General features: G+C 39.4%; 1 long non-coding RNA gene across 1 annotated transcript; it reads left to right on the forward strand.

The window, feature by feature from the left end:
* Positions 1–295: 295 nt before the first annotated feature.
* Positions 296–44,258, forward strand: LOC129654038 (uncharacterized). The gene is made up of 3 exons (XR_008715352.1): positions 296–429; positions 5,022–5,190; positions 43,536–44,258. It is a non-coding gene; the product is annotated as an uncharacterized LOC129654038 (long non-coding RNA).
* Positions 44,259–59,158: the final 14,900 nt, after the last annotated feature.

Raw genomic sequence — 59,158 nt, forward strand, 5'->3', positions numbered from 1 at the left:
AACCTTAGAATGCTGTATTTCCTTTGCTATAAAATAAGGATTAAATGTATTTAATGTATTAAATATATTAAATTAAAATGTATCTAAGATGGTTTTTACGTAGGTAAATGAAAAATACATGTTGAGCATCTAGTGCAATGCCTGACATCTATTAGTAGCAGACACTCAGTGAATGAAAATTATTAAAATTCTACTGTGCTTGTGTGTGTTCAGTCCCTCAGTCGTGTCTGACTCTTTGTGACCCCATGGACTGCAGCCTGCCAGGCTCCTCTGTCCATGGGATTTTCCAGGCAAGAATACTGGAGTGGGTTGCCATTTCCTTCTCCAGAGAATCTTCCCAACCCAAGGATTGAAGCCATGTCTCCTGGTCTCCTGTATTGGCAGGCGGATTCTTAACCACTGAGCCATCCGGAAAGCCAAAATTACTAGGTACTGTGTATTATATTAGACTGGTGATTCTCAATTTTGTGTGAACTTTTAAAAACTGTTATCTCCAGCTCTCCAGAGATTTCCATCTGGGGTATTGGTGTGGGACCAGGGAGTTTTTCTTTTTGGGGATATTACAGAAGATCCCATCCTGTGATCTGAGATGAGAGCCACTGACATAGATCATTGGTCAGCAAAATTTCTTGGTAAATGGCCAGATAGTAAATATTTTAGGCTTTACAGGCTATCTGGTCTCTGCCACAACTACTCAGCTCTGTTATTATAGCATGCAAGCAGCTCTAAACAATGTGTAAACTAATGACCATGACTGGATTCCAGTACAACTTTGTTTACAAAAGCAGACATAAAGAGATGCTGGTGGGCTGGATTTGGCCCCCACACTGTTGTTTGTCATACCTGTCTTCCCTGAAGAGAGATTTTATTTGCTGTAGCCAGGCAAGCTATTTATTACTATAATACACAACAGCAGCTTTAAAAATCTTCCTTACATGTAATGACCAATATTTGATGTTAAACACAATTAGACAGAGATCCTGCCTTTTCAAGGAATTAGTAATCCAGAATAACAACAGCACAGACATATTATTTGCAAATAATCCGGTATGAGTAATTGTCATGTAAACAGATGACTCTACAAGACTAAATGGGAAACTAAGTTCAGAGGTGGGCAGATTTTCCTAATACTTTTGATTTGTAAATATCAGATAAAATCAAAGGAGCACAAGGGGTCATTCAGGAACCAATGTGAAGAGAACAATGCCCCTGATTAGAACTTCCTTCTCATCAGTAAGCTATATAAAGGAGCATCTTTTAAAAGGAGTCCCTTAAACAGAACTTCATGACTTTACATGGCTGAATTGCCTTCTCACAATGCCATTTCATCAAAATATATTATTTTCAAATTTATTTTCTGAGGTTAGGTGTTTAATGACACCTGTGACCGTACCCTTTATTTGACCTGGAAAAAAGAAAGAAGTTTCCTTTTCTCAATAGGAACAGTAAACTTAGGAAAAAAAGAAAAAACTTCAGTGGATCAATTTGTGTGCTTGTGTATACATGTATATATGGATATGTTTATATCAATAATTGGTGACTTAGTAAGCTACCACCTCATGTATGCTCAGTTATGTCTGACTCTTTGCAACCCTATGGACTAGGGCCCACCAGGCTCCTCTGTTCATGGGATTCTCCAGGCAAGAATACTGGAGTGGGTTACTATTTCATCCTCCAGGGGAATCTTCCCAACCCAGGGACAGAACCCACATCTCCTGCACCTCCTGCATTGGCAGACAGATTCTTTTTTACCACTGAGCTGCCTGGGAAGCCCCTAATCTATTGCCTACAGCTGTAGAAATGATGTATAGTAGCTGTTGGGCAGAGCATGATTCTCTTATATTGCCTCATACCCCTGAAAGATAGATGTATATAATGGATATTTATAATTTTTTGACTGCTCATCATCTTACCCTTCCCTTCTTATACTGTTAGGGAATTTTCCAATTGGGAATATTTGTGGGTGGCAGGATCTTTCTTCCCACTACAGGCAGAAAATCCAGATATTTGCCTTCAGCCCTCCACCCACCACCTCCTCCCCCTCTACCCCACAGCATCCTAGAGTGAGAGAAAGTGATCTAAACCTGGTAGGCTGGATGCTGTTACTTGGAACTTTCAGTCTAAACTGAGTTACACAGAAGTAAGTAGAATTCATCCCACTCACACCTTTCATACCCAGAGTCCGAAAAAACAGTGGCAACAATCCTGAGATGGGGTCCAGCCTCCACTGGTCAGGTCAACAGTACCCTTACCAGGCCATTTCTGGACTGACCTTAGCCCAGGTTCTGGCCATCTAGCTTCCTTCAGTTCCCTACCTTACTATTAAAAGTATAAGCCACTCAGGGTTCTTCCAGAAAGTTCCCTCTCTGCTGATGTTAACCACCAAAATAGTTTAACATACAAGGGAAAAGGTACAGCAATCAAGGGTCCACAGAAATAAGCCGTTTTCCCATTTTTCATATAGTTGACATTTACTCACTTTAAAGGAATTACCATGTTTTTTCTTTCTTTGGGCCCTGATTTCATGATCCTAGTCATAACAATCTCAAAACTTAACATCTGTATCCATTTCACTTAAACTGAAGTGGAGATATCCTAAATTATATGTTTCCTTCTGTTACTCAGTTCATTGATTATACTCAAATAATAAGCAGTCCTCTCAAGCTTTTGATGTGATTGTTTTCCTTATTCTGCCAAGAATGTTTAGTGTCTACATTAAAAACTAATATTGCACAGATTTCTCAAGGGAAAAGTCTCCATGTAAATATCTCTTAGCTAAAAATTATGACAAATGCAAAGTGCTTTTTATTTTTTCTCGAATTCCTTTTGCTAACAGGCATTCTTTCTAATCAAGCATTTCATCTGGGGCAAAACCCTCTTTGCTAAAATTACATGGAAAAAGAATTATTTTAAAAATTTTGTGCAAAGGTATTTCCACTCTCATAATTGAAGTGTTCATTTGTGGTTCTTTTCTGCAGAGATTTGTAACTTTGTTTCTGCAACATCTAACCTAGCATCAGATGTTCTCAACTGATGATATAAAAGTCACAGAACAAAATTAATTTGCATTGACTTTATCACAAGGAATCACAGCAAATATTTGATAACCTGTTATATATGCCTATCCCTGGAGAAGGAAATGGCAACCCATTCCAGTACTCTTGCCTGGAAAACTCCATGGATAGAGGAGCCTGGTGGGCTACCATCCATGGGGTTGCAAAGAGTCAGACACGATTGAGCAACTTCATTTTCACTTTCTTATATATGCCTATAAACATCATTTTGCTTCTCAGATGAGATTGATACGCAGAATGGGTTTTCTGTATTTATATGTATCTAACACAAATGATCATGGAAGAGTATTTGTGTAAACATTGTGGGTGGGGATTCAGATCAGGATGATGCCTGGGATGGATTGTCTTGCTATGATGCTAACGTGTAAAATATTCTGTCACACACTCACACATAAACCCCAAACAAAACAAACCATCTATCAACTTTCTGACCTTATCAGCAATTCCACTTCTAGATATTTACTCAAGAGAAGTGAAAACATATCTACACAAAGATTTATACATAAATGTTCATAGCAGCTTCACTTATGATGACCTCACATGAGAAACAGCGTTTTAGTGTCCATCAATAGAAGAAAATCTAAACAATGGTGTCACCATGCTGCTGCTGCTGCTAAGTCGCTTCGGTTGTGTCCGACTCTGTGCGACCCCATAGACAGCAGCCCACCAGGCTCTGCCGTCCCTGGGATTCTCCAGGCAAGAACACTGGAGTGGCTTGCCATTTCCTTCTCCATTGCGTAAAAGTGAAAAGTGAAAGTGAAGTTGCTCAGTTGCGTCCAACTTGTAGCGACCCCATGGACTGCAGCCCACCAGGCTCCTCCGTCCATGGGATTTTCTCATGCAATATAGTAATTCTCATCAAGAAAAAGGAACAAGCTAATTATACTTGCAATGACATGAATGAGTCTCAAAAACATCTTGCTGAATAAAAGAAGCCTTACATATAAGAAAGAGTTCAGTTCAGTTCAGTTCAGTCGCTCAGTCGTGTCCGACTCTTTGCAACCCCATGAATCTCAGCACGCCAGGCCTCCCTGTCCATCACCAACTCCCAGAGTTCACTCAGACTCACGTCCATCGAGTCAGTGATGCCATCCAGCCATCTCATCCTCTGTTGTCGCCTTCTCCTCCTGCCCCCAGTCCCTCCCAGCATCAGAGTCTTTTCCAATGAGTCAACTCTTCGCATGAGGTGGCCAAAGTACTGGAGTTTCAGCTTTAGCATCAGTCCTTCCAAAGAATACCCAGGACTGATCTCCTTCAGAATGGACTGGTTGAAAAAAAAAAAGAATGGACTGGTTGGATCTCCTTGCAGTCCAACGGACTCTCAAGAGTCTTCTCCAACACCACTGTTCAAAAGCATCAATTCTTCAGCACTCAGCTTTCTTCACAGTCCAACTTTCACATCCGTACATGACCACTATATACTATATGATTCCATTTATATGAAATTCTAGAACAGGCAATCTTTGGTGGAAAAATATCAAAAATATGGTTGCCTCTGTGGGAGAAGGCAATGGCAACCCACTCCAGTACTCTTGTCTGGAAAGTCCCATGGATAGAGGAGCCTGGTGGGCTGCAGTCCGTGGGGCCGCGAAGAGTCGGACACGACTGAGCAACTTCACTTTCACTTTTCACTTTCATGCGTTGGAGAAGGAAAAGGCAACCCACTCCATTGTTCTTGCCTGGAGAATCCCAGGGACGGGGGAGCCTGGTGGGCTGCTGTCTATGGGGTCACACAGAGTCAGACACGACTAAAGCGACTTAGCAGCAGCAGTAGCAGCAGCTGTGGGAGAGGGGGTAGAGACTGACTGAAAGGGACTTGAGGGAATTTTCTGGGGTCGTCATGATGTGTATATATTGATAGGAATTTGCATTAAACAGGCAATTATACATTTGTTAAAATTCATCAAATGGAACATTTTCATTATATATAAATTTCAATTTAAAAAGTCCCATAGGCCAAGAGGAGCTACCCCTCGCCCAAGGTCAGGGGCAGCGGCTGAGAGGAGCTACCCTACGTCCAAGGATCAGTGGCTGCACGGGCGCAGGAGGGCCGAGAGGAGCTACTCCACGTTCAAGGTCAGGAGGGGCGGCAGTGAGGAGATACCCCTTGTCCAAGGTAAGGAGCAGTGGCTGCACTTTGCTGGCGTAGCCATGAAGAGATACCCCACGTCCAAGGTAAGAGAAACCCAAGTAAGACGGTAGATGTTGTGAGAGGGCATCAGAGGGCAGACACACTGAAACCATAATCACAGAAAACTAATCAATCTAGTCACAGGGACCACAGCCTTCTCTAACTCAATGAAACTAAGCCATGCCATGTGGGGCCACCCAAGATGGGCGGGTCATGGTGGAGAGGTCTGACAAAATGTGGTCCACGGGAGAAGGGAATGGCAAACCACTTCAGTATTCTTGCCTTGAGAACCCCATGAACAGTATGAAAAGGCAAAATGATAGGATACTGAAAGAGGAACTCCCCAGGTCGGTAGGTGCCCAATATGCTACTGGAGATCAGTGGAGAAATAACTCCAGAAAGAATGGAGGGATGGGGCCAAAGCAAAACCAATACCCAGTTGTGGATGTGACTGGCGACAGAAGCAAGGTCCGATGCTGTAAAGAGCAATATTGCATAGGAACCTGGAATGTCAGGTCCATGAATCAAGGCAAATTGGAAGTGGTCAAACAGGAGATGGCAAGAGTGAATGTCAACATTCTAGGAATCAGCGAACTAAAATGGACTGGAATGGGTGAATTTAACTCAGATGACCATTATATCTACTACTGCGGGCAAGAATCCCTTAGAAGAAATGGAATAGCCATTATGGTCAACAAAAGAGTCCAAAATGCAGTACTTGGATGCAATCTCAAAAACGACAGAATGATCTCTGTTCGTTTCCAAGGCAAACCATTCAATATTACAGTAATCCAAGTCTATGCCCCAACCAGTAACTCTGGAGAAGCTGAAGTTGAACGGTTCTATGAAGACCTACAAGACCTTTTAGAACTAACACCCAAAAAAGATGTCCTTTTCTCTATAGGGGACTGGAATGCAAAAGTAGGAAGTCAAGAAACACCTGAAGTAACAGGCAAATTTGGCCTTGGAATACGGAATGAAGCAGGGCAAGGCTAATAGAGTTTTGCCAAGAAAATGCACTGGTCATAGCAAACACCCTCTTCCAACAACACAAGAGAAGACTCTACACATGGACATCACCAGATGGTCAACACTGAAATCAGATTAATTATATTCTTTGCAGCCAAAGATGGAGAAGCTCTATACAGTCAACAAAAACAAGACCAGGAGCTGACTGTGGCTCAGATCATGAAGTCCTTATTGCCAAATTCAGACTTAAATTGAAGAAAGTAGGGAAAACCACTAGACCATTCAGGTATGACCTAAATCAAATCCCTTATGATTATACAGTGGAAGTGAGAAATAGATTTAAGGGACTAGATCTGATAGATCAAGTGCCTGATGAACTATGGACATTCATGACATTGTACAGGAGAAAAGGATCAAGACCATCCCCATGGGAAAAAAAATGCAAAAAAGAAAAATGGTTGTCTGGGGAGGCCTTACAAATAGCTGTGAAAAGAAGAGAAGCAAAAAGCAAAGGAGAAAAGGAAAGATATAAGCATCTGAATATAGAGTTCCAAAATATAGCAAGGAGAGACAAGAAAGCCTTCCTCAGCGATCAATGCAAAGAAATAGAGGAAAACAACAGAAAGGGAAAGACTAGAGATCTCTTCAAGGAAATTAGAGATACCAAGGGAACATTTCATGCAAAGATAGGCTCAATAAAGGACAGAAATGGTATGGACTTAACAGAAGCAGAAGATATTAAGAAGAGGTGGCAAGAATACACAGAAGAACTGTACAAAAAAGATCTTCACGACCAAGATAATCATGATGGTGTGATCACTCACCTAAGAGCCAGACATCTTGGAATGTGAAGTCAAGTGGGCCTTAGAAAGCATCACTACGAACAAAGCTAGTGGAGGTGATGGAATTACAGTTGAGCTATTTCAACTCCTGGAAGATGATGCTGTAGAGTGCTGCACTCAATATGCCAGCAAATTTGGAAAACTCAGCAGTGGCCACAGGATTGGGAAAAGTCAGTGCTGCAATCATGGGGTCGCAAAGAGTCGGACATGACTGAGCGACTGAACTGAACTGAACTGAACTGATAGATAAATACTGAACTCTGGTTGATGTGCATGCTTTTAGGGGTGAAATGTACTAATATCTGCAGCTTAGTTTGAAATGCATCAAAAATAAGGTACCTTGTTAGATGGATAGAAGACTAGACAAATAAATAGAAATGGGAAAAAGCAAATATAGTGAAAAGCCAGTTATAGAATGGTGGTGGTGGGTATATGGATGCTCACAGTGTAACTCTTTATGTTTAAAGTTTTTCATCATAAAGTGTTGATGAGGAAATTATGTTCTTCAAAGCTTAGTTTTAGGCCCCCCTTTTTTCTTTATTCTGTTCTCTCTTCCTGTCTAATCTTACCTACTCCTATGACTTAAGTACCAACTGATGATGCCCTCATCCTTGTATCATTATCCTAGATCTATCTGCTGAGCTTCTGATCCATATATTTCTTACCTGACACCTCACTTAGATGTCTGGTTGCTGCTGCTGCTAAGTCGCTTCAGTCATGTCCCACTCTGTACGACCCCATAGACGGCAGCCCACCAGGCTCCCCCGTCCGTGGGATTCTCCAGGCAAGAACACTGGAGTGGGTTGCCATTTCCTTCTCCAATGCATGAAAGTGAAAAGTGAAAGTGAAGTTACTCAGTCGTGTCCGACTCTTCGCGACCCCATAGACTGCAGCCTACCAGGCTCCTCCATCCATGGGATTTTCCAGGCAAGAGTATTGGAGTGGGGTGCCATTGCCTTCTCCATAGACATCTCAAATTCAGCATTTCAAAATAGACTTACATTTATCTTCTTCTTGGTCTAAACCTGCACTTTTAGTGTTTCTCATCTCAGTAAATTGAGTGCTGCACTTTCACAGCATCATCTTTTAGGATTTGAAATAGCTCAACTGGAATTCCATTACCTCCACTAGCTTTGTTTGTAGTGATGTTTCCTAAGGTCCACTTGACTTCACAATCCAGGATGTCTGGCTCTAGATGAGTAATCACACCATCATGATTATCTGGGTCATGAAGATCTTTTTTGTATAGTTCTGTGTATTCTTGCCACCTCTTCTTAATTATCTTCTGCTTCTGTTAGGTCCATACCATTTCTGTCCTTTATTGTGCCCATCTTTGCATGAAATGTTCCCTTGGTATCTCTAATTTCCTTGAAGAGATCTCTAGTCTTTCCCATTCTATTGTTTTTCTCTATTTCTTTGCATTGATCACTGAAGAAGGCTTTCTTATCTCTCCTTGTTATTTTTTGGAACTCTGCATTCAAATGGGTGTATCTTTACTTTTCTCCTTCATGTTTCACTTCTCTTCTTTTCACAGCTATTTATAAGACCTCTTCAGACAACCATTTTGCCTTTTTGCATTTCTTTTTCTTGGGGATGGTCTTGATCCCTACCTTCTGTACAATGTCACGAACCTCTGTCCATAGGTTGTCCACTGGAATGGGTTGCCATTTCCTTCTTCAGGCACTCTATCAGATCTAATCCCTTGAATCTATTTCTCACTTCCACTGTATAAATGTAAGGGATTTGATTTAGGTCATACCATTTTAGTTCAATGATTCCTAAAATGTCGATGTTCACTCTTGCCATCTCCTGTTTGACCACTTCTAATTTGCCTTGATTCATGGATGTAACATTCCAGGTTCCTATGCAATATTGCTCTTTACAGCATCGAACTTTACTTCCCTCACCAGTCACATACACAACTGGGTGTTGTTTTGACTTTGGCTCTGTCTCTTCATTCTTTCCGGAGTTATTTCTCCACTGATCTCCAGTAGCATATTGGGCACCTATCGACCTGGGGAGTTCATCTTTCAGTGTCCTATTTTTTGCCTTTTCATACTGTTCATGGGGTTCTCAAGGCAAGAATACTCAAGTGCTGTACCATTCTCTTCGCCAGTGAACCATATTTTGTCAGAACACTCCACCTGCATGGCTCATAGTTTCATAGTGGCCACAGGACTGGAAAAGTTCAGTTTTCATTACAATCCCAAGGAAAGGCAATGCCAAAGAATGCTTAAACCCCATAGTTTAAGCTGCTCTGGGTTGTTGTACATTTATATTGAAGAATGCTCCTCTAAATTACAAAGTGCAATTAACCATGGAACTAGAGTTTTATTTTTGTTAAAACTTGAACCAAAAGTAGACTGTCACATTACCAACACTCGAGGCTTAGGAGGGTGGCTGCCTGGGGCCTGTGGCTTCTATATTTTAAAAGAATATATAAAGCCAAATTTAATTTAGAGATTTTTGTTTAATATCTATAAAAACTACACTTCCATGTAGGGACCAGGAGACCTCCAGCCATATTGATTTTTAAGTTATAGCAGAATTTTGATGAAAACATGAGCTGCAGTAATTTTGTGTTGCAGGATGGGGCAGTAGAGGGGTACTGGGGAAATGGACATATTTTCAATAGGTTTCCCATATTTTTCTACATTTGCTTCTTTTTGTCCCCCTTCTCTACAAGGATGGTGTTTAAAAAAATTAATGCACATTTAATTCTCCAAGCCAAGCTTCAACAGTACGTGAACCATGAGCTTCCAGATGTTCAAGCTGGATTTAGAAAAAACAGAGGAACCAGAGATGAAATTGCCAACCTCCATTGGATCATCAAAAAAGCAAGAGTTCCAGAAAAATATCTACTTCTGCTTTATTGATTATGCCAAAGCCTTTGACTCTGTGGATCACAACAAACTGTGGAAAATCTTCAAGAGATGGGAATACCAGACCACCTGACCTGCCTCCTGAGACATCTGTATGCAGGTCATGAAGCACTGGACATGGAACAACAGACTGGTTCCAAATCAGGAAAGGAGTATATCAAGGCTGTATATCATCACCCTGCTTATTTAACTTATATGCAGGGTTCATCATGCGAAATGCCAGGCTGGGTGAAGTACAAGCTGGAATCAGTATTGCCAGGAGAAATATCAATAACCTCAGATATGCTGATGACACCACCCTTATGGCAGAAAGCAAAGAAGAACTAAAGAGCCTCTTGATGAAAGTGAAAAAGGAGAGTGAAAAAGCTGGCTTAACTCAACATTCAGAAAACTAAGATCATGGCATCCAGTCCCATCACTTCATGACAAATAGATGCAGAAGCATTGGAAACAGTGACAGACTTTATTTTTTGGGGCTCCTAAATCCTTGCAGATGGTGATTGCAGCCATGAAATGAAAAGACACTTACTCCTTGGAAGGAAAGTTATGACCAACCTAGGCAGCATATTCAAAAGCAGAGACGTTACTTTGCCAACAAAGGTCCATCTAGTCAAAGCTATGGTTTTTCCAGTAGTCATGTATGGATGTGAGAGTTGGACATAAAGAAATAAAGAAAGCTGAGTGCCAAACAATTAATGTTTTTGAACTGTGGTGTTGGAGAATTGAGAGTCCCTTGGACTGCAAAGAGATCCAATCAGTCCTTCCTAAAGGAAATCAATCCTGAATGTTCATTGGAAGGAGTGATGCTGAAGCTGAAACTCCAATCCTTTGGCCACCTTATGAGAAGAACCGACTTGTTGGAAAAGACCCTAATGCTGGGAAAGGTTGAAGGCAGGAGGAGAAGGGGACAACAGAGGGTGAGATGGTTGGATAGCATCCCCAGCGTGATGGACATGAGTTTGAGTAAGCTCCAGGAGTTGGTGATGGACAGGGAAGCCTGGCCTGCTGCAGTCCATGGGGTCACAAGAGTTGGACAAGACTGAGCAACTGAACTGAAGTGAACCTCAGTAAATTATGCCACCATCCAGTCATGGATGGCCCATGCCATAAATCTAGACACTCAGGTCTTGCTTACATCCAGATAATCACTAAATGGTGACAATGCTTATTCCTAAATTTGTCCTAGAATGCATTGAATTCTCTCTGCTCATCACTGACACCAAAGAGGCTCCAGCTACCTTATTTTATCTTGGCTGTTTAGTCTCGTAACTGATCTCTCCTCTTCTGTCTATGAAGAATCACACCAATTCTTTCAAGACATAAACTGATCATGTGACTTCCTGGCATGAAACTCTTCAATGGCTTCTTATCACACTTAAAATGAATTTGAAATCCATGGCATATGCTACAGGCTGAATTGTGTCCCCTCCCCAAATTCATATGTTGAAGCTCTAACCTCCCATGGATTGTATTGGTAGTAGCATCTTTAAGGAGGTAATTGAGATGAAGAGTGGAGCCTTGATCTGATAGGGCTTCCCTGGCAGCTCACATGGTAAAGAGTTTGCCTGCAATGCAGGAGACTTGGGTTCAATCCCTGGGTAGGAGGATCCCCTAGAGAAGGAAATGGCAAGTATTGTTGTCTGGAAAATCCAATGGATGGAGGAGCCCGGTGGGCTATACCCCATGGTGTTGCAAAGAGTCAGGGATGACTGAGTGACTAACATACACCTGGTCTGATTGCACCAATGCTGTTTATGAAAAGAGGAAAGGCTACCAGAGCTCTCTCCCCACCACATGAGGCCACAGCCAGAAGGCCACTGTCTGCAAGCCAGTAAGAGAACTCACACCAGATCCTGCCCATGCTAGCTAGCACCTTGATCTTGGACTTTCACCCTGAATAACTCTGAGACAATAAATTTCTGTTGCTTAGGCCACCCAGTCTTTTGTAGCAGCCAGAGCTGACTAATAGAGCATAGAAGACCATGTATGATCTGGCCCCAGTGTATTTCTCCAGCTTGTGTCTCACTCTCTCCCCCTTGGATCTCTACTATAAGTTCTCTGCTTGATTTCATCTTCAAAACATGACACACTCCCTCTTGTCTCAGGGAGTTCATACATGCTCTCCCTTCTGCCTGGAAGTTCTTCCCTTCCCTCTTCACCTGGCTAATTCTTATTTATCTTTTAGTCTCTAATGTTTCTTGTTCAGAATGGCCTTCCCTGACTTCTCAGTCTAAACTGAGGACCTCTCTCATAATACCCTCTATTTTTTCTTCATAAGAAAGTTTGTAATTATATAGCTTGTGTTGTTTGCTAAGTCACTTCAGTGGTTTTCAATTCTTTTTGACCCTATGGACCATAGCCCACCAGGCTTCTCTGTCCATGGGATTCTCTAGGCAAGAATACTGGAGTGGGTTGCCATGCCCTCTTAAAGGGGATTTTCCTGACCCAGGGATTGAACCCATATCTGTTACAACTCCTGCATCAGCAGATGGGTTCTTTACCACTAGCGCCAACTGGGAAGCCCAATTATATAGTTTACTGTGTTATAATCAATAACCTCAGATATGCAGGTGACACCACCCTTATGGCAGAAAGTGAAGAACTAATGAGTCTCTTGATGAAAGTGAAAGAGGAAAGTTGGCTTAAAGCTGAACATTCAGAAAACTAAATCATGACATCTGGTCCCATCACTTCATGGCAAATAGATGGGGAAACAGTGGAAACAGTGCCTGACTTTATTTTTCTGGGCTCCAAAATCACTGTGGATGGTGATTGCAGCCATGAAATTAAAAGACACTTACTCCTTGGAAGGAAAGTTATAACCAACCAACAGCATATTGAAAAGCAGAGACATTACTTTGTCCACAAAGGTCCATCTAGTCAAGGCTATGGTTTTTCCAGTAGTCATGTATGGATGTGAGAGTTGGACTATAAAGAAAGCTGAGTGCAGAAGAATTGATGCTTTTGAACTGTGGTGTTGGAGAAGACTCTTGAGAGTCCCTTGGACTGCAAGGAGATCCAACCAGTCCATTCTAAAGGAGATCAGTCCTGGGTGTTCATTGGGAGGACTGATGCTAAAGCTGAAACTCCAGTACTTTGGCCACCTGATGTGAAGAACTGACTCGTTTGAAAAGACCCTGATGCTGGGAAAACTGAGGGCAGGAGGAGAAGGGGATGACAGAGGATGAGATGGTTGGATGGCATCACCGACTCAACGGACGTGGGTTTGGGTGAACTCCAGGAGTTGGTGATGGACAGGAAGGCCTGGCGTGCTGTGGTTCATGGGGTCACAGAGTTGGACACAACTGAGCCCCTGAACTGAACTGAATAGGTTGATATTTCCGCTCCCCTAGAATTTAAGTTTCATACATATAGGAACTGTATATTATCCATTGTTGTATCGTTAGGGGCTAAAAATGTCTCAAAGATATCAGGTCTTCAGGAAATATTTGTTGAATGAAAAAACAATAGATGATTGCAGACATATATTCCTTAAAATATGTTCTTTATACATGGTGAATATTAAAAAGCAGGTTATAAAACCATGTATTGATACAATATGATCCTTTTGAATAACATAAACAAAGAAAAATAATATCAGTGACTTAGACCCTCCTGTTGAAAGCAACAAAAAATGTTGGTTGAAATATTTTCTTAAAAATTATCTTGTAGGGTTCCCTGGTGGTATAGTGGATAAGAATTTGCCTGCCAGTGCAGGGGAGGGGACATGGGTTCAATACAGAAGACTCCATGTGCCATGGCAACTAAAGCCTGCAACTACTCTAGAGCCTGTGAGCCGCAACTGCTAAGCCTGAGTGCTGCAACCACCTGACAAGAGAAGTCACCATGAGAAGCCTGTGCTTTGTAACGAAGAGTAGCCTCTACTCTTCACGAGTAAAGAAAGCCCACACATAGCAATGAAGACCCAGCATAACCAAAAATAAATAATTTCTTAAAAGATCTTAAATATATATATAATATATATAAACCCAAAATAAATAATTTCTTAAAAGATCTTAAATATATATATAATATATATAAACCCAAAATAAATAATTTCTTAAAAGATCTTAAATATATATATAATATATAAACCAAAAATAAATAATTTCTTAAAAGATCTTAAATATATATATAATATATATATAAACCAAAAATAAATAATTTCTTAAAAGATCTTAAATATATATATAATATATATATAAACCAAAAATAAATAATTTCTTAAAAGATCTTAAATATATATATAATATATATATAAACCAAAAATAAATAATTTCTTAAAAGATCTTAAATATATATATAATATTATATATATATATAATATATATAATATAATATATATAGAGAGAAGCTGGCAAGGAAGTTAGGAATATTCAGGTCAAGTTCTGAATAAAGTCAGGAGCTCTGAGTTTTACAAGGAGCTCTGAGTTTTCTCCTTGAGAACATTTGCTGAATTTGCCTCTCTTGGTAAATTCAGTTTTTGTGACCGAGAAGGACTAGGGGCACAAAAAAACAGAGGAACAAGATATAAACTCTAAAATGAGAGTTTTCCCTCCTAAAGCCAGGAACCAGAGGGCTCTACCCCCAATATTAGGATGAAATATCATATGAACCTGCCCCCACCCCACAATCCTATTTTCAAAGAGAGACAACAGTAGACCACAGTTAGGATCAGCCAATCAGACAAATGTTTACTTTGTTCCTTGTTAAGTGTTTCACTCTGTGACATGCCAAATGTATATCAAGAACAGTCTTTTCCAGACTTCCCTGGTGGTCCAGTGGCTATGAATCTGCCTACCATTGCAGGGGGCATGGGTTTGATCCCTGGTCCAGGAAGATTCCAAATGCCCTTGGGCAACTAGAGCCCATGCTTCACAACAAGAGAAGCTACCTCTATGAGAAGCCGGCAACACTGCAACTAGAGAAAGCCCATGTGCAGCTACCAAGACCCAGTGCAGCCAAAAATCAATCAACTAATTTATTAATTTAGAAATTTATTTTAAAAACCCCAGTCTTTGTCCTCAAGGAGATGACAGTCTCATTGTGTACATAAGAACAACAGGTTCGATCCCTGTTCCAGGAAGATCCCACATGCTCTGGCACAACTAAACCCGTTGGCCACAACTATTGAGCCCACACTCTAGAGCCTGCGTGTTCAAAACCACTGAAGCCCCCACGCCCTAGAGCCCGTGCTCTGCAATGAAGCCCATGCTTTGCAACAAGAGAAGCCACTGCAATGAGAAGCCTGCGCATCACAACTAGAGAGTAACCCCTGATCGCCTCAACTAGAGAAAAGCCCAAGCAGCAAGGAAGACCCTGCACAACCAAAAATAAATGAAACTGCATTAAAAAAAAGATTGTGGCACAAACTCTAGGTGCCTAGATGTCAAAAATATCAGAAAAGAGAAATATTGTTGAGAGCTGGCATAGTTAGAGAAAGCTTTAAAACTGATCAGAAACCTTGAGAATGGTTTTAATTTAGATGGTGGAGGCGAAGGATAGTGCCTTTCAATGGTTTAAAGATTATGAAGGAGGGAATAACCTCCAAGGAGAACAATGCAGCTGAACAGAGAGTTATACAGGGTAAGAAGAGGGGGCCTGATGGTAACAGGCCTTCAAAGGCAGGAAGCGGGTTTAGACAGGATAAATTTGGTATACAGAGTGAGAGTGTTCAGGGATGCCAGCCAGGTAACTACTGTGGCAATCCAGATCTGAGATGCTGAGGGATCCAGCTGGGGTGAGGCAGGTGTGAATGGCAGGAGGAAGTGATATTTGAAAGGAAATATTATTAGGCCTTCATTATCAAGAGGAGGGAAATAAAGGATGGGTTCAAACATAACTCTCAGGGGGGTCTCCTCTGTTCACTGATGTTTATGCTTACCCAGTGTTTCCACCCTCCTTTCTTTCTTTGAAAAGGCTTCCATCAACTGCGTGTAAAACTATGCAGAGTAAAATAAGATCAAACATTTTTGATAAACTCTTTTGGGGCCAGTTTAGAGTTGTTTATCTCAATGGGAAAAGAATCTTGAGACTCAAGAATCGTTCTTATTTTCAGTCTGCCTTCTTTGAACATTGAGTATGTGGGTTTTTCCTCCCTTTCCTTTCTTTGTTTCTTTCATTCTTTTTGATATTTAGGTATCATCAGTCTGTATTTCCTTAGTCTACAACAGAATTACATCTACTTTTGTCAGTTACATGTTTACCTGAAAACTTCTCAAGTTTCATTCAGTTCAGTCGCTCCGTCATGTCCAACTCTTTGCGACCCCATGCACTGCAGTATGCCAGGCCTCCCTGTCCATCACCAACTGCCAGAGTCTACTACCCAAACCCATATCCATTGAGTTGGTGATGCCATCCAACCATCTCATCCTCTGTCATCCCCTTCTCCTCCTGCCCTCAATCTTTCCCAACATCAGGGTCTTTTCAAATGAGTCAGCTCTTTGCATCAGGTGGCCAAAGTACTGGAGTTTCAGCTTCAACATCAGTTCTCCCAATGAACACCCAGGACTGATCTCCTTTAGAATGGACTGGTTGGATCTCCTTGCAGTCCAAGGGACTCTGAAGAGTCTTCTCCAACACCACAGTTCAAAAGTATCAATTCTTCTGCACTCAGCTTTCTTTATAGTCCAACTCTCACATCCATACATGACCACTGGAAAAACCATAGCCTTGACTAGACGGACCTTTGTTGACTGAGTTTCATTATATTCCTCCAAATGCTGTTTGGTTTTTCTACAAACACTAATAAAAAATAACCTGAAGTTAATACTTCAGCTTTCATTCAGAAAGATCCTAACATTCTTTACAATGTGTACTGATCTTATTATTTTATGTAGACACACTGCATTTCCTTAATGCCTTTCATCTTAGGATCATAAAACAGAGCAAACATTAATTAATTTTAACAACAACCTTGTGAACTATAACTGTCATGTGTATATAGTAGATGAATCACCTGAAGGATCAGCAAAACACAGACTTTGGGAGGAAGATTAGGCTTGGCACAGCTTACTATGTAAACAGCCCAGTCAAACAGTTTAGAGCAAGAAAGGCAGTATCATTTTTTAATTTAACTATAACCACCAATGGAGTTTCAGTGAGAGAATAATTATGCAAATAACAACTTGTCTAGGTTTCCATAAGTAGCACTTCACATTTTGAAACAAACAGTGCCAAAAAAAAAAAAAAAAAGGAGTTATTTTTTAGTTAGAGTCTGTTAATATCTACACCCTCAGACCTATCTATGGTCATTCCCAAAACAAGTGTTTCAGCAACAAAGCAATCCTACTCATTAACTGAAGCTCTGATTTAGTATCAAGGCAGAAAAAGTGTACCACCAGCTGACTCATCAACACTTTGCCTCCCACTGAGGTTTCCCTGGAGGGTCTCTCCTTCAGGTTCTTAGCAGGCCAAGGCCTGTTTTGCTGATGAGGATGAAATCTTTATTATTGTTATGTAGGCTGCTCTTTATATTAAAAACAAAAATAGAATTTATAATGGAAAAGATTGAAAAGAAAATGGACTCTTGCCTTCCTAAGTTGACTCACCGAACAATCAAAGATAGATATTAACAAATGCTTTCCTTTATTGGAAACTGAAAAGTGTTAGTCACTCAGTGGTGTCTGACTCCTTGCAATCTCTTGCACTGTAGCTTGCCAGGCTCCTCTCTTCATGGAATTTTTCAGGCAAGAATACTGGACTGGGTTGCCTTTCCCTTCTCCAGGCAATCTTCCCCAGGGATCAAACCCAGGTCTCTCACATTGCAGGCAGATTCTTTATTGGCTAATCCACCAGGGAAACCCTTTATTGGAAGCCTTCCTTTATTGGAAACCCACCTTTATTCTAGCTGTTTTAGCAAAGAAAATTCCTGTACAAACAGAGGTAGATTGAATACTATAATCAAGACCCTAAATACTCATCACTTAACTAGCAAGTATCATGTGCTTTGTTTTACAAACTATAGTCAAAGGAGCTACTAAAGCTCAATTCACTAAAGTTAGAGGGAGAAAGAAAATGGCAGTTCTAATTTGGGGGGAGGGTGTGAAAAGAAACCCTTAAGAATTGTTGAAGTTTAATACCAAAGCTAAGGCAAGGGAGTTAGTCAAGTATACCTTGCATTTGCTCCATTTAAAAGAACCCTAGGACTTCCCTGGTGGTCCATTGGTTGGGAATCCACCCGCCAATGCAGGGGACGTGGGTTCAATCCTTTCTCCAGGAAGATTCCATGTGCCATGGGGCAACTAAGCCCATGTGCCACAACTACTGAAGCCCAAGTGCCTAGAGCTGGAGCTCTGCACCAAGAGAAGCCACTGCAACAAGATGCCTGTGCACCATAATGAAGAGTAGACCCAGATCCCTGCAAAAAGAAAGCCTGTGCCCGGCATTGAAGACCCAGCACAGCCAAAAATAAATTAAAAATTTGAAAAGAACCCTAGATCTTAATATGACAAAATGAATAAATATGTCATTTGCCCAGCAATACAATCATTTAAAATAGCCATAATTGCATAATAAAGACTATTTTAAACTTCCTATGGATATAATGCTAGGTTAAATCAGAAGCCATGCAAAATCACCATTAGTGCATTCTCTAAGTCCATTATAAGCTCATGTCTAAGTCCATTATAAGCTCATGTCATTCAGGCACAATGCATTAACTTGAATTTCATTGGCTCAGTCATCCTTACCTTTTATAGCAAATTGATTGTCAAGGTGCCAAAAGAGCAAGTGCGAATTTGTTTGGCATATTTTTATTTAGGACCAGTGATCCTTTTGTGTTCAGCTTTTATTTATAGTACTTAGATATTTTATAAGAGAAAATTGTTTTATTTAACCTTTTATCAATTACTTAATTAACATTTTAATCAAAGTATTTGCTACATGCACATATTTTTTTTTTTTAATCAAATAGCACCTAATAAGTTATAAAAACAAACAGGAGTTTCTTGCCCCACTCCTTCAAATTATCTCTCAATGACTGCCTCTGAAACAATTACTTTTTTAAAAAAATCCATATTAACTGTTTCTTTGTGTATAAACATATCTCCATATTCCTAGATACCTCTGTCTTTTTTCAATTTGTATTGACTGTTCTCTGGGCCTGCTTCTTATATGTTGCACTGTAGTGTTTCCCAGATTGCATGTCTTTCTCTATCTTTATCTATCTCTCTCTTTTGTTGTAGTACATCTTTAGTAAAATCCAGAGAAGGATGGACAGAAAATAACATATCTGGGTCCTTGAATCAATGAAAATATCCTTAGTCTATGTTATGGCCTTGAATGGTACTTTTTCCTTACAATTCTGAAAGCATTGTTTCATTATCTTCTAGCATTTTTATTGATGACAGAATTCTGAAGCCATTCTCTCTTGCTTCTTACATACTACCTGTTTTTCCTCTCTGGAAGATTTCAGAATCTTCATCTCCGATGTTATAAAATTTCACAATGACAAACTTTTGTGTGAGTGTTTCTTTAGCCACTGCTTAAGGTATCTGGGCTTTTTCAATTTGTAGACTCCGGTCATTTGGGTCTGGGGAATTTTCTAGTGTTATTTCATTGATAATTTACTCATCTGTATTTTCTCTTTTTGTAGAAATTCTACAACTTGGTTTTCAGCCTTACTGGATTGATCATCTATATCTCTTTTATTTTCTCTTTCTCTGTTTTCCAGGGGATTCATTAACCTTCTCTTCCAACACTTCATAATGACACTTAACAACACTTAAATAATGATTTACATTATTATTTTGGCTATTATATTTTTAATTTCTAGATAGCTTTTACATTTTCTGTTTAATTTTTTTACAGAAGTCTTTTTTTTTAATCGACTGTCACATAATCTCTTACTTCCTTGAAAGTTTTAGAGTTTTAAAAAGAATTTTCTTCTTACATTGTCTCTGTCTTCTCTGGGCCCCTTTTTTCTGTTTACTTAGGATGATTAGGCGGAAGCCAGCTGTTTCACTGGAGGGTTATAAAATGTATTTTTTTCTGGAGCTATTCAGTTTCTGCTTTGCACAATCAGTAACTGCTACTTCATCTGATCTTGGTTTTAAAAAAACTGTTGACATTTTTAATCTGCTGTTGTTTCTTCTTCAATTCTCTTAATTTTAAAGAGGTTCTTAGGCAGGCAAGGAGAAGAATTTATATGATCAGCCTGTCACTTTCAGCTAGAATCTATTGGAGAAACGTAAAAGCCCTCAAAAATACAATTTTTGGATTACTCTTGGTGGTGATTGTTAATGGAGGCAGCAAGATTTATAGAAGTAGTCTTAAAATCTCATTTTTCAGCTTTCTGTGTGAACCCATTAGCTCGGCTGGGCAGAGCACGGTAAAATAATGCCAAGGTCATGAGTTTGATTTCCGTGAAGCTCAGTTAAACTTACTTAATTTCACGGGCTCAGTCTTCTCCCTCATCTCAGAGAAAATTAAGGATATTGTTTTGAGTAGCTATAAAATACGCAGGGAAAACACAGCTTTCATTTTACTGCTGTTATTAATATTCTGTGTCCTATGCAGCTGCAGGAACTTGAACAAAAACCACTGGAAAATTGAAGGGAAATGTTAAGAAAAAGAGTACAGGGCTATTGTTGAAACCATTTGGTGTCATTTCAGGGGCTTTGTAGGGCTCTGGTACCACAGTCCTTTATGTCTCAGTGCAGAAAATAATTCAGTGAGAGGCAGTGTGATAGATAGGAAGTTACTTATTAGAATAGGATGCTTGTGAGAATTACAAGCAGGCAGGCAAGGGGGTGCCACACCCTGAGAACTTACTTGGCTATAGTTTTATAATCACAGGAAAAGGGGGAAATCATGGGAAGGGGGAAAATAACTTCTTTGTATTTCTTGAGTAGAGTTCATGCTTTCATCATCAGTTCCTCCATCAGGTTGACAGGTGAGTTTTCTTGTCCCTACTTGGTCAAGCTAGGTCTGCAAATTATTGTTTTTGGTGTGTGTAGAAAGCATGTCCTAGGGATCATTAACTTACTGAGCTCACTGGGCAAGATGTTGTTTTATTGTTTTGGGGCATGTCTCATGCTTCTGCTGCATGAGTTTTATTGCTAAGCAAGCCTTCTTGGTTTTGTGGTTAAGGAGACCTGCTCTCTTGAGTAATCGTTAACTTACAGGGGTCTCCCATATTTTTCTACTTACAATCCCCTACTGGGATTAACTATTTAATCACCGACTTTGTCCCTTTCCTCTGTCCCTGTCATTACTACAAAGCAATTTACTTTTGCTGGAAGAAAATAAAATATGCCTTAGATTGTCTCCCAGAAGCAGACTCTTACTTAGTGATTGATGGAGAAAGATTTTTTGAGAAGTACTTTCAGGGACAGCACCTTTAGGGAATGAAAGCAGTGGGAAAAGCTGATCTTTGATCCAGTCACAAGAGAGGCCTCCACAAGACGTTTTGGAGCTGGGAGTCCCTTCACACATGTTCCACCTTGAGACAAGAGGCCAGTCATTTATAACCTCACATTGACCAGTTATCAGATGAGAACTATCTTTGGGAAAGAAGCATAAACTTTTGAAAGAGTGGCTTTCATTAGTTGATGGGAATTTCCAGAGTGTTTTGAATCAAATTTGGGCTACCAGTGAGCTGGAGTAGCAGACCATAATATTGACTATACTTTATAGAGTACTGTCCTTTTGAAAGTCCAAGAGCTGAGATGTTGGTTCTTCTTTTCATTTCTCCTAGATTCTTATGGGGAGAAGAAAATGAGTGGTTAAATGGCAGAAATATAACTATATTTGGAGTGAGAAGGAGCAAAAGATCTGTTCAGTCCGTAAACCAGACAATTATACTCCAAGAAACGAAATGAATGGAGTAAACTCTCCAAGGGTTTGAGTATTTTTATTCCATATTATTGGTTGCACTTGTGCATTTTGAGTATATTTGCTTTGGTTAGCAATCATTCTTAGGTTTTAAAAATGAAGCCAAAGTTGTTATTTTTAGGTTTATGCTGTTAAATTTGGGATAAGTTCAAAGATAATACCTCCAGGAGGAAGAAAACACTCAGAGTGTATTTCAACTTTGGTTAACAGAGCACAGAAAAGTAATGGTCAAAAATTCTCACTAATTTTTCACTCTTTATTTATGGAGAAAGAGTAAACTAGTAACTTATTACTGAAATAGATGTCTTTGAGCATATATATATATATATATACATATTTTAAAATTAGTACATTATTTTAATATTTATAGCAGGAATCTATAATATTGCCTATACTGCATGCTCTAAAATTGTATTTTGTTGTTGTCAGTAAAAATATTTTTAATGCTTTAGAAAAAATGATTGAGGATAACAGGGTATCAGTTAGTGTATTCCCATTTCCATTTCCTTAACCAAGGTTTTCCTTAATAAGGTTTCCATTTCCTTAACTAAGATTTTCCTTAAGGTTTTCCTTCCATTTCCTTAACTAAGGTTTATGTATGCTATTTTATCTCTAATAATTACATTTTACTTCTTGGAAAAGAGAAATTTAATGACATCTTTTGATTCATTTTGTCGTTTTTAAAAAATCAGAAGTTCAGTATTTTCTAGGCCAAGGTATATCAAAATTATTCAAAACATAGCTAAATAAAACAATGGCTTGAAACTTTATTTTCCTTCAAACTTAAAGTCTGTGGAAAACCAAAGATAAAGAAAGAAAGCAGAACTTCACAGCCTACAAGTCTATTTCTCATTGCCGGGAAACTGAAGAACATTAATCAACTAACCCAAGACTGTAAAAGAGGGAGGGAGCAAATTTTTGTTAAGCAGTGACTTAATGGGTTCAGCCTGACAAGATGCACTGTGAAGACGAGTGGTAGCTGAGTCATGTGTAGGGAACAGCTAAGCTTCAACAGACATCTGAATTTAGCCTCCCATGGTAATTGAGAACAAAGTAAGTTGGTTTGTCTGTGTTGCAATAAAGGCTGGGAAGATGGTGTCAGCATCATCTCAGAGAATCTTCAGAAAACTCTGGAGGTTAGGCTCATACAATTCAAAAGCTACTTTACATAGACAGTAAAATATGTCTTCCTCCTTCTTCTGTTCTCCAGCCTTCTCATTCCCTTGCCAGAGGCAAACATTGTTTCCATTCCATTTTGCTGTGTATTTGCCCCTAAGATATTCTAAAATGTAGGTTTTAAAAATCCACACTTTACTTTCTACTTTTGCCCCATTACCTCCTTGTCATTTAGAATCAATATAATAACTTTGAAAAAGAATTTTGTCTTAGGAGTTTATAGAAAACCTCTTGGCTCTTAATGATCAATTACTACTTTTTCTTAAAGTGATCCTGTGCAGTGTGTATGTGTCCTAGAATTTCTCCTGTGACAGATTTCTATGGTTTCTGGGGTTATATATTGAAATTTCTTTGCGGGCCAGACAGGAAATCAAAATATATAAGATGGCTGGGAGAAGACAGCAGGAAGTGGAGGGCAGGGTACAAACTGAAGTGCCTAGTCTAAAGGTATTTCAAATACCAAGACTGTTATATATATAGTTCAACTAAATTATCTACTTTTGTGGTCCCTTATTGTATAATTTGCTCTTCTTAAAATCATGAACATATTTACCCACCACTTAGTATTGGTAAGACTAAGTCTTCCAACACTTAGTCTGTTTTTTCTAATTTCTTCATAATTACAAAAAGCACTTTAAAACTTTTAGGATCCTGATAGATAATGTGGTTGGGTCCCAAGAGGAACTAAAGAGCCTCTTGATGAGGGTGAAAGAGGAGAGTGAAAAAGCTGGCTTCAAACTCAACATTCAAAAAACTTAGATTGTGGCATCTGGTCCCATCACTTCCTGGCAAATAAATGGGGGAAAAGTGGAAATGCTCTCAGATTTTCTTTTCTTGGGCTCCAAAATCACTGCATCACTGCAGACAGTGACTGCAGCCATGAAAGTAAAAGACACTCCTTAGAAGGAAAGTCATGACAAACCTAGACAGCATATTAAAAAGCAGAGACATCACTTTGCTAACAAAGGTCCATATAGTCAAAGCTATGGTTTTTCCAGTAGTCATGTATGGATGTGAGAGTTGGACCATAAAGAAGGCTGAGAGCCGAAGAATTGATGTTTTCAAACTGTGGTGCTGGAGAAGACTCTTGAGAGCCTTTTGGACAACAAGAAAATCAACCCTGAATATTTACTGGAAGGACTGATGTTGAAGCTGAAGCTCCAATACTTTGGCCACCTGGTGCAAAGAGCCGACTCATTGGAAAAGACCCTGATGCTGGGAAAGATTGAGGGCAGGTGGAAAAGGGGGCAACAGAGGATAGGATGGTTGGATGGCATCCCTGACTCAATGGACATGAGTTGGAGCAAACTCCGGGAGATAGATAAGGACAGGGAAGCCCGGGGTGCTGTAGTCCATGGGGTCGAAAAGAGTTGGACACAACTTAGTGACTGAATAACAACAAGGGATTTAAATATAGTATGGAAATGTTTTGCATTCATTGGGCAGAATCACAGCATGTTTAAGGACACAAGCTCTGAAGTCAGAGAGACCTGAGTTTGAACTTTGGCTTGGACATTGGCCAGATTGGGCAAATTCCTTAAGCCTTTGGCCTACTTAGCTTCTTTATCTACCAAAGAGGATAACAATCCCTTTGCTTTGAGGATTATATTAGATAATATAGGTTAAGTGCCTGACACCTACTTGCTGCGTAATAAGTTATCTCAATTTTCGATACTTTGTTTCTTCTTAACCAATTTTTTCCTACTTTTTTTTTTTTTTTTTTTTTTGCCATGCCACATGAGACCTTATGAACCAGGTAAGGTTGGTACTAACCTTCCCCAACTAGGAATTGAACCCATATCCTCTGTATTGGAAGCATGAAGTCTTAACCACTGGACTGCCAGGGAAGTCCCTTTTTCTTCCTTGCTTTAATCCAAAGGTCATTTTTGACAAAAGACAGAAACAAGACCGGTTTGTTTTATTGGCTGAATTATTGGATTCGGCCAATAATAAATATTTACTGAATGTCTTTTATGACAGGTACAGTTTTTGCAGACAGAGTGTTGATGACAAAGTTCCTCTGCTCATGGAACTTACTTTAGAGTGAGGAGACAGACAACAAACAAATTAACAATGTATAATACAATTTCAGGTATTGATAGGTGCTAGGATTTAACTTGGGACTTCCCTGGTGGCTCAGATGGTGAAGTGTCTGCCTACAATGTGGGAGACCCAGGTTCAATCCCTGGGTCAGGAAGATCTGGAGAAGGAAATGGCAGTAGACTTCCCAGGTGGTGCTAGTGGTAAAGAATCTGCCTGCCTATGCAGGAGATGTAAGAGACTCAGGTTTGATCCCTGGCTTGGGAAGATCCCTTGGAGGAGGGCATGGCAACCTGCTACATATTTTTGTCTGGGGAATCCCATGGACAGAGGAACCTGGCGGGCTGTGGTCCATAGGGTTTCAAGAAGTTGGACACGACTGAAGCAACTTAGCACACACACATGGTATAGAGTAAAGCAGAGTTAAGAACCTTAGGTGTGAAGGTAGTGGAGTCCCAATGGAGTAGAATATTGATAAATCATAATTACTTGGCGCCTTGTTGACACAAAGGTAGGAACCAATGAATTAACATTGCCATTGGACCCAAGAGGTAGGTTAGTTCATTTTTCTTCACATCCTCCTTAGCATTTATTCACAAGTCTTATTAGTTCATTTGGTTTCAGCCTTGCTGATACTTTATGTTAGAGCCAATCTCTTATATTTGCTTTTGGCTATGGACCTTACTTTGTGTCTTCTGGGTTTTTTTGTTGTTGTTAAGAATTGAGTTTATGATATGTTGCACACTTGAAACTAATATGGTGTTATATGTCAATTATATCTCAGTTAAAAAAAAATACAAAAAGGCAGTATTGGAGGAACAACAACAAGCTATTAAAAAAAAAAAAGAAGAACCAAGGGACTTACCTGGTGCTTCAATGGCTAAGACTCCACAATTCCAATGCAGGGGTCTTGGGTTTGATCCCTGTGTTAAAGCCTACATGCCGCAACAAAGAGTTTGTGTGCCACAAATAAAGATCCCGCATGCTGCAATTAAAGATCCTGCATGCCCCAACTCAGACCCAGCACCACCAAATAAATAAATATTAAAAATAAAGAATTGAGATTATCAGAGACCTTCCTGTGTAACCACAGTTACTTCCCTGACTCCCTCTTGGTTTTAGTCTTACCAGAGATGTTTGCAAATGCTTCCCCTAACACTTTGCTGTTGGTAACTATAGTCATGTAGCCACCCTACCATAGACCATGTCTGGCTTCTCCTTGTACAAACCTTGAGACACAATTCATTTTTTGCCACATTCCCTCTAAAACAGATCTGCTCCACAAAATACCGAGAAGGAAAGCCAGTTTTTACTATTGATTTAATAGGAAGAAAAAAGTGTAGAGTTACAAGGCATACCACACAACAAATAACTTTCAGTTCCCAGTTGGACTTTTCTATCCCCTTCCCAAAATGCTGCCAGCCACAGGGTGTCTCACTGTCTTCTAACCCTTTATATACTCTCCCCATAGAGTATTTTAGGACTTTTCAACTTCTCCAAGTTACAATTTTCTACCTTCCCATAGACTTTTATTTTTTAATGGTTTTATGAATTATAGTTGATTTATAGTGTTGTGTTAGTTTCTGATGTACAGCAAAGTGATTCAGTATATGTGTGTGTGTGTAGTATATTCTTTTTCAGATTCTTTTCCATTAGGTTATTACAATATATGGAATACAGTTCTCAGTGCTATACAGCAGGACCTTGTTTTTTATTTTATATATCGTTACACATATATGTTAATCCCAAACTCCTAGTTTATCCCTCTCTCCACCTTCCCCTTTTGGTAACCATAAATTTGTTTTCTATGTCTGTGAGTCTGTTTGTTTTGTTAGGAAGTTTATTTGTGTCATTTTTTTTTTAGAGTCCACAAAAAGTGATGTCATTCAATCTATAAACTTTTGAAGCCTAGCCTTTTCTAAATTGATCTAGCAAAGTAGGTCTCCTCCTAGGGAAGGATTCATCTGCTCCCTTCCGCACAGTCTTCTTATTTATCTTGTTACATTTCCAGTTCTCTTTTTCCAGACCAAAAATTTCGTATGAACTTTTGTTCTCTTTTTTTTTCCCGCGCCTGAACTCTTGTTTTCCATATCTAGTTGCCATCTGCCTTCTCTGCATAAGTGTCTTGTAGGTACTTTATTTGATCATGTGTTAAATCAAGCTTGCGTTCTTTCCTGTCTTTCCATTCTGTTTCTCTTCTGAGTGTTCTGTCTCAGAAAATGGTACCACCATCTACTCAGGTACTCTAAGTCAGAAACCTGAGAATCATCCTTGACTCCTTCCTCCTTTCTCATACCTTCTGTGTTATCATTGCTCCCATCAGTTTAGCAATCAATTACCAACTTCTGTTGAGTCTATTTCCTAAGATTTTTAAAATATACTTCTTTCCATCCCCATTTGTCATAATGAATGGGTTTCTTTTGCTCAAAAATGTACAGTGCTCTATTGTTTGGCAAATAAAAACTTTTTTGCCTTTTAAAATGAATACTAACATGAAAACATTTTATTATGATCAGAGGATTATCAGTAGTTTCCCTTTCAATAAAGCCATTTACGTCTGATTAATTTGTAAAGATCCCTTTCTCTACCTTCTTTTTTAGTGTTTATCTTCATGAAAGATATACACGTCTCTAAAGATAAAAATAATATTGTAAGATTTGAAACTAAAATGAGCAGTCCATCACATTTTACACTTTCCTTCTCTGTAGAGGCAGCACTTTTCAACTCTTTAATTCGTTTGGTATTCCAGATCTGTAAGCATACTATCTTTCTACTTCTTATTTTTTTTTAAATTTAATTTTTATTTATTTTTGGCTGTGCTGGGTCTTTACTGCTGCATAGGGGCTTTCTCTAGTTGTGGCGAGTGGGGCCTACTCTTCCTTGCAGCCCACGGCCTTCTCACTGCTGTGGCTTCTCTTGTTGCAGAGCACAGGCTCTAGGGGTGCAGGCTTCAGTAGTTGGGGTGCATGGACTTAGTTGCTCTGCAGCATGTGGAATCTTCCCGGAGCAGGGATCGAACCCATGTCCTGACCATTGGACCACGAGGGAAGTCCCTTTTTTCTTTTTCTAATTGAGGTGTAGTTGGTTTACAATATTATATTAGTTTCAGATGTATAATATTATGATTCAAATTTCTTCTAGATTATACTCCATTTAAAGTTATAAGATACTGGCGATATTCCCTGTGTTATACAGTATGTCCTTGTAGCTTATTTATTTTATACATAGTAGTTTGTACCTCTTAATCCCCTCTCCCTATTGTGCCCTCTACTCTCCTTGCTAGTAACCACTAATTTGTTCTCTATGTCTATTGAGTCTGTTTCTGTTTTGTTACATTCACTGGTTTGTTTTACTTTTTAGATTCTACAGCTATTAATACTTCTTAATTTTGAACTTTAGGTCTTACTGTAATTTTGCTATGGTAAAGTGTTCTATAGTGACCATGTAAAAACTGTTAACAGTTAAACCAAGTAATAAACTATGACAACTATTCTTGTACAACATTTTGTTTCCCCTAGAATTGTGTCTTTTTTTGAAGCTGTTGTTATATAGTTTTCTATATACTTATCAATAATTCAACCCCAGCTCTCTGCCACATATCTAAATCTCCTCTCCATTCCTTCAGCTATATTAGTCATTCTTTTGATTTAATCTTCATGGCAAAATGTCTCCGAGTATTCTGAACTGCTCCAGTGTGGACTAGCTGTCTGGTGCATGTCATTTTAGGATCTTCCTTCACAAATATCCTGGGAATTTTCACACCTCTTCCTGTATACCACATATTCTTCTTTCTTGATTTATCCACTCCTGCTCCCCCCCTCCCCAATTTTGATGAAGCAGGTACCAGTATCTTGCTAAGAAAGAATACATAGGAGCTAAGTTTTTGAGACCTTGTATGTCTGAACATATCCACAATTTACTGTAAGAGCTAATTGGCAGTTTGGTGAGGTATGTAATTCTAGGTTAGAAATTGCTTTTCTTCAGAATATGGAGTGGGTCTCCATTGTTGTCTAGCTTCCGTTGTTGCTGAGAAGCTGTGCTCATTTTCTGTTGCTGTTAACAAGTGACCACGAATCTAGCAGTTTAAGCAATACCTATTTATTAGCTCACAATTCTATAGATCAGAAATCTGAGCACAGCATGACCAAATTCTCTGCTTAGGATATCACAAGGCTGAAATTACCTCCAGGCTCATTCAGGACATTGGCAGAATTCAGCTCCTTGTGGTTATAAGACTTGGACCAGTATTTCCTTGTTGACTGGCAGCCAGGGACGCCTCTCAGCTGTGATCAGTCACTCAGTCATGTCCAACTCTTTGTAACCCCATGGACTGTAGCCCACCAGGCTCCTCTGAACATGGGATTCTCCAGACCAGAATACTGGAGTGGGTTGCCATGCCCTCCTACAGGGGATCTTCCCAATCCAAGAATCAAACCCAAGTCTCCCGCATTGTAGGTGGATTCTTTACCGTCTGAGCCACCAGAGAAGTCCAAGGTATTTCTTGCCATTTGACCTCCTTGTCTTCAAAGTCACGTATGGACAACCTCCTTTCTCAGAAAGAGGACCATCACTTTAAAGTGTCCTTTTCATTCTGATTCGGTCAAGCTTTTCTTAAAGTCAGCTGGCCCATATAATACAACCTAATTATGAGAGTAATATCCACAGTATTTATAGTAAAACATTTTCATAGTACACATGTACACAAGTGATGGGGAACCTTGAGGTTAGAATTCTGCCCACCACAGAAGTTCAAAATTATTTGAGTTCATATTGTATGTCCTATTTTTACCTTTGGAAGCTTGTAGAACGTTTCATTGTCTTCAGGTTTCTGAAATTTCATGATGTGCCATCATATGGGTTTATTTTTATCTATTGTGTTGCACAGTAGATGTGTTGTGTTTCTCAGTCAGGAAACACACATCTTTCAGTCCAGTTTGACTATGTTTATTGATTATTTCCTCCCTTTCATTTTCTCTGTTCTTGTTTTCTGGGACCTGAATTATTTGGGTGTTGGTCCATCTGGATGAGTATTCTTATTCTTTTTCCCACTCCCTTTCCCAGTTTTTAATCTCAGTTTTTTACTCTTTGCTGTACTTGTTTATCTACAACATCATCTTCCTGATATTGAATTTGCATCTGGGTTGTTTAAGTCTTAATTTACAAGGGCTGATTTTGTTTTGTTTGTATTATTATTATCAGTGTTCTTTTTATTTCATGTCATGTTCTTCTTTCATTGATGCAGTGCTGTCTATTATTTATCTGAGTCTAATGAGGATTTTTTTTGAGTATTCTTTTCTCCACATGGTCTTTTTTTCCTCCAGTTACTTTAACATATTTGTTAGAGGCTTTTCTGAGATAACTGTGAACTTTACTTATCTGTTTGAAACTGCTGAAGAGCTGATTGTAAGCCTGAGCCCACGAGGAAAGCATGTGTATTGTGAGTTTACTGTAGAGTGTGCTGCATTGGCCACTAGGTTAAGGAAACCCCAGTGCTGGTATCTTTACGTCTTTCCTCTTGGATGACTCAGATAGTTCTGGAAATATATTGCAAAACCTTTTATTGGAGATTTTTGGCCTGGTTTTCAGCATCTTGGAGCTGAATGGGGGAAAGAACTGAAGGTGTATATTCCTGGTAATATATCTGGAATTCAGAATTCTCTGTGTTGTGGTATCAATATTAATATATGCCCTGGTTTTTACCAGGTGTGAACCTGGTGGAGTGCTTAGAATGGATTCTTTACCCCTCATCTTTGTTGAATTTCCACCATTCTTCAGAACTCAGTTCAGTTGACCTGCCTAGATGTAATCCTTCCCTCTTTTGTGATGATTTAAAATATGGTTCATACCACTTATAGCACATTAAATACGCTTGCCTTGAATCATGTATAATACTTGTTTACTTATCTCTTTACTAGAGACAAGCTCTTTGAGGGCAGTGACTGTGTCTATACAATGGAGGTTCATATCGTAGTTATCCTGCCCTTTATAGGCTTCTAACAAATACCTGTTGAGTGACCAGTGATCACAAAATTATGTTGATATTCTCCAAGACGTATCGCTACTAATTCTTTACTTTTGGTCTTTCTGGAGAGAGGTGTTTTTTTTTTTATCCTATTCATTTGGTTTTAGATATATCATTCAGAAAAGCACATTGTGTGGTTGGAAACATAACAGAAATAGAGATGAAATGGCCCACCATCTTCCTGTATCAGCTAACTCCCATGTGGAGCAGTAAGGGTCAAATATATAGATAATAAGATAAAATTATCTCCATTCCTGCTGCCAAATTATTGTCAGAAACTTCCATGGCAGCAGGTACTACCCATCCTTAAATAATTTGAAACTAACCACTAGCATTATCTAGTTTATGAATGGTTGACAATGCATTTTTTTTTTTTGGTTGACAATGTTTATGATAAGATATCTAGTCATTCTCATTCATTCTACATTTATAAGGCTCTGTTCAAATACAATCAGTCTGATTATATTAATGCTATTCTCCAACAGAGATGTTCCAAAAAACTCATTTTTAATCCTAGAAAAGGCCTTTTCCCCAATACTATTAGCAATGTAGCCTGGAGTATCAGAAGGGCTCTTCTTTTTCTAGCTTCATTATTAATTTTTGTGGACATGTAACCTTTCTTATCTTGGTCTCAGCTTCATTTTGTAAAAATGACAAATAAAATGCCCTAAATGTCAAATCTCTTTTTGAAAAACATCTTGGAAGAAGCAACTTATAGAAACTCAATTTTTGCCTGCTTTTTTTTTTTTAAAAAAAAGTATTCTATTGATGTATATTGATTTACAATGTTGTATTAATTTCTGCTGTACAGCAAAGTGACTTAGCTATATATATATGTATACTTTTTCATATTTTTTCATCATGATTTATTACAGGATACTGAATATACTCTGTGCTACACAGTAGGACTTTGTTGTATATCAGTTCTTTATATAATAGGTTGCATCTGCTAACACCAAACTCCCAACCCATTCCTCCCTAACCCCCCGTCCCCACACATTGGCAACCACAAGTCTGTTCTTTGTCTGTGAGTCTGTTTCATGGATAAGTTAATTTGTGTCATATTTTAGATTCAACATGTAAGTGATTCCCTTGCTTCCTGATTCACTATAGAGATTTTGAGAGCAAACCTTAAACTTCCTCCCACTTACTTTTCTGCAAATTTTTACTTAATTTCTCTTCATTTGTCAAGACTCAGCACAATTTTTACCCCCTTTAATAAGTAATCTCCCTTAATTGAAAAACAGTTTTGGAAATATAAAACAGAGGGAAATAAAATGTGTAAGCCTACCATTCAGAGAAAGTAGTTTATTAATATTTTGGAATATCTTCTAATGCTTTTTTAGAGCACAAATATACTATATACATAATTTGATTAAAATTATATATAAAGTTATATCAATATCTTGCACTTTTTAACCTAAAAATTATAGTGCGGTTATTTTCCCATGTTGGAATCCTTTTCTGGAGATGTTGTAGTTAAGAGCACAGGCTCTACAGTCAAATTCGTCTCTGGGTTCAAATCTTTCCTCTCCCACTTACTCACTATATGACTTTGAGTATGTTACTTAGCCTCTCTGTGCCAGTTTTCATATCCTATAAAATGAAGTAATAAAATAGGATTTCTGTATTTTTTAAGTAAACTACTATATACACAACACTAGAAGAATACCTGGCACATAGTAAGCACTAAGTGAACATTAGTTACTACTATTTTAAAATATTTTTGAATTGAAACAAAATTCCCCATTACTTAGATATTCTGTAATTTATGTAATTAATACTTTATTATTGGGCTTTTAGGTGGTTTTCAATTTTTTAATATTGTAAATAAGCATTGTAATATGTCAGTATCTTTGTGATCACATCTAAGTTCAGTTCAGTTCAGTCCAGTCACTCAGTCGTGTCCGACTCTTTGTGACCCCATGAACTGCAGCACGCCAGGCCTCCCTGTCCATCACCAACTCCCGGAGTTTACCCAAACTCGTGTCCATTGAGTCGGCATGAACTCAATAAACATTGTCTTTGCAGTTCTTCCCACAGAGGATATAGAGGAGAGGGCAATTAACCCCAGGCATGTTCTCAGGACCCTGGAAGCTGAACCATAATCACATTGGCCCCTTTTCTATCTTCAGTTCAGTCCATCACCAACTCCCGGAGTTTACTAAACTCATGTCCATCAAGTCAATGATGCCATCCAACCATCTCATCCTCTGTTGTCCCCTTCTCCTCCTGCCCTCAGTCTTTCCTAGCATCAGGGTCTTTTCAAATGAATCAGCTCTTTGCATCAGGTGGCCAAACTATTGGAGTTTCTGCTTCAACATCAGTCTTTCCAATGAACACCCAGGACTGATCTCCTTTAGAATGGACTGGTTGGATCTCCTTGCAGTCCAAGGGACTCTCAAGAGTCTTCTCCAACACCACAGTTCAAAAGCATCAGTTCTTCGGTGCTCAGCCTTCTTCACAGTCCAACTCTCACATCCATACAAGACCACAGGGAAAACCATAGCCTTGACTAGACGAAACTTTGTTGGCAAAGTAATGTCTCTGCTTTTTAATATGCTGTCTAGGTTGGTCACAACTTTCCTTCCAAGGAGTAAGTGTTTTTTAATTTCATGGCTGCAATCACCATCTGCAGTGAATTTGGAGCCCCCCAAAAATAAAGTCAGCCACTGTTTCCACTGTTTCCCCATCTATTTGCCATGAAGTGATGGGATCGGTTGCCATGATCTTAGTTTTCTGAATGTTGAGCTTTAAGCCAACTTTTTCACTCTCCTCTTTCACTTTCATCAAGAGGCTCTTTAGTTGTACATTTATCTAATTATTTACTTTGAGTTCTTAAAAATTATGAACCACATTAATTATTTATTTATTTATTATTTCTTCCTTGACTCCCTGCCATTCTAAGAATAGTTCCAGGAAGGCAGAAAATTTGTCTTTCTTATTTAGTATTTAATTTCTAGAATCTAGAAGATTCCATGAAACATAGTAAGGACTCAATAAATTCTATTTGTTGAAAAGATTATGTCTGGTTAAAGAATCTTGACAAATTAATCTCCATAAACACTTTACCCTGAGTCTGTGAGTGCCCAGCTCATGCCTCCCTTTCTTGTCTGACAGTGTAGTTTACATTTTTTGTGTGAAGCATCTTTGATAGTATCCATGAGAGATTGTTGCTCTTCTGGTATGCTGTTTGTCATACTTCACTAGCTCAATGCTTATTAAAGAAGGTGCTTAGCCTTATCCTTTTTCATTGCTACTCAGTGTTCTGTGTATAGAATGATCTGCTTTAGTTAATCCTGTCTGTTCATGATCATTTCCATTTTCATGACTGTACTGGGCTCAGTTCAGTTCAGTTCAGTTGCTCAGTCATGTCCGACTCTTTGCGACCCCAAGAATCTCAGCACGCCAGGCCTCCCTGTCCATCACCAACTCCTGGAGTTTACTCACTCATGTCCATTGACTCGGTGATGCCATTCAGCCATCTCATCCTCTGTCGTCCCCTTTTCCTCCTGCCCCCAATCCTTCCCAGCATCAGAGTCTTTTCCAATGAGTCAACTCTTCGCATGAGGTGGCCAAAGTATTAGAGTTTCAGCTTTAGCATCAGTCCTTCCAATGAACACCCAGGGCTGATCTCCTTTAGAATGAACTGGTTGGATCTCCTTGCAGTCCAACGGACTCTCAAGAGTCTTCTCCAACACCATAGTTCAAAAGCATCAATTCTTTGGTGCTCAGCTTTCTTCACAGTCGAACTCTCACATCCATACACAACCATTGAAAAAACCATAGCCTTGACTAGACGGACCTTTGTTGGCAAAGTAATGTCTCTGCTTTTTAATATGCTATCTTGGTTGGTCATAACTTTCCTTCCAAGGAGTGTCTTTTAATTTCATGGCTGCAATCACCATCTGCAGTGATTTTATAGCCCAAAAAATAAAGTCTGACACTGTTTCCACTCTTTCCCCATCTATTTGCCATGAAGTGATGGGACCGGATGCCATGATCTTAGTTTTCTGAATGTTGAGCTTTAAGCCAACTTTTTCACTCTCCTCTTTCACTTTTATCAAAAGGCTCTTTAGTTCTTCTTCACTTTCTGTCATAAGGGTGGTGTCATCTGCATATCTGAGGTTATTGATATTTCTCCTGGCAATCTTGATTCCAGCTTGTGCTTCTTCCAGCCCAGCATTTCTCATGATGTACTCTGCATATAAGCTAAATAAGCAGGATGACAATATACAGCCTTGATGGACTCCTTTTCCTATTTGGAACCAGTCTGTTGTTCCATGTCCAGTTCTAACTGTTGCTTCCTGACCTGTATATAGGTTTCTCAAGAGCCAGGTCAGGTGGTCTGGTATTCCCATCTCTTGAAGAATTTTCCAGTTTATTGTGATCCACATAGTTAAAGGCTTTGGCATAGTCAATAAAGCAGAAATAGATGTTTTTCTGGAACTCTTTTGCTTTTTTGATGATCCAACAGATGTTGGCAATTTGATCTCTCATTCCTCTGCCTTTCTAAAACCAGCTTGAACATCTGGAAGTTCATGGTTCATGTATTGCTGAAGCCTGGCTTGGAGAATTTTGAACAGATAAGGCAAATTCCTTCTATGCAACTAACTTGAGGCAAGTTAAACAAACAGGGTAATTATCTTAACGACAAGGAATTTTCTTACAGAATTCAAGGATAATGCAGTGAGAGACTCTGGAAGGGTGTAGAGATTCTTGAACCAAGCAAATAAGGATTTTTCTCTTGCTCCTTCCTCCTGCAGATCAATTTTCCCCACTTCTCTGCCTATTTATGGCTCCTGATGTTACATGTTACAGTTCCGCCTTGCTTAAAGACTAACCTACCTGTTTTGAGTTCCAATTTATAATGTCTGAGATAGAGAATTTGATTGACCTGACTTGGTTTGGGTCAAGCATCCAGGGAAGTCTAGTCAGTCTTGCCATAGAATAGGAATCACACAGTAGATCTTGGTTATCAGGTTCTCATTCCTGTGAAGGGAGGGTCAGTTGGCCAAGAAGTTCGAGTTTTTCTGTAATGTCTTACAGAAAAAAAAAAGAATGCACTTTTTGGCCAACCCAGTATTTTGAGCTGAGCAGAAATTCCTAAAATATTTGCCATAATAATCTTATGCAAATCTTTTCCTTGCCTGAATTTGTCGGTTCACCTAAACTTTATATATCCTTAAAATCCCCCAAAGAATCTCCCTTTTTAGAACTATAAACATACCTGGATAGTCCAAAAAAAAATTTTTTTTAAACCTCTGTTCTTCTTGAGAACTTACTTTCTGCCCTTAGTATTTAGTATTATATTAAGCAATAGGTTACTTTCTAATTGTTTAATTCAGAGAGATTTTTGATTTCCAAGCTGGTACATATTTTGAGGAGGAGCAAAATCTCTCAAATTTTATTTCTATACACTTAGAAGGTATTCAATTAATATTTGGTAAATTGATTGCATTCCTTGATAACAGCTTTGATTTCATTGAAAGAGAGCTCATCCTGTCAAGAGAAAAGATTCTATCTTATGTATTATGCATAGAAACAGTTTACTGATAACCAGTAGAACAATAGGTATATTTGATACACCTCCAGTTTGTGAACAATTTTTCATATCCATCACCATCTTTGTTGAATTCTTGTCATCTGAGAGAAATAATATGAAATAATAATGATAAAATGAAATAATAACTTCTTTACTCTCATTTTGGCTCCCTGTTGCTTCTCTTGCTCCTTTCCAACTCATTCTTCTCACAGTAGCAAAAAGATCTTCATGAAATACAAATCCACTCATGTCATCCCTCTCTTTAAAATCCTTCTAGTGACTGTACATTGTACTCAGAAAAACATCCAAACTTTTCCATGGCCAGTAAAACTCATTGTGATCTGACCCCACCATATGTCTTAAACCTCGTTTTTCAAGTCACTCTCCCCTTGCTCATCTTGTTCTGACTGTCCAGTCTTCTTTCAGCTCCTGGAGCACATCAAGATCTTTCCTCAGGGTCTTTGCATGTGCTATTATCGCCTCTGTCAAGAGAGCTGCAGCCTTCACAATCTGCTGCTCTTTCAGGTGGTGATGGTGGTGGTTTAGTCACTGAGTCATGTTTGACTCTTGGAACCCCGTGGACTGTAGCCCACCAGGCTCCTCTGTCCATGAGGTTTTCCAGCCAAGAATACTGGAGTGGGTGGCCATTTCCTTCTCCAGGGGATCTTCCTGACCCAAAGATCAAACCCACATCCTTGCAGGCAAATTATGTTCTGCTGAGCCACTGGGAAACCCTGTACTTTTAGGACTCAGCTTAAATAGCATCATCTTTTACTGACTTGACTTTTCCTGAATTCTCTCTAAGATCATTTTCCTCTGTTTGTTTCTATTTTAACATAATGAATTCGTGTTTATTTCCTTTCTTCATGGAATGTTCACAACTCACAGCTATTTAATTTTTCTCCTCACATTTTTTTTGGGGGGCTCTGTTTATCATCTGTCAGATGATAAACTTCCTGTGCAGGGACTGTGCTGGGTTCTTTTTCCCTCCTTATTGTAGCTCTGACACCTTCCGCAGAGCCTGGCATATAGTAGCTATTCGGAATATATTTGTTAATTTCATAACCTAATGAATAATAAGATAAACAGAATGGAACTTAGAATGCTAATTTTTCAATAGTCCCATGTGATTCCAGTTGTTGTTCTGTTGCTAAATGGTGTCTGACTCTTTTCGACCTCATGGACTGCAGTACCCAAGGCTTCCCTATCCTTCAGCATCTCCTGGAATTTGCACAAACTCATGTCCGTTGAGTTGGTGATGCCATCCAACCTTCTTGTCTTCTATTGTCCCCTTCTCCTGCCTTCAGTCTTTCCCAGCATCAGGGTCTTTTCCAGTGAGTCAGCTCTAAACATCAGGTGGCCAATGTATTGGAGCCTCAGCTTCAGTCCTTCTAGTGAATATTCAGGGTTGGTTTCCTTTTGGATTGAGTGGTTTGATCTCCTTGCTGTCCAAGGGACTTTCAAGATAGTAAGGGGTTCCAGGATGATTAGAAGGCGAATGTCCATGATTGACACTATGTCATTTTAAGTAAATAATTTCATCTTTCTGTTCCTCAGTTTTCTCATACATAACTAGAACATAATCATATCCTATGAATTTGTTAATGGAAACATTACTCATCAAGGCATTTGGAAGTGATGCTGAGTGACCATACTGCTAATTAGGCATGCAAATGGGATGTGTGTATGCATGTGTATGTTTAGTGCAAAGTGTACAGATGGATGTGTTTTTCTCCCCCCAAACTGGGAAATCTGTCTGTGCAAATTAATAGAAGTTTTTCTGTTGATAGAGATGATTACATGATAAAAAGATCTCTTATCAAACCTTCATTATTTAACTTGTACTTTTTCAAGATTGAGGAGGAAAAAAAAGAGACTTGCAGAATCTTAAGAGGGGAGAGAGTATTCTGAAATTGTGATAGTAGATTTCTGACTTTTATCTTTGTCTACAATAACAAGGTGAACACTATTGTCAGAAGGTTCTAAAGCCAATCTCTGTAGACCTGGAATCAAAAGGGTATCTTGCATTTAGTTTCTGGAATTTTTTTCTAACAGCTTGACTTTTTACACTACAGCACTTTGCAACACACTTTTACATTCCTAAACAGGAGCAAAATTATCAATATTTTAGAGGTATGGAACCTGAAATTACACAGTTTGCCCTCAGGTTATATAATTAGTAAGAACTGACGGGGTGAGGGCAGGCGAGAGATGGAGGTAGGTAAGTGCTCTCAAACCCTAGCCTTTTGATTTCTGGTCCATAGCTTATTCCACTACCCTAAGCTATCTCTCTCATAAGCACTAGGTGCTAAACTGACATATCCTGGTGGTCCTGACACTTGCAAATAAGTAGTGAAAATCATTTTATAAACAGAATCACTCAATTACAGAAATTTGTAACTATGCAAGCATCTAGAATATTAACCTTAGTGATCTCACCAATATTCATATATAAAACCTCTTTTCTTTGGTTCATGACTTGATATGCTTTTTAAAATATAGTAAGTCCCCACATATTCCATTCTGAGAGGGCATTCATAAGTCCTATTTGTTCCTAAATCCAACAAAGTTAGCCTAGGTACCCAGCTAATACAATCAGCTGTATGGTACTGGGCTGTAATAGGTTTATAACACTTTTTGCAAAAATAATACATACATAAAAAATAAACATAAATGTAGAACATTTAAAATCTTATAGTACAGTACCTTGAAAAGTACAGTAGTACAGTACAAAAGCTGGCATATAGGGACTGGCACACATGTTTACATCTTTGAAAGTTAGCAACTTGAAGGTTCATATGTAGGGGACTTACTGTAATGACTACGCAGTTCTAAAAATATGCATCTATTAACCATTTTGCCACCTGAAGTTCAAAACCATCTTGATCGCCTAGTGCCCTCTACTGAAACAGCCATAGTATAACAATTAATTTCTTCTAAGAGACTGATAATTTATTGTTCTCAGGATCACAAAGGGCTTTCAATTTTATACTGGCTCTTCAACAAATCTTTATTTCTAAATATATTGTATTATATATGAAGAAATTATATTGCCAATACTTAGCTCAGCAACCAATTCAGAGGTCACTCCATAAATGTTTGGTGAATTAATTTACCTGTATTTTGGTTTATTCTAATAGTTCTCATGTGACAGTCTACAGTGGCATTCTTTTATAAAGTAATATCATTCTTTTGCAGTTTTAATTGGTCCTCAGTAACTTCCTCTTCCACTCCTAGAGGCTTACCTTGAGACTTGACAAGCCAGAGTGATTTCTAATCTTTCCCCATTCCCCCTTTCCCCCGGTTGTCAGTTTTGGTTTTGTTTGAAGTACACTGGAAGTTTATAAGAGCTTTGGCTTTTGAGTAAGACAGATCTGAGTTTAAATCCAGACTGCCATTTCCTTGAACAAGTTAGTTACTCGTCCTTTTAAAGATTTTCCCATATGCAGAATGGAGAAATAGTCAAATCTAACTCCTAGGATGACTGTGAGGATAGAAATGATGTAATGCAAATAAAGGGCTCAGCACAATGCTTATCACTTAGCAACTGCTCAGTTACTGTTAGCTTTTACTATTATTATTTTTTTTTTATTATAGTTTAGCTTAAGCATTAGGTTTGTCTTGAATATTGAATTCACTGGCTGAGTGAATGCCCCAAAGGACTGGTTGTTGCCATACTTAACAATTTTTTCTTTCAAGGAAGGAAATTTCTGAAGAAGATCCCCACATTCTAGAATTCATTTTCATATCTCATGTTCTAACAATTTTTAGCCCAAAAGACTTGCCCAAGACTCCTATTCTTTTGAGCCTCTTTATACTTGCCATTTTTTGTTTTTCCTCATTCTTTGTGAAAGTGGCAAATAAGTTTCATTTAATAAAATCCGAGGGAGTAGAGCACCAAGAAGAGGAAATTTGGAACCATAGAAGTGGAAGAAGATCAGACAAACAAGATTTTGTGTATTTTGCTATACTTATATAAAGGAGTTAGCTACATTTTAATTTTGTTTTAGTAAAAGAAAAATCTTCAGTTTTCAGGGTTTTTATTTAATCTAAATTTTTGTCACAGTATAGGATGTGCATAGTTTAAAAAGTCAAATTATATTATAAGGATTTTAATGAAAAATGTGATCTCTGGACCTGTCTTTCCTCCAAGACTACCCTCCTCCCTCCATTTCCATGAGTCACTGCTTTCAAATCTTTAAGCTGGCTGTTCTGGTATTTACACTCAAATGTCTAAATAACATGTCTATACTGCTATATCTTTTAAAAAAATTGTTGTATAGTTGCTCTACAATGTTGTGTTAGTTTCTGCTGTACAACGAAGTGAATCAGCTATATGAACACATACGTCCCCTCTCTCTTGGACCTCCTTCCCATTCCACTCCCCATTCCACCCATCCAGGTTAGCACAGACCAACAAGCGGAGCTCCTTGTGCTATAGAGAAGGTTCCCACTAGCTATCCATTCTACACACAATAGTGTATTTGCGTCAATCCCAATCTCCCAATTTATCCCACCCACTCCTTCCTCCCCACCTTGTCCAAAAGTCCATTCTCTACATCTGTGTCTCTATTCCTGTCCTGCAAATAGGTTTATCTGTAGCATTTTTATAGATTCCACATATATGCATTAATGTACAATGTTTTTATCCTTCTGATTTCATTCTGTATGATGGTCATTAGGTCCATCCACATCTCTGCAAATGACCCAGTTTCATTCCTTTCTATGGCTGAGTAATACTGGAGTGGATTTCCATTTCCTATGCCAGGGGATCTTCTCACCCCAGGGATCAAACCTACATCTCTTGAGTCTCCTGCACTGGCAGGCAGATTCTTTATCACTGCACCACCCAGGAAGCCTTGCTGCTGTATTGGATCCCATTTCCTGGGTCCTGTATCTCCCGTTGTACTAGATATCCAATATTCTAGATTCTGCCCCCTCAACTCCTCTCCCCACTTTGCCACTCTGCTATATACAGGCATAGCTTGCTTTATTTCACATTGCAGATAACACATTTTCTACAAATTAAAGTTTTACAGCGGCCCTGCATTGAGCAAGTCTATCAGCACCATTTTTCCAACAGCATTTACTCACTTTGTATTTTGATATCACATTTTCATAATTTTTAGATTATTTCAAACCCTCCACTAGCAAAATAAATTATACTCACTGAAGGCTCAGATGATGGTTAGCATTTTTTAACAATTAAGCATTTTTAAATTAAGGTACGTACTTTTTTTTTTTTTAAGACACAGAACTATTGCTGACTTAATAGACTATAGTATAGTGTAAACATAACTTTTATATGCCCTAGGAAACCAAAAAGTATGTGTGACTTGCTGTGATACTTGCTTTATTATGGTAGTCTGGAGCCAAATCTGCAATAACTCTGAGATAAGCCATTCTCTTTGGTTTTTGTTAGGGTTTGGCTAATTGGAGGCTCAGTATTTGATGTGAGGGAGGAAACTGAAGATGGGGTATTTATTCTCCTGACTCCTTCCCTCTGTCTAAAGTCACAACTCCTGTCTGGTAGTCTCCACCAGATAGCGCTGTCTCTTATCTCTGGTTTCACTAACCACTCCTGCCCCTTGCCCTTTCAGGCCCACAGGCGTTACTAGGTCCAGAGTACTACCCTACACCTTATTGCTTTCCCTAAACCCTGTCCATGCCCTTCTGAACAGTCCCTTTATTAAACTGTCTTCAGTTACCCAATTTGATGTACCATTTGGTTCATTCCGTCTTTTTGGTGATACATTCTTCAGCAGCTTCCTGAGAAAGGATATATGAGAAGACGGGTATATGTGGACTTGTTTGTCCACAAATGCCTTAATTCTATTCGTACACATGACCACTAGCTTCGCAGGGATGGATATCTAGGTTAGAAATAATATTCCCCCATACTGTTCTTGCTTCATTGTTTTCTACCTTCAATTGTTGCTACTGAAAATTCTGAAGATATTCTGGTTTTTAACTTTTTGCATGTGACTTTGTTTTCCTTCTAAGAGCTCTTATAATCTTTTCCTAATCCCAGATTTGAAATTCAACCATGATGTGCCTTGATGTGGGTCTTTTTCAGTTATTGTGCTGGGTACTCAATGAGTTTCATTCAGTCCTAAAATTTGTCCTTCAACTATAGGAAATGTTCTTGTATTATTTCTTCAATAATTTCCTACATGCTTTATTCTTTTTCATTTCTTTCCAAATTTGGGTATTAGAGCACAACTGACCCTCAAATTTTCTTACTTTTTAAATCTCTCATTTTCCTTCAGTTTTTGTTTTTGTTTTATTTTCTGGGAGATTTCGTCAATTTTATCTTCAATTCTCCTATGTATTTAAAATTATTTTTATATTATCTATTTCCTAAAATATTTTGTTGCTCTCTGTGTCATCCTTTTTAAAAATAGATTTGTCATCTCATTTCATGGATGCTATCTCTTTTATATCTTTGAAAATAAGCTAATTTTTAAAAAAATAGGAATTGTTTTTCTCCCCATTACCTATTTTTCTCCAAGTTCCATTTGGAGTACTTCTATTGGTCTGTTCCATGTTAGAGACTATCCTGAAATATCTGATGATTCTTGATGTTTATTCACATTTAAAGTTAAATCTCCTTCACGGATTCTAATTACATTTATCTTAGGCTGCTTAAAATGATCTCACAGCTTATTCTCTGTTCATTTTCCCGTCTTTTTTTTTTTTTTTTTAATCTGGACATATACATAGAAAAACCGTATTGGATAATTTTTATCACTGTCCCTACAAGTTCACAAAAACCTTCATCTGCAGCATCTAAACTACTGCCGTTTCCATCTTCTGAAGTTCAATTTGTATCTTTTTATTATTTTCTGTGTTTGTATTTATTATTCAATATTTCCTCTACCCTGTAGAGCACATGGAATATAGTTATAATAAATTTTTATATGCTTGTCTAGTAATTACATCATCTGTCTCATTTGTCAGTATGTTTTTATTAATCTTTTTCTACTTATTAAAAATAATTTATTTATTGGATTCCCTAGTGGTCCAGTGATTGAGAATCTACCTACCAATGCAGGGGACATGCGTTTGATCTGTGGTCTGGGAAGATTCCACATGCCATGGGGTCAATTAAGCCTGTGCACAACTGCTGAGCATGGAAGCCACCACAATGAGAAGTCTACGCACCACAACTGGAGAGCAGCCCCTGCTTGTCACAACTAGAGAAAGCCCATGTGCAGTAAGAAAGACCCAGTGCAGCCAAAAAATTTAATTAATTAATAAAATTTTAAAAATTGTTTATTTGGCTGTGTGAGGTCTTATTTGTGGCATATAGGGTCTTCACCATGATGTGTAGGTTCCTTGAAGCCCCTGCTAGAAACTAGTAGTCTTAATTCCTCCTCTCCCTTTTCTGCAGTATCTAATCATTCACAATATCCTACTGGTTCTATCTCCTAAATGTCTTTTCTTGGTCAGTATCTTTTGAATCTACCCACTTTACCTGCATTATAGTTCAATCCATTAGATAATTTTTTTTCCTGAATTTTCTCAAATCAGATTTTCTCAAGTCTGATTATCTCTTTCCTGTTAAACTTTTCCATAATCTTTCAATCTACCTATGGGATAAAAGCCAACCCTCTTGGTATGGCTTATCCAAAGATGGAGAAGCTCTATACAGTCAGCAAAAACAAGACCGGGAGCTGACTGTGGCTCAGATCATGAACTCTGTATTGCCAAATTCAGACTTAAATTGAAGAAAGTAGGGCAAACCACTAGACCACTCAAAGAAAGTGAAAGTGAAGTCACTCAGTTGTGCCCGACTCTTTGCAACCCCATGGACAGTAGCCTGCGCCAAGCTCCTCCATCCATGGGATTTTCCAGGCAAGAGTACTGGAGTGGATTGCCATTTCATTCTCCAGGGAATCTTCCCGACCTGGGATCAAACCCAGGTCTCCCGCATTGTAAACAGACGCTTTACCTTCTGAGCCACCAGGGAAGTAGACCACTCAGGTATGACCTAAATCAAATCCCTTACCCTTATACAGTGGAAGTGACAAATAGATTCAAGGGATTAGATCTGATAGACAGAGTGCCTGAAGAACTTTGGACGGAGGTTCGTGACATTGTACAGGAGGCAGGGATCAAGACCATCCCCAGAAAAAGAAATGCAAAAAGGCAAAATGGTTGTCTGAGGAGGCCTTAGAAATAGCTGTGAAAAGAAGAGAAGTGAAAGGCAAAGGAGAAAAGGAAAGATATACCCATTTGAATGCAGAGTTCCAAAGAATAGCAAGGAGAGATAAGAAAGCCTTCCTCAGTGATCAATGCAAAGAAACAGAGGAAAACAATAGAATGGGAAAGACTAGAGATCTCTTCAAGAAAATTAGAGATACCAAGGGAACATTTCATGCAAAGATGGGCTCAGTAAAGGACACAAATGGTATGGACCAAACAGAAGCAGAAGATATTAAGAAGAGGTGGCAAGAATACACAGAAGAAATGTAAAAAAAAGATCTTCACAACCCAGATAATCATGATGATGTGATCACTCACCTAGAGCCAGACATCCTGGAGTGTGAAGTCGAGTGGGCTTTAGGAAGCCCACTTTGTTCACTATGAACAAAGCTAGTGAAGGTGATGGAATTCCAGTTGAGCTATTTCAAATCCTAAAAGATGATGCTGTAGAGTGCTGCACTCAATATGCCAGCAAGTTTGGAAAACTCAGCAGTGGCCACAGGACTGGAAAAGAGGTCAGTTTTCATTCCAGCCCCAAAGAAAGGCAATGCCAAAGAATGCTCAAACTACCACACAATTGCATTCATCTCACACGCTATCAAAGTAATGCTCAAAATTCTCCAAGCCAGGCTTCAACAATACGTGAACCATGAACTTCCAGATGTTCAAGCTGGATTTATAAAGGGCAGTGGGACCAGAGATTAAATAGCCAAAATCCATCTGGAAAAAAAGATTTTCCAGAAAAACATCTGCTTTATTGACTACGCCAAAGCCTTTGACCTTGTGGATTACAACAAATTGTGGAAAATTCTTCAAAAGATAGGAATATCAGACCATGTTACCTGCCTGCTGAGAAATCTATATGCAGGTCAGGAAGCAACAGTTAGAACTGGACATGGAACAGCAGACTAGTTCCAAATGGGGAAAGGAGTCTGTCAAGGCTGTATATTGTCATCCTGCTTATTTAACTTATATGCAGAGTACATCATGAGAAACTCTGGGCTGGAAGAAGCACAAGCTGGAATCAAGATTGCTGGAAGAAATATCAATAACCCCAGATATGCAAATGACACCACCCTTATGGCAGAAAGTGAAGAAGAACTAAAGAGCCTCTTGATGAAAGTGAAAGAGGAGAGTGGAAAAGTTGGCTTAAAACTCAACATTCAGAAAACTAAGACCATGGCGTCTGGTCCCATCAGTTCATGGCAAATAGATGGGGAAACAGTGGAAACAGTGACAGACTTTATTTTTGAGGGCTCCAAAATCACTGCAGATGGTCATTGTAGACATGGAATTAAAAGACGCTCCTTGAAAGAAAAGCTATGACCAACCTAGATAGCATATTCAAAAGCAGAGACATTACTTTGCCAACAAAGGTCTGTCTAGTCAAAGCTATGGTTTTTCCAGTAGTTTTGTATGGATGTGAGAGTTGAACTATAAAGAAAGCTGAGCGCCAAAGAATTGATGCTTTTGAACTGTGGTGTTGGAGAAGACTCTTGAGAGTCCCTTGGACTGCAAGGAGATCCAACCATTCCATCCTAAAGGAGATCAGTCCTGAATGTTCATTGGGAGGACTGATGCTGAAGCTGAAACTCCAATCCTTTGGCCACCTGATGCAAAGAACTGACTCATTGGAAAAGACCCTGATGCTGGGAGGGATTGGGGGCAGGAGGAGAAGGGGACGACAGAGGATGAGATGGTTGGACAGCGTCACTAACTCAATGGATATGAGTTTGAGTAAACTCCAGGAGTTGATGATGGACAGGGAGGCCTGGCACACTGCAGTCTATAGGGTTGCAAAGAGTTGGACACGACTGAGCGATTGAACTGAACTGAGTCATTATCCAGGCTGTTGGGGGCCAGCGTGAGGCACTCCGCCCATGGCAAAGGTCATGAGGAAGGAGGCTCGACATACGCAAAGGCGGGATCGAGCCTCAGGAGTCCCCCTGGAAATTCTCGAGCATCTACCCCCATAACCAGAGCCTGCCTACTTTACTACTTTGTGCTCTCACCTACACCTCTGACTTTACGGGGGGCTGTCCCCCACCACCTCTCTCGGAGAAGGAGTTAACTTAGAGCTCCAGTTAATAAAAACTCCTGGGCGTGATAGGAGTGTTTCAACCTACAAACTCCTCTGAAGGTTCTCTAGCCTGCCTGACAGGCTTGTCCAGCCACATGTGATTGCTCACAGCCTCCCACCCGTGAGAGGCATGAGATGCTTTAAACCTTCTAAAAACAGGTTCTTTAGAGAAGATAGAAAACTATTAGTATAAGTATAATGGGCTGATTAGAAATTGTATTGGTGAAGGGTTTTTCATTTGTTGAGCCAATGTTTACTGCTAAGCCTCCACATCTCCTGCCCTTATACACGTTAATGAATATATAGAAGAAATAAATATTAACCTTTGATATTAATCACATTGGACCTTAGGGTAAGTAAATTATTTCCTTAATTAAAACCCACTACACCCTCACCCTATAGGAATGTAACTTTATCTGGTACCTTCGGAAGGTGGCGTCTGTTTCAAAAATAATCACCCCTGGAGAAATAAGTGTTCTGGTTGACTGATTGCTGTCACAAGGAGAGGGTCATAAATTGTCAGCAGGCCCCCTGGCCAGAAGATGATGTAACACCCCTAAGACCTCTGTATACATTTATATGAAGCACCTGACTTTGATAAAAGTCAGGACTGCTGACCCCACGTGACTTTTACATAACATCTCAGTGTATAAAAGTAGACCATGGAAAATAAAGAATTGGGATCAGTTCCTCAAAAGACTGGTCTCCCCATGTTCTCTCTCTCTCTCAAACTCTGGCTGAGTCTCCATGTGGAATGCGGAACCCGCCATGCTTACTAATTATGCCTGGGCTTCTAAGATCCGACCGGGGAGGCCTCAGTGTCTCCTCTCCTTCGGGAGAATGGAAGGACGCCTGTGGCCTATGTAAGTGGTGCAAACTTCTTGTCTTGAAGTTTTATTGGTCTCCCGCCTAAACCAAGCTACTCAGCCTCTTTTCTCCACTGAATTTTCCTACTGAGCTATCCTCATTCTATTACTCTTTCCATCTCTAATTAATATCTAATTGAAGCTATTGTATCCTGATCCTTGCCGATGCCGTCCCCGCTTCGAACTCCCTGAATCAGCCGGGGCTGGACCCCGGCACCAGGCCCAGGCTATTTCTCTAGCCTGGTGTCCAAGTTCCACCTACAGTGAACATGTTTTGTTTTATTTTGATACTGTACGGTGCAGCTTGTGGAATCTTAGTTCCCTGACCAGGGATTGAACCCGCACCCTTGGCAGTGAAAGGGCAGAGTCCTAACTGGACCACCAAAGAGTTCTCAAGTGAACACGTTCCTGTTCTTCAAGTGTCCTCTATTGCTTTTAAGGCTTATAAGAGCTCTTTATTTTTTCTAGAACACTGTCCCCTCTTTGTTTGCCTGGTTAATTCTTAGCAATCTTTTAGGTCTTGGTTAAAATTTCACCTCTGGTTTGTCTTCTTTGACTCCTAAAATAGGCTAGCACCCTCTACTATATGCTTCATTGCCACACATGATTGTGATTACTTGTTGAATTTTCTTTTTCTATTTCCCACAAGTTCCTGGACGAGTCTTTTCAACTGTTGCATTTCCAATGTTTATTACATAGTAACAGCTGAATAACTACTTAATAATTAAATGAATGAATGATGTTTAATGGGCTTTTATTTCCACTGCCCATATTTTACAGCACAGCTTCCTCATTTGGAATTCCTATTTTTATTTCTTTCTTACTTAGTTGAATATATACAAGATTTCTTTAAAGAAATGAACATGAATGGCATTCCGAAGCCTCTCATTTTTCTCTTAACATCACACATAAACACAGTGGTTCATGCTTGCTTCATACTTAAACCATAGCTTGGATTTCAAATTTTATCCCTGCAAATTTGTGACAAACTCTGTTACAGTGGTGGTGGTGGTGTTGGTTTAGTCCCTAAATCGTGTCCAACTCTTGAGACCCCATGGACTGTAGCCCACCAGGCTCCTCTGTACATGGGATTCTCCAGGCAAGAATACTGGAGTGGGTTGCCATTTCCTTCTCCAGGGGATCTTTCCAACCCAGGAATCAAACCCAGATCTGCATTGCAAGCAGATTCTTTACTGACTGAGCTATGAGGGAATCACTGCAGATTTGTTCCAAACTCTATTACAGTGGAAACTCTGAATGAGGACTACATGATTTTTGGTCACTTAGAAGTAATCTGTTTTAATCTACTCAATGCTTGGGCTTCCCTGGTGGCTCAGAGGTAAAAAATCCACTTGCAGTGCAGGAGACCCAGGTTCGATCCCTGGCAATCTTGAAAAGTAGACAATAATCTGAGATGTGAAATCTGTAGGGGAAGGTAAACCAAGAACTGGATCTTTTTCAAAGATTATCAGAGAAGATTGACCTTAGTGGACTTCCCTGGTAGTACAGTAGATAAGAATTTGCCTGCCAGTGCTGGGGACATGTGTTCGATCCCTGGTCCAGGAGGATTCCACATGCCATGGAGCAACTAAGCCCATGAATTGTAATTACTAAAGCCCACATCCCTATAGAGTCTGTGCTTTGCAACAAGAGAAGCCACCACAATGAGAAGCCCAGGCACCATGACAAAGAGTAGCCCCTGCTCACTGCAACTAGAGAAAGCCTGCAGGCAGAAACCAAGACCCAACGCAGCCAACAATAAAATAAATAAATAAATAATGATAAAAAAAAAAAAAAAAGATTGACCTTAGCTAGTAGGTTCTGAAGACAAAGCCAGGAATGCTAACCTGAGGAAATAAAACACATGAGCATTTGATATCTTTTCATAGTGCTAGATTTGGTAGAAATTATGAAGACCTTAAGTCAGTTTGGAAAGTTTTTCCCACTCTTTATTTTCTCATCTTCAACTGCATACAATTCATATAGGAGGAAGTATGGATTTCCTTTGGCTCTAGTCTTAGATCTTTGGGGCTTCCCTGGTGTCTCAGATGGTAAAGAATTCACTTGCAATGCAGGAGAACTGGGTTCTATCCCTAGGTTGGGAAGATCTCCTGGAGAAGGGAATGGCTACCCTCTCCAGTATTCTTGCCTGGAGAATTCCATGGACAGAGGAGTCTGGCAGGCTACAGTCCATGGAGTCACAAAGAGTCAGACGAGACTGAGTGACTAAGGCATTCACTTAGATTACTTAGCTAAAGCTAGAGCCCAGATTAGTATGCCCATGGCCAGGGCCATTCCCAGTGTTTCTTCTTACCCGGCTCTGCTTTATGGCAATGGGACACTGTGAACCTAATGTTATTTATGTTCTGCCTGAGGGATAGGAACTAACTGATTCTCTGATGAAACAAACTAGTGGGATTCATGATCTGCTATCAGCGCAGAAAACATTATGACCAGAACTCTGTCTATAGACTTTGTTCATACAGACAAATCTGCTAGAGCACGGTGGACCACTACCTGCTTCTCCATTCCTACCCCATCCTTCCCCAGTGAACTTTGGAAGTTGCTATCTTCCGACATACAGAGAAAGAGGCTAGCCTCTAATAGTATTATTACCAGAAAGCATGATTTGGGATTTTGGAGGCAAAAGAAGGTTGATGGCTCAGTTTGCAGCTCTGTATGGATCCTGGCTTTCTGAGTCAGCAAATTGACAATGGGAGAGGGATGCTCAGACATCCTACCTTTTTCTACATGGTTGGATCTGCTCTTAATCATGAAGCAGAATGTGGGCATGCCACCAACTGTTTTCCTGAATTCAACTCCATTGACCTCATAAATTGGGGTAATTCCTCTTGGTAATAAGCCACCTGTCCATCTTCATGCTCTGCATTGGTATAAATTTTATCATTTTTCTTTGTCTTTTTATGTGTTTTAGGCAGCAGTTGGGAGAGACTGAGTCAGGAGCTGCCAAATACTACTTAAAACTAGAAATGACTCATTGATTTTTATTACAGTTGCACATCAGTCTGGTCTCATTCCATCAAGCCTCTGATTGCGGGATTTCCCACGGCATAGTCTTTGCTGGTTGTTCAGTCTACACTCTCCTTCAGAGGATTAATCCTCTCGTACACCTTTACATTTGATATCTGCTGACTGTCAAACTGCTGTCTCCAGTCCTGGAGACTAGAGACAGAAAAAATAAATATATGTGGGCATCCCTGGTGTTTCAGAGGATAAAGAATCTACCTGCAATGTGGGAGACCTGGGTTTGGTCCTTGGGCTGGGAAGATCCCCTGGAGGAGGGCATGGAAACTCACTCCAGTATTCTTGCCTGGAGATTCCCCATGGACAGAGGATCCTGGTGGGCTGCAGTCCATGGGGTTGCAAAGAGTCAGACACGACTGAGCAACTAAGCACACACACACACACACACACACACACACATAGGCCACACTGCACAGCATGTAGGATCTTAGTTCGCAACCAGGGATTGAACCAGAACCCTTGGCAGTGAAAGCACAGAGTTCTAACCGCTGGACCTCCAGGGAATTCCTAGGGTATAGTATATTAATCAGAGGTTTAGAGCATTTATTACATTGTGTAGGACCATGCCAACTTCACACCTCAGTACAGCATGATCCCCCACTTGACAAATTCAGTAACTGAGTTTTTGATAGCCATGTCACCGTTCTATAAGATCAGTACCAACTGCTTCTGGGTGATGAGATGCCAGATAAGATTTGTAAATCCAGTGGATGTCATGCTATGGATTCTTTTGTCTGCAGCAATGCCATATGGAAAATTCATATCATATAAAATGTTTTCAGTTGTATGGAACAGAATATCCTCTAAGTTATCATTCTTAAGGTTTTTGCCACAGGGGGATATTTCTTTCCCACTGTCCTTCAGGGTTCACCTAAATGAAACCAAATATCACAGAAGTCCTTTTAGGGCAAGAGCTACTATATTATACAGCACTTTCTATGAACTTGTTAGATTCCTGCCCCCCTTCCTCAAGCAAATGATCAAAACCAAACAGAAGTGGGAGGCCACGGAAGTGGGATGTGGGAGGCATGGCAGTGAAGTCAGAAAAAACATGCTGGCGGTGTGACAAAACTACATGTGTAACTTCCTTGTGACCTTTAGACCGGCTTGGCTGTAGTCCTGTTTATGTTTCTTCCACTTGATTATGATGTGCAGATGCTTTACTTTGTGTGTAGTTAGATAGTATTAAGTTTATGATAGAAACAGGTATCTCATGATCATGCACTCAGTATCCACCAGAGATCAATATGTACTCAGGATCAATATAGCAAGCCACAGGCAGTTTCTTTAAAAACAACATGTAGAACTTCCCTCGTGGTATAGTGAATAAGAATCCAACTGACAATGCAGGGGATGTGGGTTCGATCCCTGGTCCAGGAAGATTCCACGTGCTATGGAACACATAAGGCCATGTGCCACAACTCCTGAGCCTGTGTTGCTGCATCTACCGAAGCCTGTGCACCTAGAGCCCATGCTCTGCACCAAGAGAAGCCACTGCAAGAAGAAGCCCTTGCACTGCAGTGAAGAGTAGTCCCCACTCAGCGCAACCAGAGAAAGCCTGCGCAAAGGAACGAAGACCCAACAAAGCCAAAAAAAAAAAAAATTTAATGACATGCATTACATGTATTTTTACTATATTTTATATACTATATTTTTAATTTTAAATTTTAATTTAAGTCCTGTTTAAATTTTAATTAAATTTAATTAAATTAAATTTTAATTTAAGTCCTGGTATTATTCACCTAACAAACTTTGGAATACTCTGTATATAAAATAATCAAATGCAGCCACTGGCACAGAACTACTTGCACTTTAGCCTTGAAAAGTTGGGGTATTTTTCTCTAAAATGAACATCAGGTTGCTTCTCTACCTACTACTAAGAAAGAGACAATGCTTGGTGAGCCCCCTTGGATTTTAGAGGCAACATGTGTCACATGAGCCTGCTGCTCTGAGCCAGTTTCAGGTTAACATGAAAAGTTCTTGACTTGAGAGAGATCCAAAGCAAGAGCAGTTTTTCGAAATGGTTAAGTCAGGTCTGAGAGCTGTATGGAGATGATGGTAAGTTCTAATGTTGTTTAGCTGCTCAGTCGTGTCCAATTCTTTGTTACCCCATGGACTGTAGCCCACCAGGCTCCTTTGTTCATAGGATTCTCCAAGCAAGAATACTGGAGTGGGTTGCCATTTCCTCCTCCTGGGGATCTTCCAGACTCAGAGATAAAACCTGTATCTCTTGCATCTCCTGCATTGGCAGGCAGATTCTTTACCACTTAGCCACCTGGGAAGCCTGGAAAGTTCTAATAGGTAAATCAAAATGGAGGCATCCTACAATCTGGGAGAAAAACTGTACTCTTTTTGGCAAGTAACTATGTTATTTTTGATAAGAAACTCTTTTTTTTTTTTTTTTTATACAAGTCTCTTGCAGAGACTGAGTACTTGACCTTAAGATATCAGAGGGTTATGAATTCTGAGGAGCCCTCCATAAACCAAACCATAAAGTCTGATGTTCTCAGCAGTATTCCATCATCAAGTGAAAGTGATATATGTATGGCCATGGACAAGCAAAGTAGTAAATAACATTAATAGCTTCTTTTCTGCTGCTTTTTCCTCAACCCATACCTAGTGCTTCATGTGGAATTCTCTATATTCATTCACTGAGGAGAAGAAAAAAATCCCATCCTGGCTTACATTTATTCAGGTTTTACAACCAGAAGGCTAACAGTTCTCTTCAGCCATGACAGACCAGAGGCTTAATTTTGAACAAGTTGAATTTGAGACAGCTATTATTCATCCAGGTGACAATGTCTTCAGTTGGATATATGAGCCTGGATTTTAGGGAGGAGGATCAGACTATAGCTCTATGGAGAGGTGATTGTGAAGGGCAATGGAAGAGAGAGCCCCTCCTACCCCTCATCAATTAAATTTTAAGCAGGACATTGCATGGCTCACTTCACCTAGAAAAAAAGATGTCATAAGGTAAATATGTCCACTGATTCATGGGCAATAACTCATAGTTTTGATAAATGGGCAGAGACTTGGAAGTAAAATAACTGAAGAGTGGCTTACAAGAAGTTTTAGAAAAACAGTATGAGGGCACATTTCTTTAGAGTGGGCCCAGGATATTAGAATATGTATGTCCCATGAGAATGCTCACTAAAAAATGCCCATTTCAGAGAAAGCGCTCAATAATCAGGTAGACAAAATGTCCGACACTCTTTTCCCATCCACCCAAGTGTTTGTTGAGTGATCTCATAAATACTTAGATTCACTGCTGCTGCTGCTGCCAAGTTGCTCAGTCGTGTCCGACTCTGTGCGACCCCAGAGACAGCAGCCCACCAGGCTCCCCCATCCCTGGGATTCTCCAGGCAAGAACACTGAAGTGGGTTGCCATTTCCTTCTCCAATGCATGAAAGTGAAAAGTGAAAGGGAAGTCGCTCAGTCGTGTCGGACTTTTAGCGACCCCATGGACTGCAGCCCACCAGACTTCTCCATCCATGGGATTTTCCAGGCAAGAGTACTGGAGTGGGGTGCCACTGCCTTCTCCGTTAGAGTCACTAATTGTTAACATTTTGCTGCTGCTGCTGCTGCTAGGTCGCTTCAGTCGTGTTTGACTCTGTGCGACCAGGCAAGACCAATGGAGTGGATTGCCATTTTCTTCTCCAAACATTTTGCTACATTTGCTCTCAAAAAACATTTTGCTACATTTGCTTTATTTCTCTTTCAGTTGCACTATTAATGTACACACACACACATTTTTGTTGTTGTTGCTGTTCCTTTGAGAGTAAGTTGCAGGCATCATTATACTCCATTCCTAAATAATTCAACATTCCTCAGTTATGATACATATAGTACATAACCATATCACACTCAGGATAATTCACATTTGTATATATATCCAGTCTATTTTTGAATTTTCTCAATTGTTCCAATAATATTTTTATAGCTTTTTAAAAAAGTTTGATACAACAGCCAATCAAGGATCATGCATTGCACTTAGTAGTCATGTCTCAACATTTTGAAGTCTAGAATGGCTCCCCAGTTACTTTGTTTTCACTTTATAGCATTGATAGTTTGAGAGAGTCCATGCCAGTCTTGATAAATGTGTTCTAAATGAAAGCATAATAGTCTCCTCAAATGTTTTCACTTCCTGTACCTGCAGCTCTGAGTGTTGATTATTTATTAATCTAAGAAAGCAAGAGAAGAATGCTTCTACAGGGAATACAAGAGCAATTTAATAATTTTATCTGGTCATTTTAGGTTACTTTTACCATTGGTCCAATTGACCCAGAAAAGGGGAATATTATTATGATTTATTGAGGTAACTGATTTTGGATATCGGGAAAATAGGAATTGATGCTCCAAAAAAAGGGGGGAGGAATGTTATGGGTGGAGACCATCTATTGGGGCTTCTGTTATTGACATATTCAGAGGTATAAGGTGGTAGAAGACTGTAGGAGATTATACAGGCAGGACCACCAAATATTCATATCTTTTAGGAATGAAGGATGACTATCTGGTGACTATCTTGCTAAAGACAAAGAGAATGTGCCATCTTCATCTAAGAATTAAGTTCATAGATATCTCGTATGCTCTCATAACCATTTTCAGGGAAAAGAGCTGCAGCATAGATCTGTATTTTCTCCTCTGCTGTGTCACATCAGACATCAGAGAAAGAGTTAAAATTTTTATAACAACTTTTTGACTACATCATCTGGCCCCTTCTTTTTAATTTTTTTTTCAAATTTTGTATTACTTTTTAATTGCAGGATAATTGCTTTATAATGTTGTATTGGCTTCTGTCATACAACAACATGAATCAGTCATAAGTATACACACATCCCCTCTCTCTTAAACCTTCCTCTCACCCCCTACCCCACCCCACCCCTCTAGGTTGAGCTCTCTGTGTTATCCAGCAATTCCCGCTGGCCATCTGTTTTAGACACGGTAGTCTATGTGTTTCAGTGCTACTCTCTCAGTTCGTCCCACCTGCTCCTCCCTGAACTGTGTCCACAAGTCCATTCTCTATGTCTGCATCTTTATTCCTGCCCTGCAAATACGTTCATCAGTAACATTTTTTTATATTCCATTGTTCCTGTTCAGTCGCTCAGTTGTGTCCAACTCTGCAACCACATGGACTGCGGCAACGCCAGGCTTCCTTGTCCTTGAGCGATCTCAAGCATCTTCTGGAGCTTGCTCAAACTCATGTCCATTGAATCAGTGATGCCATCCAACCATCTTATCCTCTGTTGTCCCCTTCTCCTCCTATCTTCAATCTTTCCCAGCATCAGGGTCTTTTCCAGTGAGTTGGTTCTTTTCATCAGGTGGCCAAAGTACTGGAGCTTCAGCTTCAGCATCAGTCCTTCTAGTGAAATTCAGGATTGATTTCCTTTAGGATTGACTGGTTTGATCTCCTTGCTAGATTCCATATATATGCGTTAATATATGGTATTGGTTTTTCTCTTTCTGACTTACTTCACTCTGTATAACAGGCTCTAGTTTCATCCACCTCACTAGAACTCTCAAACACATTCCTTTTTATGGCTGAGTGATATTCCTTTGTATAAATGTACGACAACTTCTTTATTCATTCATCTGTCGATGGACATCTAGGTAGCTTCCATGTCCTGGCTATTGTAAATAGTATTGCAGTGAACATTGAGGTCATCTCCCCTCTTTTGATCTCATATTCTACTACTCTCTCCAACACTGGCTTTCTTCTTTAGAGCTTCAGTGTATGTTGTTCCCCTTATCTCAACTGATCTTCCCCATATACCTGCATATCTCATATCTCATCTTATCATCTCTTTTAGGTCTTTATTCAATGTCAGCTTCTCAACAAGGATGTCTTTGGTTACCCTGTCTAAAATTGCAACTCTATTCCTCTTCATATATTTCCTCCCTCCACCCATTTTATTTTTCTTCTCATCACTATCTAAATGATATTTATTGCTTGTTGCTCCTAATAATGTTTGTTCACAACCGTAACTCCAGTATATGGAAGAGTACACATGGTAAGTATTCAATAAACAATTGTTGAATTAAGTAATAAAGTATAAATTTATCTTTGAAGATTTAAAAAAATGTTTTCTATTTTCCGCACCATTTTATACTGGATTTGTAGTTGGTATTTGTCTTTATAATTTAGTTCGGAGGTTAGAATATTGTGATGGGATAATGATATGATTAAAGGAATAATAGATATTACTCCAGAGAAGGCAATGGCACCCCACTCCAGTACTCTTGCCTGGAGAATCCCATGGACGGAGGAGCCTGGTGGGCTGCCGTCTATGGGGTCGCACAGAGTCGGACATGACTGAAATGACTTAGCAGGAGCAGCAGCAGCAGCAGCAGCAGATATTACGCAGAAACTGTGGACTTGGAGCTGAATGAACTAATTCAATGGTCGGTAAACTTTTTCTGTAAATGGTCTGATAGGAAATATTTTAGACTTTCTGAGACAGTCTCTTACCACTGTTCAACTTTGACACTATAGAACAAAAGCAGCCATAGATAATATGTAACAAATGGGAATGGCTGTGTTCCAATACAGCTTTACTAACAAGAAGAGCTTTTAATAATAGTTAAACCCCCCTGCACCAACTGATGATGTCCCCATTTGAGGGTGATAGAACAGGTTTCCATTTGTTGAAGGATATGTTACAGTCATTATTGAGCAGAAGTAATTAGTTATATAACAATAGGAAGAAGTGTGTTTGCTTCTATTGGGCAGTTACAGAGTGAATTACAGTAACACTGGCTTTTTTCTTTTTGACTGCCTAGTATTTGAAGCTCTTTGGTAATATGGATGGGCTTCCCTGGTGGTTCAGACGGTAAAGAATCTGCCTGCAATGCAGGAGACCCGGGTTCGATCTCTGGGTCAGGAAGATCCCCTGGAGAAGGGAATGGCAACCTACTCCAGTATTCTTGCCTGAAGAATCCTATGGACAGAGGAGCCTGGTGGGCTACAGTCCATGGGGTTGCAAAGAGTTGAACATGACTGAATGACTAATGCTTGTAATATACAGGGTTTCTGTCTTATATTAGAGAAACTGACTATTCCAGATACCTGCTCTTCCAGCACCAGTCAGAGCCACTCTCCTGAAACATTTAGCAGGTGGTAGTGGAGAAAGCAATGGCACCCCACTCCAGTACTCTTGCCTGGAAAATGCTATGGATGGAGGAGCCTGGTAGGCTGCAGTCCATGGGGTTGCTAAGAGTTGGACATGACTGAGCGACTTCACTTTAACTTTTCATTTTCATTCATTGGAGAAGGAAATGGCAACCCACTCCAGTGTTCTTGCCTGGAGAATCTCAGGGACGGGGGAGCCTGGTGGGCTGCCGTCTCTGGGGTTGCACAGAGTCGGACACGACTGAAGCGACTTAGCAGCAGCAGTAGCAGCAGCAGTGGTGGCTGAGACTATGAGGAACTCAGGGGAAGTTGCTGAAAGATCCACTCCCTGGATCAGAGTGATAGACATGTCTTTTGGTGATACAGTGTCTTGTATTAGTGGTATTGGGTGGTACAGGTTGTTGCAGATGCTGCTTTGTGTTAGGAGGAATGGTGCCCTTCCTGTGCCAGTCCTGAGATGTTATTATGAACATCATTTAAGGTTAGGTAGCCTAAGGATCTGGTTCTCCAGTTCTCCAGTAGATTCTGTAAGTTATCCAACATCCATAAATTCTTTTTCTATTTGAATCAACCAGAGTTGATTTCTATTGTCTAGAACCAGTAATTCAGATTTACGTTCCTTTTATATTTATCAAACAATCCTTTGACACAGTCATGAAGATCTTTTTATAAATGATCATCAGCTAGCTTAAGTAATTTTCCCTTGGGTTTTTTTAATGTCCATTATGGTATTTTTTTAGTTTATAAAAGATCTAGTTGGTTTTCTTAATCTGCTTTAAAAAATAATATCTTATGTCTCTTTCCTACCATGGTTCCTTCCTGTATTTCTTTAAATAGTGCTGGATTTATGATAGCTAGAGTTTATGAATAGTACAACTCTGCTTCTCATCACTCCTTTTTTTTTTTTTTCAAAATGTCAACATGATAACTACAATTTAACTTGAGAGGTACTATTTTAATCTGAGTACTTCAAAGATATTCTCATTACTTTACTACCAAAGTAGCACACACACAAACACACACACATACACACATAGAGAATCTGTCCTTTTAACCAAAGCTCTTCCAATATTTAAGACATTCAGCTCCCTTTTCTTTAATTCCTTTTGTGCTTAATTTCTAAACTGCATAAATCATTGGGTTATTTTGTACTTCCACAATATTATTTGTGTAATATGGCCTTTAAAAGCAATTATTTAATGTATTTATTGTTTGACTATATTGTGAGCTTTTGTACCCAAAGACAACATACCTAAGGACCTACATAGAGGTTGCTCAGAAATTGTTGATTGACTTTTTCTGCCTTAAAACTAGGCA

Source organism: Bubalus kerabau, chromosome 5, assembly GCF_029407905.1.
Source record: "Bubalus kerabau isolate K-KA32 ecotype Philippines breed swamp buffalo chromosome 5, PCC_UOA_SB_1v2, whole genome shotgun sequence".
In the NCBI taxonomy this organism is placed as follows: domain Eukaryota; kingdom Metazoa; phylum Chordata; class Mammalia; order Artiodactyla; family Bovidae; genus Bubalus; species Bubalus kerabau.